Genomic DNA, 72,089 nt, shown 5'->3' with positions numbered 1-72,089 from the left:
CATGTCTGACTCTTCAAGACCCTCAGGGACTGTAGCCTGTCAGGCTCCTCAGTCCATGGGATTTTCCAGGTAAGAACACTGGAGTGGGCTGCCATCGCCTTCTCCCCCTAACCACTGGACTGCCAGGGAATTCCCGTAATCCTTAGTCTTTTATTGTTCAGCCATCCTTAATCTAAAGTTAATAACTGCTGTTTTGTAACTGTTCTCTGTTCAAATAGCCGTTGTGGTTTCTGTCTCCAGACTGGATACTGACTGATGAAAAGGTCCATCAGTTTCCTCTCTGAAATTTTACATAGGGATTCTAGGGGGAAAAGATCGTTCTCTCCTTACAGAATTGAGAGCTGTAAGCACAAAGTAAGCTGGAGGCCATGGTTCCCAAACGCAGAGAAGCTATTTTGAGTTAAGAAAAACACACACACACAAACACAAAGATGAGGTCATGCATAGAGATAAATATATGTGAGAGACAAGCGAAGATGGAGAGAATTCTGATGAAGTCATTTGATTCCTTAGAACTAGCCTTGCCCGAAGACAGTTTTCCAGTCATATTATCAGTAAACTCCCTTTATTTTTCTTAAGCAAGTTTGAGTTAGATTTCTGTCTCTTGAAATTGAAAGAACACTAATTATGTTAGAAAGTAGTTTTACCACTTAAGAAGTAAGCACTCATTCATTCATTTTTTGGTTTTAACAGTATCTTTAATTTTTAAAAGGATCACTTATTTAACTCTTGTTTACAGTCTCCCAAAGGCAGACTCAGAAGGTGTCTGCTGTGAGCCCTTCTTCACTGAAGGGGGACTGGGGCATGCATCGCAGTGTCCATCTCAGGGACACCTACCTTAGTCTGAGAACCTTCCGTAGTGACCACCACAAGTGACATACAATCATATATTGGAGTTGTCCAACTCCAACAAAGTTTAAGAGTCAAAAGAGGGGATGTGTTAACAAACCTTTACAGTATCTCTCCATATTATGTACGAAGGATCATGGTGGATGTTAGGGACACAAAACTAAATAAACTCCTACATTTTAAAGGAGACTGTATTAACGGTGTGCTTTATTTTCTGTATCCTTTTGGTTTGACATCTGGGGCCTTGCTGACCCTAGAAAGGTCACACCTCCATCACATTCCTTATCAGGTTTTCATACTCTGGCCCACCTGGCATAATCGTTTGAGGCCATGGGCCAGACATCTAGGGATAGCTGTCAGTCACTCAGTCGTGTCCAACTGTGACCCCATGGACTAGCCCGCCGGGCTCCTCTGTCCATGGAATTCTTCAGGTGAGAATGCTGATGGGTTGCTATTTCCTTCTTCAGGGGATCTTCTCCACCCAGGGATCAAACCCAGGTCTTCTGCACTGCGGGCAGATTCTTTACTGTCTGATCCACCAGGAATAGCTGCTAGCCCCAGCGCCTGCTGAAAGTAATCAAGCCAGGCAATCTTAAGCCTGCTTACCCTATTTTGTTCCTTCCTTTGAAAACTACAGTAAACATCCTAGCTCATGGTTTTTCCCTCCCCCTCTGCCTCCTGACAGAGCTCGGTGCTTCTCTGAATAGGCTCCTGTGGTGTGGCATGGCATGACCCCTCCTCTTGGGATCTGTGAATATTACAAACTGTCTCTTTGGTGGCAATTATCTCCTGACCTGCTGATCTTACTGAACCTCCAAAGTACTATTTCTATACTATATTTAAAAACAGACACCATATTGGGGAATTTTAAAAAATGTTTCCCAGTCTTAATTAATCATTGGAAAAGAGGCCATGCCCACCTATTCACCTCTGTATCCTTATCAGTAACTCAGTTACTGTTAGATGTTTATCCCCCTGGATTTCCAAGCAGTGTTCATCTCATATTGCTTATATTAATTGCTTCTATTTGAGTTCTACCAACTCCACTCTACTTCAGGCTCTTACTGACCGTCACCTAGGCTCACTTTTCTGATCACCCAGTTCATTTTTCCTTGTTTCAGGTTTTTGTTCATGGTCAGTTCAAATGCCACCAGACCCACAAAGCTTCTCTTGACCCTCTCAACTAGGTGTTCAGTTCAGTTCATCGCTCAGTCATGTCCAACTCTTTGTGACCCCATGAATCGCAGCATGCTGGCCTCCCTGTCCATCACCAACTCCCAGAGTTCACTCAGACTCACGTCCATCGAGTCAGTGATGCCATCCAGCCATCTCATCCTCTGTCGTCCCCTTCTCCTCCTGCCCCCAATCCCTCCCAGCATCAGAGTCTTTTCCAATGAGTCAGCTCTTCACATGAGGTGGCCAAATTACTGGAGTTTCAGCTTGAGCATCATTCCTTCCAAAGAAATCCCAGGGCTGATCTCCTTCAGAATGGACTGGTTGGATCTCCTTGCAATCCAAGGGACTCTCAAGAGTCTTCTCCAACTGGGTGTAAGCCTTCCCTTTTATGAACTGCCACACTGACTTTTTTTCAAATTTAATCACATACTTAACCTCTTGTTCTAGTCATCTGTGTCCTTGTTTTAGCTCTCTATCAGACTGTGAACCCCTTGAAGGAGAGAGCCATAAACACCTCTGTATTCTTAGCTCCTGGGCTTCCCCAGTGGCTCAGTGGTAAAGAATCCACCTGCAACGCAGGAGCCACAGGAAAAGTGAGTTCTACCCCTGGGTCAGGAAGATCCCCTGGAGGAGGAAATGGCAACCCACTCCAGCATTCTTGCCTGAAAAATCCCATGGACAGAAGAACCTAATGGGCTATAGTCCAAAGGGTCACAAAGAGTCAGACACTACTGAGTGACTGAACACACACATTCTTAGTTCTCAGCACAGTGCCTGGTAGCAGGTGTTCCATACTGTTGAACGCACAGAAGAATCTGTTGTTGTTGTTCAGTCCCTAAGTGGTGTCCAACTCATTGCCACCCCATGGACTGCAGTATAGAAAAATACTGGACTATAAATTCCTTGAAGTCAGGGACCATGTTTCAGCTCTCTTTGTTTATCTTGAAATACCTGCCACAAGATCTTGCCTATAGTTGATGTATAAATAGTGAGTTGAGTAAGCCAGTAAGGGATGTGGAATAGGTTGTATTAATAATCCCATTTGAAGGGTAACAAAACTGAGACTTAGGGAAGTTAATGCTCTTTCCAAGGTCACCAAGTTAGTGTGAAGTATTGTAGCTGGATTAGAACCAGGCACTTTGCCACCTACTCCACCAGAACTTCTCACTACCTACCATCACAGTAATAGCTGGCACTCCTGAGTCATTCTTACATCCTAGGAGTTAAGGCAATGGCACCCCACTCCAGTGCTCTTGCCTGGAAAATCCCATGGACGGAGGAGCCTGGTGGGCTACAGTCCATGGGGTTGCGAAGAGTTGGACACGACTGAGCAACTTCACTTTCACTTTTCACTCCCATGCATTGGAGAAGGAAATGGCAACCCACTCCAGTGTCCTTGCCTGGAGAATCCCAGGGATGGGCGAGCCTGGTGGGCTGCTGTCTATGGGGTCTCACAGAGTCGGACACGACTGAAGCGACTTAGCAGCAGCAGCAGGAGTTAAGGCTGTCCTTTCATGGGGCAAGATCTCATTCTCTATTATATATGTTTTTGTGGATTGAATGTTTATGTCGCCCCAAAATTCTTACGTTAAATCCTATTAGGAGGTAGGGTCTTTGGGAGGTAAATGGGTCATGAGAGACGAGCCCTCATGATGGATCAGTGACTTTACAAAAAGAGGCTACAGGGAAGCCTGGTGTGCTGCAGTCCATGAGGTTGCAAAGAGTCGGACATGACTGAGCAACTGAACTGAACTGAACAGCTAGCTTACTCTCTTTCCATCATTTGAAGACACAAGGAGAAGTCATTTGTCTCTAACCCAGATAAGGGTTCTCACTAGAACTGACCACGCTGACACCTTGATCTCAGACTTCCAGCCTCCAGGATGATGAGAGTTAAACGCTTGTTGATAAGCCACCTAATTTATGGCATTTTGTTGTAATGGCCCCAACTAACAATGACATGTGTTTTTGAAACCCTCTTGATTTTCATAAGATTAGAAATGTATCACGACCTTTATTGACAACAGATACTTTGATACGTCTCCATTATCGATCTAGTAAAAAGTGAAGATTTAGAATAGCATTTCTGCATAAGATGAGGAATTGGCAGTTATGAAGAATTTAGCATTATTTTCTTGAGAATAACATATTGTAAGTTGATCTGAATCTTTTTGATTTCCCAGAATTTTGACTGGCTGGATTTATTCCATAATTCCTCCCCCACCCTGCCTCCAACCTTGGCAATATCTCATGAGCTATTGATAAATTATTAAGCTCTGAAGCAAACTGAAGTGCCAAGATTAACCATAAAGCTGTGTGTTCGTCAGGGTCTAGTCAAGAGGCAGAAAACACAATATGTTATTCTGATGGCAAAAAATGTAATATGAACACCAGTTGACTAGATATAAAGAATCTTTACCTGAAAAGATAAAAGAAGCCCTCAGCATCATGGATGCAGCAGGAAAGCAATGGCTACCTCAGGACTAGGGGAGCAAATTTAAGAATTTGAAATTATTAAACTTAGAGGAGAAGCCCCTGGAGCTGAAAGTCCGGTCTCTGAGGAGGGGTGCTGTTAGACTTGTGTGTTGAAAAGTGTATCTGGGGTTGTTTTGAATCGGGTGCGGTAAGACATGCAGACAGAAATTATTTTCATGCAGGAGGAAGTTTATACTTATAGATGTCTGGGAACAGACAGCACAACATTCTATGCAGGGCCACATAGGGAAGCACCAGGGTGGGTCAGGAAACCGGAGGAAGAGGAGAAAGCATGGGCACAAGCTTTTATTGTGATCTCTTCAGGAAAGGCAAGGCAGGGCACAGTTTAGGATTGAGTAGTTTGAATAATTTATTCAGGCCCTGGGCTATAGGAGTGGTTCCTAGCTATCAGGTACTGGCTCTGGAGTGAGTTGGGGCAGGGGGCATATTGGCTGGGGTGTGAGAGTTTGATAAAGGAGGTTGTTGGGGTGTGGATTCTGGATTGATTGCTTTGTATATAAAGATATGTTCCTGGCAAGTTGTTCTCCATCTCTAGAAATTAGCTAACACTGGGAAGAGCAGTCCTCTGGGGTCTGCAATCCCTTCACCCCAGTGTCAAAGCATCATAAAATATAAAAAATAATGATTAATACAACTGGGCTGACTATGGAAAATAATATGGAGTTTCCTTAAAAAAACTAAAAGTAGAGTTGCCACATGATTCTGTGATCCCACTCCTGGACATATATCCAGAGAAAACTTTAATTCAAAAAGATATATGTACCCCAATAGCAGCACTATTACAATTGCCAAGACATAGAAACAACCTAAATGTCCCTGAATGGACAAAGAAGATGTGGTGCACATCTCAGAATACAGCAGAATACTACTCAGCCATAAAAAGAATAAATAATGCCATTTATAGCAACATGCGTGAACCTAGAGATAATCATACTGAGTGAAGGAAGTCAGACAACATATTTCATATCACTTATATGTGGAATCTAAAATATGACAGAAATGAACTTATTTATGAAGCAGAAACAATCTCACAGATACAGAAAGCAAACTTATGGTAACCTAAAGGGAAGGGGGGAGATGGATAAATTAGGAGTTAGGGATTAGCACATACAAGCTACCATATATAAAAAGATAACAAAGTCCTACTGTATAGCACAGCAAATTATACTAAATATCCTATAATAAACCATAATGGAAAAGAATATGAATGAGAATATATATAACTGAATCATTTTGCTATACACCAGAAACAAGCACAAGGTTGTAAGTCAACTGTACTTCCAAAATACAAATCTCCATCAAAAAAATAATAAAGTGTATAATTTAATGGTAAAAAATATAACTGGGCTGGTATTTCTGAGTTCCAAGGGCCTCAAGCTGCTTTTCTGAACTATAAATAAACCTCCTCCCTCCTTTGGGGTCAGAGAGGGTAGCTAACATATATCTTTCAAAGAAGAGAGAGTTTCTGCCCTATTCACTGAATTTAATAACAATTCAAAGACTCTATAGTAGAAGTGATTGCTTATGTATTCTAGATATCCTAAGAGAATATACACACGGAGCTCCTTGCCTCACTTGAAGACTTTCTCTTCTAGATTTTAGGTTCATTATTAAATATCATATATCTGTGGATAGCAAAGATATGAAAGTACTTTTTAAACTGGAGACAAAAGTGGGGGCCTGTGAACTCTTCTCTGCCTCTTCTGTTTCCTGCACCATTGCCTCTCCACCAGGAGATCTCAGGAAAAAAAAAAGCAAAAGCAAAAAACATTTACCCACAATAATTGCCAGCTGACATTGTGAAAGGATATTTTTAATTTCTAGAATTTTGCTTCTCCAGAATTTGAACCCTTATGACATGAGTTGGATGAAAAACAGAGCCCAAGACAAAGCATTCATGTGAATGTTTTATTGTGGGGCGGGGTTGGGAGAGGCTAGTGCAATCCCTGGACAGCAAGAGTGAGGGAAAAGGGTGTGTGAGGCAGAGAGGGAGGGTGGATAATTACTGCCCGGGCCACAGGCTTCAAAAGAAAACAGCTGGAACTATGGTCCCATTAGCTGTCTCCAGGTGGGCCTGGAGCCCCTGCACGTTGAAGCAGTTCTTTGTGAGAAAGATGTGAATTTATCTGTTGGTTTCCTCCTTATGACTCTCATCGGTCAAAATTTGCCCCATTTTTGTTGTGTTACTTGACCCCCATTGGACATCCAATGGGAAATTTGTATCCCATGCTTCGCAGCCCAGAGCCTCTGTAAGTCTGTAAGAGCTGCCATGGCTCTGCTATGATGGAAGTCACACTAGCCTCCAGTCTTCCACTTAGAAGGACGTGACTTCAGCAGTGCTTGGAGGACAGGCAATGGTGGCAGGGGCCAGATTTTTCAAGTGACAAGTAGCAAAGAGACCATGTGAGGATGCCCATAAATTGCATCTGATGTAGAAAGTAATGTGGCTGTTCAGTCACTAAGCTGTGTCTGACTCCTTGTGACCCCATGGACTGCAGCACGCCAGGCTTCCCTGTCCTTCACTATCTCCTGGAATTTGCTGAAAGTAATGTGCTATTCATTTGCTATTAATGAGTCAGAGATACTATCTAACTATCTTATCTTCTGCCACCACCTTCTCCTTTTGCCTTCAATCTTTCCCAGCATCAGGGTCTTTTCCAATGAGTCAGTTCTTCCCATGAGATGGCCAAATTATTGGAGCTTCAGCTTCAGCATCAGCCCTTCCAATGAATATTCAGGGTTGATTTCCTTTAGGATTGACTGGTTTGGTCTCCTTGTTGTCCAAGGGACTCTCAAGAGTCTTCTCCAGCATCACAATTTGAAAGAATCAATTCTTTGGCACTCAGCCTTCTTTATGGTCCAACGCTGATATCCTTACATGACTACTGGAAAAACCATAGCTTTGACTGTACTAACCTTTGTCAGCAAACTGATATCTCTGCTTTTTAATATGCTGTCTAGGTTTGTCATAGCTTTTCTTCCAAGGAGCAAAGATCTTTTAATTTCATGGTTGCAGTCACTGTCTGTTCTGATTTTGGAGCCCAAGAAAATAAAATCTGTCACTGTTTCCACTTTTACATCTATTAATGGTAAGGAGTAAATCAGAGGTTGGAAATATTTGTAAATACAAATGAAAATAATTGGAGAGATGAAAAGTTCCAGGACCATATGTCTGGAACATGGATTTATAGAGCATGTGAGACAGAGGTCTCTATTAACACATGGAACAAGAGTGTGTTGTGCTAGGGGAAGGGGCATGGAGGGGCAGGGCAGCCCTGCCTCAGGAGATAGGAGACCCAGTCCCAGTGCCACATCTTCCCTTAGCTGTGGCATGATCTTGAATTTGTTTCTTCCCTCTGAGCCTCTGTTGCCTTATTTTAAGAAATGAAAGAGAATCAAAGCTGACACTTTTCAGTTCCAAGATATGTATTTCAGAGAAACCATTTTGCAGGAGTAATTTACAAGTACAGTCTTCTCAAATTTTACTATATAAAAATGAGGAATTATAGTTAAGAGCATCACCAGACAGAAACTCATTTTAAACTTAATACATGAACTAATGGATCTGACAATGAGCTATTGCCCTGGGCAGTCAGCCAATCTGACTCTGTCAGCAGAAAGCTATCAGTTCAGTTCAGTTCAGTCACTCAGTTGTGTCTGACTCTTTGTGACCCCATGAACCATAGCACACCAGGCCTCCCTGTCCATCACCAACTCCCAGAGCCCACCCAAACTCATGTCTATTGAGTCAGTGATGTCATCCAACCATCTTATCCTCTGTCATCCCCTTTTCCTCCTGCCTTCAATCTTTCCCAACATCAGGGTCTTTTCAAATGAGTCAGCTCTTCACATCAGGTGGCCAAAATACTGGAGTTTCAGCTTTAACATCAGTCCTTCCAATGAACATCCAGGATCAATTTCCCTTAGGATGGACTGGTTGGATCTCCTTGCAGTCCAAGGGACTCTTAAGAGTCTTCTCTAACACCACATTTCAAAAGCATCAATTCTGCGCTCAGCCCTCTTTATAGTCCAACTCTCACATCCATACATGACCACTGGAAAAACTGTAGCCTTGACTAGATGGACCTTTGATGACAAAGTGATGTCTCTGTTTTTTAATATGCTATCTAGGTTGGTCATAACTTTCCTTCCAAGGAGTAAGTGTCTTTTAATTTCATGGCTTCAGTCACCATCTGCAGTGATTTTGGAGCCCAGAAAAATAAAGTCAGCCACTGTTTCTACTGTTTCCCCATCTATCTGCCATGAAGTGATGGGACTGGATGCCATGATCTTAGTTTTATGAACGTTGAGCTTTAAGCCAACTTTTTCACTCTCCTCTTTCATGTTCATCAAGAGGCTCTTTAGTTCTTCTTCACTTTCTGCCATAAGGGTGGTGTCATCTGCATATCTGAGGTTATTGATATTTCTCCTGGCAATATAGATTCCAGCTTGTGCTTCCTCCAGCCCAGCGTTTCTCATGATATACTCTGCATTTAAGTTAAATAAGCAGGGTGATAATATACAGCCTTGACATATTCCTTTTCCTATTTGGAACCAGGTCAAACTGTCCAGTTCGAACTGTTGCTTCCTGACCTGCATATAGGTTTCTCAAGAGGCAGGTCAGGTGGTCTGGTATTCCCATCTCTTTCAGAATTTTCCACAGTTTATTGTGATCCAGACAGTCAGATGCTTTGGCATAGTCAATAAAGCAGAAATAGATCTTTTTCTGGAACTCTCTTGCTTTTTGATGATCCAGCGGATGTTGGCAATTTGATCTCTGGTTCCCCTGCCTTTTCTAAAACCAGCTTGAACATCTGGAAGTTCACAGTTTACGTATTGCTGAAGCCTGGCTTGGAGAATTTTGAGCATTACTTTGCTAGCATGTGAGATGAGTAATTGTGTGGTAGTTTGAGCATCCTTTGGCATTGCCTTTCTTTGGGACTGGAATGAAAACTGACCTTTTCCAGTCCTGTGGCCACTGCTGAGTTTTCCAAAGTTGCTGACAAAGCTATAAGATCACCATAAATCAGTAGACATTTGTCTGTGTGCTTCATCAAAGCACATGCTCCGGTCTCCTATCACCTTGGTCAGAGTCCCAGTGTTCGCACTGACTACCTGTGTGACCCGGGCGTGTTACTGAGCTTCTCTGACTCTTTCTCCTTCTCTGTCTAGTGGGGCTGCCATGAGCAAATGCACATGAAATGTATGACTTAAGCGTACACACTCAAGGCTTTCTTTAGTATTTCCTTAACTGTGAAAAGAGGAAGTTAGAGCTGTAGATCCGGGGGACACATTCCACTTTAACATTCCATGATTCCGTACCCTGATTCATTATTTAGCCACTCCAAAAGCTTAATGAGCATTTATTACATATGCAGTCTGGGCCACCTTGCCTTCAGGCCCATCCTACGTGGTTGAGGCAGTCACATAAGATTAGAAACCACGCACAATAATTTACACTACTGTAACAAGGAGTGATACCTTAAAATCATAATACATTTTATTTACAGAGTTCTAAGACTGATGACCTATCAAATACATTATTCTGGGAAAAGGTACTTTTGTCAGCATTGGAGGACATGCTTATGACAGATCTTTACAGTTCTTTAAAAAATTATTTTAAACATACTCATTAGTATGTGTTCAACTTAAAACTGATGGATTACTGTTGGAAGAAGTGTCCACATGGAATTTTATTCTAAAGTGTGAATTACGTGTACCCCAATGTTCATCACAGCACTGTTTATAATAGCCAGGACATGGAAGCAACCTAGATGTCCATCAGCAGATGAATGGATAAGAAAGCAGTGGTACATATACACAATGGAGTATTACTCAGCCATTAAAAAGAATACATTTGAATCAGTTCTAATGAGGTGGATGAAACTGGAGCCTATTATACAGAGTGAAGTAAGACAGAAAGAAAAACACCAATACAGTATACTAACGCATATATATGGAATTTAGAAAGATGGTAACAATAACCCTGTATATGAGACAGCAAAAGAGACACTGATGTATAGAACAGTCTTTTGGACTCTGTGGGAGAGGGAGAGGGTGGGATGATTTGGGAGAATGGCATTGAAACATGTATAATATCATATATGAAACAAGTCGCCAGTCCAGGTTCGATGCACGATACTGGATGCTTGGGGCTGGTGCACTGGGATGACCCAGAGGGATGGTATGGGGAGGGAGGAGGGAGGAGGGTTCAGGATGGGGAACACATGTATACCTGTGGCGGATTCATTTTGATATATGGCAAAACCAATACAATATTGTAAAGTTAAAAAATAAAATAAAATTAAAAAAAAATAAAGTGTGAATTAAGCCTGGTAAAGTATATATCATTGCTTAGTGTAGCTACTCTTCTTAATTATATCATTTTTCTAATGAGAAAAAATTAACATTAAAATTAATATTAAACAGGTGATTTGAGTTTAATTGAAGTGGAAATGTTTTCTGTTTCCATAAAGGTCACCATGGTTAGGTTTTAGACTCAGTACCAAAAAAGGATGGTGTTTTTTTAATCAATAGCAAAGACTTTCTTGCTATTCAGAACAACACTGAATGCAGGATTCAAAAAATCCTGTTCAGTTTGAATTATGAGGATAGAGGAGCAGATTTGGAAATGTATTTTATTTCAAATGTGTGTTTGGATTAGAAAAAAAATTCACTTTTAACACATAATGCTAGGAAAAACAGGAAAATCTGTAATATTATTGTACATTCAACAAAACATGCAGAAAAATATTTTAAGAAGGCTTAAGTCAAGACTCCCAGAAGATTTTTTAGAAATTCAGGAAGATGCTATCATAAGGTACCATGTGTTGTAATGGGCTTCCTGATAGCTCAGCAGATAAAGAATCTGCCTGTAATGCAGGAGATGCAAGAGACCCAGGTTTGATCCCTGGGCCTGGAAGATCCCCTGGAGGAGGTAATGGCAATCCACTTCAGTATTCTTGCCTGAAAAATCCTATGGACAGAGGAGCCTGGTGGGCTCTAGTCCAAAGGGTCTCACAGAGTCGAACATGACTGAATACTGAGCACTGTGCTGTGATGATGAGATGCTGAACTTTGGTTTAGAACATGTTGGTTCAATTCTTTAATCTGCTACTCACTGTTTTAGATCACCTTGGCCAAGGACTCTACTCTCTCTATGATTTGGTTGTCTGTAAAATTGAAGGATTAAAAAGTTTTTTCAAATTAGTTATGGTTGTTGTTTAAAGTACTATCAAAAATTTACATGCACATAGTTTAAAGATAAGTAGTTTTACAAAGCTTGTTTGAAAACAGCATCCCTTCCCCCACCACTTCCATTATTCAAAGGAAAACACTTCCAACTTCTCTTCCTTTTCATATTTGCCCCTGTGTCTCTATGTTATATGCTTAAATTTCTCATTTTTAAAATTGTGGTAAAATATACATGAGATTTTAACCATTTTAAACATACAGTTCAGTGGAATTAAGTATATTCACACTGTTGTGCAATCATTATCAGTACCCATCTCCGGAATTTTTTTCATCATCCCAAACTGAAACTCTGTACCCATTAGAGTGTAAGCTTCCTTGACTCCCAGTCCTTAGTAAAATCTCCATTCTGCTTTCTGTCCCTACATATTTGACTATTCTGGGAACTTCATGTGAGTGGAACCACACAATATTTGTCCTTTAGTGTCTGGCTTCTTTCGCTTGATACCATGTCCTCAAGGTTTATCCCTGCTGTCGTATGTGTCAGAATTTTCTTCCTTTTTAAGGTTGAATAAAATTTCATTGTTTGTATATACAGGGTTTTGTTTGCCCATTCATCTGTCAGTGTACTTTTGGGTTGCTTCCACCTTTTCGTTATTGTAAATAATATTGCTGTGAACATGAGTATACAAATACCTGGTTTAGGTCCTGTTCTCAATTCTTTTGAGTACAAATGTGAAAGTGGAATTGCTGGATCATATATGTTAAGTGGTAACACTTAAATTTAATTTTTTTTTTGAGGACCTAACAGCCTGTTTTCCACAGTGGCTGGACCATTTTACATTGCTACCAGCAATGCACAAGAATTCCAATTTCTCCACATCCTTACTTGTTCTTCCTTTCTTTTTAAAAAATATTAGAAGTGTCACCAATTTGCGCATTGTCCTTGTGTGGGACTATACTGGTCTCTATGTCATTCCAATTTAATAAATGTGCTGCTGACGTGAGCACTTTGCATGTTTTTGCTTTTTACTTTCTGGAAAATTTCCTTAATTTTATCTTCTAGCCCTTCTACTGAGCTTTAATTTCTGCTACTATACATGTAATTTCCAAGAAATTTTGGTCGATGGTATCAAATATTCATGTTTCTTTTTCAAAAGAACTTCTTTTTTTTTTTTTAACATTGCATTTTTTAGAAGACTTTATTTTTTAGAGCAGATTTAAGTTTACAACAAAACTGAGAGGGAAGTACTGAGATTTTCCATATACTCCCTGCCCTCACACATCAACATTACCAGAGTGGTACTTGGCGTAACCAAGGATAATCCTATGTTGACATCATAATCACCCAAAGTCCATAATTTACATTATGGTTCACTCTTGGTGTTGTACACCCTATGTTAGGACGAATGCTTAATGACAAATCCCATCACTGTAATATTGTCCAAAGTATTTCCACAGCCCTAAAAATCCTTTGTGTTCTGCTTATTCATTTCCCTTCCCACCCACCATTACCCTTGGTAGCCACTGGTCAATTACCTTCATAGTTTCATCTTTTTTAGAATGTCATATATTAACAATTGGAATCATAGAGCCTTTTCAGATTGGCTTCTTTCACTTAGTATTATGCATTTTTTGATTACTCTATGTCTCTATGTCTTTCCATGGCTCACTTCTTTTTGGCACTGAATAATATTCAATTGTCTGGATGCACTACAGTTTATCTATTCACCTACTGAGGGACATCGCAGTTGATTCCAAATTTTGACCATTATCAGCAAAGCTGCTATAAACACCTTATGCAGGTTATTGTGTGGGTGTAAGTTTTCCACTGCTTTGGGTAAATACTAAGGAGCATTGTTGTTGGATTGGATAGTAAGAATATGTTTAATCTTGTAAGAAAACAAAACTGTCTTCAAAAGTGGTTTGCCACTTTTGCATTCCCACTAGCAGTACATGAGAGTTCCTGTTGCTCCACATTCTTGTTCACGTTTCATGTTCTCATTCAATGCTGTGGATTTCAGCAACACTAATAAGTGTGTAGTAGTAGCTCATTGTTTATTTGCACTTCCCTGGTGACATATGACGTGGAGTATCTTTTCATATACTTATGAGTCACTTGTATATCTTCTTTGGTAAGGTGTCTGTTAAGGTCTTTTGTCCATTTTTAAATTGAGTTGGTCTTTTTCTTATTGTTGATCTTTAAGAGTTTTCATATATTTTTCATAACAGTCCTTTATCAGATGTGCTTTTGCAAGTATTTTCTTGCAGTTTGTGGCTTGTCTTCTCATTCTCTAGGTATTGTCTTTCACAGAGCAGAAGTTTTTAATCTTAATGAAGTCCAGATGATCAATTCTTTCTTTCATGGATTTTGTCTTTGATGTTGTATCTAAAGAGACATCACTGTATCCAAGGTCACTTAGGTTCTCTCCCACGTTATCTTCTAAGAGTTTCATAGTTCAGTGTTTTACATTTAGGTTATGATCCATTTTGGGTTAGTTTTTGTGAAAGGTGTAAGGTCTGTGTCTATACGCCTTTTCTGCATGTGGATGTTTAGTTGTGCCAGCGCCATCTGTTGAGGTGAACAGCTTTGCTCCATTAGACCATCTTTTGCTGGTTTTAGAAAAGGCAGAGGGACCAGAGATCAAATAGCCAACATCCGCTGGATCATGGAAAAAGCAAGAGAGTTCCAGAAAAATATCTATTTCTGCTTTCTTGACTATGCCAAAGCCTTTGACTGTGTGGATCGCAATAAACTGTGGGAAATTCTGAAAGAGATGGGAATACCAGACCACCTGACCTGCCTCTTGAGAAATTTGTATGCAGGCCAGGAAGCAACAGTTAGAACTGGACATGAACAACAGACTGGTTCCAAATAGGAAAAGGAATACGTCAAGGCTGTATATTGTCACCCTGTTTGTTTAACTTCTATGCAGAGTACATCATGAGAAACACTGGACTGGAAGAAACACAAGCTGGAATCAAGATTGCCGGGAGAAATATCAATAACCTCAGATATGCAGATGACACCACCCTTATGGCAGAAAGTGAAGAGGAACTCAAAAGCCTCTTGATGAAAGTGAAAGTGGAGAGTGAAAAAGTTGGCTTAAAGCTCAACATTCAGAAGATGAAGATCATGGCATCTGGTCCCATCACTTCATGGGAAATAGATGCGGAAACAGTGGAAGCAGTGTCAGACTTTATTTTGTTGGGCTCCAAAATCACTGCAGATGGTGATTGCAGCCATGAAATTAAAAGACGTTTACTCCTTGGAAGGAAAGTTATGACCAACCTAGATAGCATATTCAAAAGCAGAGACATCACTTTGCCGACAAAGGTCCGTCTAGTCAAGGCTATGGTTTTTCCAGTAGTCGTGTATGGATGTGAGAGTTGGACTGTGAAGAAAACTGAGCGCCGAAGAATTGATGCTTTTGAACTGTGGTGTTGGAGAAGACTCTTGAGAGTCCCTTGGAGTGCAAGGAGATCCAACTGGTCCATTCTAAAGGAGATCAGTCCTAAGTGTTCTTTGGAAGGACTGACGCTAAAGCTGAAACTCCAGTACTTTGGCTACCTCATGCGAAGAGTTGACTCATTGGAAAAGACTCTGATGCTGGGAGGGATTGGGGGCAGGAGGAGAAGGGGACGACAGAGGATGAGATGGCTGGATGGCATCACCGACTCGATGGACGTGAGTTTGAGTGAACTCCAGGAGTTGGTGATGTACAGCGAGGCCTGGTGTGCTGCAGTTCATGGGGTCGCAAACAGTTGGACATGACTGAGCGACTGAACTGAATGGAACTGACTCCTTTTTCAGAGATCAGTTGAGTGTACTTATAGGGGTCGATTTCTAGGCTCTCTATTCTGATCCATTGGTCTTTTTGCTCATTCTTTCACCAATACCTTACTGTCTTGATTACTAAGTAAATTTATAGTAAGTCTTGAAGTTGGATAGTGCCTTGTTCTTTTTCTGGGGTGAAATAAATTTTCCTCTCTGTCTGAGCACTTTAACTACATCTATTTAAAGCATTATTTTGCCTCCATGGTCTCTTTTTTCCCCAAGCTGGCTCCCCCCAACCACTTCCTTTGTTTTAGTTTCTGTCTTTTGTGCCACAGACTTTCCTTTGGAGATCTGGTGATCCTTGGTCATCTGTTCATATTTAAGGGCTCTGAGCAGATTGGAAGGTCTGGGTTTGTTGACTATGAGATTCACTGAAGGATGACCTGGCTGGAAAAATTTGTTGAATCTATAGATATTATTTTGGACTACTCAGGTTCTCTAGAGAAATATTTTCCAATTTCCTGGTTCAAAGATATAGCCCTGATTCCCTTCAACTGGAGCTCATTCAGAAAAAACATTGGGGAGGGTTGTGTGTAAGGTCTTGTCAACATTCAGTATACATTCTGTTAACATTTCTGAGTACTGAAGGACTCTCAACTGGGCTGAGCGTCCCCTAGTCCAGAAGCTCTGCTTTCTATCTCCACAGAGTAAACTTCCAGAATTTGTATGGGGTGGTGGAGAAACATCTAATCTGCTGCATTGAATGGGAGAGAGGGATCTGAGGGTCTAATGCTTCTTAAACAGAAATCAACTCATTCCCTCAATTGTCCTCTGTTTGCCCCTATTTCAGAGGCACTTGGTGCTGCCAACCTTGATCTGGATCTTCCTGGGATTCTGTAATGGAACTGGATTGCTTCTCAGCTTTCCCTCTGCAGCTTCAGGATTTAGGTCTAAGTGAGCTATCTGAGTTAATTACCACTCATTCACTGTTTTCAGGCTTACAGTATTTTGTTGCTATGCTTCTTCTCCCATCCTTTTTATCTTGTATATCTTAACACAATCTTTTTACTGTCATTTTGGAAGAATGTGGAGGGAAGGAAATTAAATATATAATATGTGCTTGATCTTCCATTTTTCTCCAGTATGCTAATGTATTTTTTAGTTCTAATAGTCTGTGAATCTAAGATGGATGATAGATTGTAAAAAATCTAATCTCAGTTATGCAAGGCTGTGCTGCACAGAATATAGATCTCCCTAACTACTAGGGCTTCCTCTACTAGCTGCTCACTTGCTTGGTTCCCTACTGTCAGAACACATGGGGGCAAAAGGTATGGTGAAATTCCCAACAATCTGCTTTACAACTTCATTTCTGGCAAAAAAGACTACAGAAAGGAAAATATTAAGACTCATGACTGAAAGTGAGGGTTTACTGTTTTACATTATTTATGGTCTCTTAGCTTACTGGGGCTGGAGAAGGCAATGGCACCCCACTCCAGTACTTTTGCCTGGAAGATCCCATGGATGGAGGAGCCTGGTAGGCTGCAGTCCATGGGGTCACTAGAGTTGGACACAACTGAGCGACTTCACTTTCACTTTTCACTTTCATGCATTGGAGAAGGAAATGGCAACCCACTCCAGTGTTCTTGCCTGGAGAATCCCAGGGACAGGGAAGCCTGGTGGGCTGCCGTCTATGGGGTCGCACAGAGTTGGACACGACTGAAGCAACTTAGCAGCAGCAGCAGCTTACTGGCATGCTGTGATTCATGGGGTCACAAAGAGTCGGACACAACCGAGCGATTGAACTGAACTGAACTGAGCTTACAATTAGGTTCAATATTTTAATGTTTAAAAACCATATTTCTTTGAGGGTATTACCCTGGAAGTCCAGTGGTTTGGACTCTGCATTCTCATTGTCGAGATCCAGTTCAGTCCCTGTTTGGGAAACTAAAATCCTGCAAACCAAAAAATTTTGCCCCCCCAAATTAATTTTCTTTCAATTGATAATAAGCAAAGGAATGTATCATTTCAAGATGTTGTGTTTGTTAAAAATATTTTCATGTGTATCATATGATTAGATCAATCACATGAGGCATTTTCAAATAAATAAATGGAGGCATGAAAACCAGTCAGATAACCTCCTTAAGTATATATAGCTAATGAGTATCTTTTTGGAAGAGAGTCAGAAAAATCAGTTTTCTCTTTCATCTATGTCTACTTGGTAGTGATAAGAGGGTGTTCATTCTCTTGGAGCAGTCCAGTTTATGGAGGAGATTTGGCAGCAGAACTGTTACCATCTGTAACTGCTATTTATTTAGTACCTACTAGGTGCTTATATGCGGAGAAGGCAATGGCACCCCACTCCAGCACTCTTGCCTGGAGAATCCCGTGGATGGAGGAGCCTGGTGGGCTTCAGTCCATGGGGTCTCGAAGAGTCGGACACAACTGAGCGACTTACTTTTCACTTTTCACTTTCCTGCATTGGAGAAGGAAATGGCAACCCACGCCAGTGTTTTTGCCTGGAGAATCCCAGGAACGGTGAAGCCTGGTGGGCTGCCGTCTATGGGGTCGCACAGAGTCAGACACGACTGAAGCGACTTAGCAGCAGCAGCAGCAGGTGCTTATATGAGTGCATGCTAAACTGCTTCAGTCATGTCCTATTCTTTGTGCCCCTATGGACCATAGCCCTCCAGGCTCCTCTGTCCATGGGATTCTCCAGGGGAGAATACTGAAGTGGGTTGCCATGTCCTCCTCCAGGGGATCTTCCTAACACAGGAATTGAACCCGTGTCTCTTACATTTCGTGCACTGGCAGGTGGGTTCTTTACCACTAGCGCCACCTGGGAAGCCCAAAAAGTTTTTGGCTGTGTGCAAATACTTTACATGTTGTCTCATTAATCTTTATAGTGGTCTTTCTTTACAGATAGGAAACTGAGACCCAGACAGGTTAAAAACTTGCTGCTGCTGCTGCTGCTAAGTCGCTTCAGTCGTGTCCAACTCTGTGCGACTCCATAGACGGCAGCCCACCAGGCTCTGCCGTCTCTGGGATTCTCCAGGCAAGAACACTGGAGTGGGTTGCCATTTTCTTCTCCAATGCAGGAAAGTGAAAAGGGAAAGTGAACTCGCGAAGTCGTGTCCGACCCTTAACGATCCCATGGACTGCAGCCTAGCAGGCTCCTCTGTCCATGGGATTTTCCAGGCAAGAGTACTGGAGTGGGTTGCCATTGCCTTCTCTGAAAAACTTGTTGAGGTACACACAACTTATACTTGCAGGAACTGGTCTTTCTGACTTGAAAGCTTGGGCTCTTACTACACACGGCTTCCTCCAGGGTACACATGTGAGAAGCTTAGTCTAGTGGCCAAATGGAGGAAAATGGGTTATTACAATACTGTATGCTAAGGGCTGTAGTGGGGTTATGTTAAGGTGTTATGAGGGCCAGTGGGACTACTTGGAGGAAGTCATCAAATCAGAGGCCTGATGGGACAGTAGGAGCTAGCCAGGGATGAAAGAGCAAAAGAGCATTTCAGGTGGAGTGGGCCAAAAGACATTCTCGTACCTGGGGGAAGTCAGAGTAACTGAGCAAGGGCCATGGCTGGAGATAGAGAGATGGACTTGGAGAAGAGAAGAGAGGCTAGAGGAAAGTGTGGGGGGCAAGTGAAAGAGCCTTGGAAGTCTATGGAGGGAAGTTAGGTGTTTATCTTCAGGCCAGTAGGGAACATTTAAGGGTTTTTAGCAAAGGTGGGACATATATAAAAATTTGCATTTTATAAAGACCATTCTGGTAGCTGCAGGAAGAACGGATGTGAGAGGAACTGAAAACGGGGAGAAGTCGAGAATGATTTTCAGAACTTTTCCTTGGACAAGTGGACAGAGTGGTGCCATTCACTGAGTCAAGAATCAGCCTCAGGATAAAAGTCTGTTGCAGTATCTAGGGATGTGATCTGATTCATTAGATCTGATTTTGCACAAAAATTCAGTGAATGTTTAGAACTAACTGGACAGACTTATGTCCATAACCATGATTTACATCAGGTTCAGAATCAGTTTAAATCTTAAGAGATGTGGGTATCTTTGTACTTATCCCCATATACTCTCACATTTAAAAAAAATCTTGATTGTGTTTACTGCTTTTTAAAAATTAAGTTGAATTATACAAGCAACAATGGCTTTCATAGATTTACTGTTATAGGTGAGTTTCCATCTAAAAAGGGAACACCAACATGAGATTTTAAAAATATGCATTTATGGCACCCCACTCCAGTACTCTTGCCTGGAAAATCCCATGGACGGAGGAGCCTGGTGCGCTGCAGTCCATGGGGTTGTGAAGAGTCGGACACAACTGAGCGACTTCACTTTCACTTTTCACTTTCACTTTTCACTTTCATGCATTGGAGAAGGAAATGGCAACCCACTCCAGTGTTCTTGCCTGGAGAATCCCAGGGACAGGGGAGCCTGGTGGGCTGCCGTCTATGGGGTCGCACAGAGTTGGACACGACTAAAGTGACTTAGTAGTAGTAGTATTGTTAAATTTGAAATTTTTCTAGGTACTGTGCTAAAAATGTACAAAATTGAAGGAGTAGTGGAATTACACAATACAACTTTTAGAAACTGGTGTGATGGCGTGGTAAAGAAAATGTTACACAATGTAATATACTTGCTTATTGATTCCTTCCTCTAATATTTATGATCTTTAGAAAATGTTACTGTTGGTTGTTCTTGGCATTGTGTAGAACATACAGTATTAAAAAATAATAAAATGACAGAGCTGGAGAGAAATTTAGATAATTCAGTTCTCTCATTTTAGGATAATGGACCTCAGAAAGTCCCTACAGCTGAGGAGTCTGAGGACAAGAATGTCCACTCCTTTGGTTAGTGATACAAAAATCACTGTGTCCTTTGATATTCAAACTATTATAGTAAAGGAAACTGACAACTTGAATCTTCATGCTCTTTCGTTGCAATGGAACGTGGGGAAAAATAGTTTTCTGGAGAGGATTTGTATTGTCTCTTGAATACATCATTAAATCTTAACATCTATTTTTAGGTGCAATAAAAGTTCTCCACAACTGCTTTGGGAAAACAATAATATGAATCTTCATATTAAAGGTGCCAATAGCATATATATATATGTAGGATATTGGCTTGTAAAATATGAAATGGAAACCAAATAATAAAGGCTAAAGTGTGCCAATGAGATTGTTACTATTAAACCTTTGTGGGGCTTAGAATGTTTGCAAAATATTTGTCATTTGCATAACCAGTTTCCATACTTTCTAATAATGAAATGTCTTCTTGGAAGTTGATAAAAAATATAAAGCAGTTTTAACAGCTACGTAAGAGCTACATATTTCATATACACTTAACAACATTGTATATTCTAAACAGTCTATACTACTATTATGGCAAAAGAAGAGAATAAAAATTCATGTTTCCCTCAGTGACAAAGCGAAGTAGATAAAAAAGTTTATTTAAATAAACTTTTGACTGATAAAATATTGTTTCTAACGTGTTCAGTGACTGGTCGCAAACAACATAAAACTCTTCATTATTAGAAGTTACAAAGCACTGTAGACATTCTTTAATAAATGCAATGTAATATTTAGTGAATATCCAAGTAAGACGGTAGGTGTTGCAAGAGGGCATCAGAGGGCAAACACACTGAAACCATACTTGCAGAAAACTAGTCAATCTAATCACACTAGGACCACAGCCTTGTCTAACTCAATGAAACTAAGCCATGCCCGTGGGGCAACCCAAGACGGGCAGGTCATGGTGGAGAGATCTGACAGAATGTGGTCCACTGGAGAAGGGAATGGCAAACCACTTCAGTGTCTTGTCTTGAGAACCCCATGAACAGTATGAAAAGGCAAAATGATAGGATACTGAAAGAGAAACTCCCCAGGTCAGTAGGTGCCCAATATGCTACTGGAGATCAGTGGAGAAATAACTTCAGACAGAATGAAGGGATGGAGCCAAAGCAAAAAGAATACCCAGCTGTGGATGTGACCAGTGATAGAAGCAAGGTCCGATGCTATAAAGAGCAATATTGCATAGGAACCTGGAATGTCAGGCCCATGAATCAAGGCAAATTGGAAGTGGTCAAACAAGAGATGGCAAGAGTGAATGTCGACATTCTAGGAATCAGCGAACTGAAATGGACTGGAATGGGTGAATTTAACTCAGATGACCATTATATCTACTACTGCGGGCAGGAATCCCTCAGAAGAAATGGAGTGGCCATCATGGTCAACAAAAGAGTCCGAAATGCAGTACTTGGATGCAATCTCAAAAACGACAGAATGATCTCTGTTCGTTTCCAAGGCAAACCATTCAATATCACAATAATCCAAGTCTATGCCCCAACCAGTAATGCTGAAGAAGCTGAAGTTGAACGGTTCTATGAAGACCTACAAGACCTTTTAGAACTAACACCCAAAAAAGATGTCCTTTTCATTATAGGGGACTGGAATGCAAAAGTAGGAAGTCACGAAACACCTGGAGTAACAGGCAAATTTGGCCTTGGAATACGGAATGAAGCAGGGCAAAGACTAATAGAGTTTTGCCAAGAAAATGCACTGGTCATAACAAACACCCTCTTCCAACAACACAAGAGAAGACTCTATACATGGACATCACCAGATGGTCAACACCGAAATCAGATTGATTATATTCTTTGCAGCCAAGGATGGAGAAGCTCTATACAGTCAGCAAAAACAAGACCAGGAGCTGACTGTGGCTCAGACCACGAACTCCTTATTGCCAAATTCAGGCTTAAATTGAAGAAAGTAGGGAAAACCACTAGACCATTCAGGTATGACCTAAATCAAATCCCTTATGATTATACAGTGGAAGTGAGAAATAGATTTAAGGGCCTAGATCTGATAGATAGACTGCCTGATGAGCTGTGGAATGAGGTTCGTGATATCGTATAGGAGATAGTGATCAAGACCATCCCCATGGAAAAGAAATGCAAAAAAGCAAGATGGCTGTCTGGGGAGGCCTTACAAATAGCTGTGAAAAGAAGAGAAGTGAAAAGCAAAGGAGAAAAGGAAAGATATAAACATCTGAATGCAGAGTTCCAAAGAATAGCAAGAAGAGATAAGAAAGCCTTCTTCAGTGATCAATGCAAATAAATTGAGGAAAACAACAGAATGGGAAAGACTAGAGATCTCTTCAAGAAAATCAGAGATACCAAAGGAACATTTCATGCAAAGATGGGCTCGATAAAGGATAGAAATGGTATGGACCTAACAGAAGCAGAAGATATTAAGAAGAGATGGCAAGAATACACAGAAGAACTGTACAAAAAAGACCTTCATGACCCAGATAATCATGATGGTGTGATCACTGACCTAGAGCCAGACATCCTGGAATGTGAAGTCAACTGGGCCTTAGGAAGCATCACTATGAACAAAGCTAGTGGAGGTGATAGAATTCCAGTTGAGCTATTCCAAATCCTGAAAGATGATGCTGTGAAAGTGCTGCACTCAATATGCCAGCAAATTTGGAAAACTCAGCAGTGGCCACAGGACTGGAAAAGGTCAGTTTTCATTCCAATCCCAAAGAAAGGCGATGCCAGAGAATGCTCAAACTACCGCACAATTGCACTCATCTCACATGCTAGTAAAGTAATGCTCAAAATTCTCCAAGCCAGGCTTCAGCAATATGTGAACTGTGAACTTCCTGATGTTCAAGCTGGTTTTAGAAAAGGCAGAGCAACCAGAGATCAAATTGCTAACATCCGCTGGATCATGAAAAAAGCAAGAGAGTTCCAGAAAAAGATCTATTTCTGCTTTATTGACTATGCCAAAGCCTTTGACTGTGTGGATCACAATAAACTGTGGAAAATTCTTCAAGAGATGGGAATACCAGGCCACCTGACCTGCCTCTTGAGAAATCTGTATGCAGGTCAGGAAGCAACAGTTAGAACTGGACATGAACAACAGACTGGTTCGAAATAGGAAAAGGAGTTTGTCAAGGCTATATATTGTCACCCTGCTTTTATAACTTATATTCAGAATACATCATGAGAAACGCTGGACTGGAAGAAACACGAGCTGGAATCAAGATTGCCGGGAGAAATATGAATAACCTCAGATATGCAGATGACACCACCCTTATGGCAGAAAGTGAAGAGGAACTAAAAAGCCTCTTGATAAAAGTGAAAGAGGAGAGTGAAAAAGTTGGCTTAAAGCTCAACATTCAGAAAATGAAGATCATGGCATCCAGTCCCATCACTTCATGGGAAATAGATGGGGAAACAGTGGAAACAGTGTCAGACTTTATTTTGGGGGGCTCCCAAATCACTGCAGATGGTGACTGCAGCCATGAAATTAAAAGACGCTTACTCCTTGGAAGGAAAGTTATGACCAACCTAGATAGCATATTCAAAAGCAGAGACATTACTTTGCCAACAAAGGTCCGTCTAGTCTAGGCTATGGTTTTTCCTGTGGTCATGTATGGATGTGAGAGTTGGACTGTGAAGAGGGCTGAGCACCGAAGAATTGATGCTTTTGAACTGTGGTGTTGGAGAAGACTCTTGAGAGTCCCTTGGACTGCAAGGAGATCCAACCAGTCCATTCTGAAGGAGATCAGTCCTAAGTGTTCTTTGGAAGGACTGATGCTAAAGCTGAAACTCCAGTACTTTGGCCACCTCATGTGAAGAGTGGACTCATTGGAAAAGACCCTGATGCTGGGAGGGATTGGGGGCAGGAGGAGAAGGGGACGACAGAGGATGAGATGGCTGGATGGCATCACTTACTTGATGGACGTGAGTCTGAGTGAACTCCGGGAGTTGGTGATGGACAGGGAGGCCTGGCATGCTGCGATTCATGGGGTCGCAAAGAGTCGGACACGACTGAGCAACTGATCTGATCTGATCTGATCTGATGCATCATATATGATATAGGCTAGAGTCTGTGTATGAGAAAATAGAAAATATATATTTTGGTTTCTGTCCCAGGTTCTTGGCACAGTGCTCCCCAAACCCAAGTGAATTCGTAAGGGACAAGAGCACTAAGAAGCATCTTTTAATCTATTGAATCAGTGGGCTCCCAGATGGCTCCTGGATGAGGGCTGGTCACCAGAAAGAATCACATCATACTTAGAAGCTTGAAATTTTCAAGCCGGCTCCCTACTTCTCCAGAGAGGAGAGAGGGGATGAAAATGGAGTTAATAATTCATTGTGCCCACTTGAGGAAGCTTCCATAACTCCAATAGCAGCATTTGGAGAGCTTCCGGATGAATGAATACATTCACCTATGGAAGGGTGAAGCCTTCCCTGGTGGTTCAGACAGTAAAGACTCCACCTGCAAGGCAGGAGACCTGGGATGGATCCCTGAGGAGAGCATGGCAGCCCACTCCAGTATTCTTGCCTGGAGAATCTCCATGGACAGAGGAGCCTGGCGGGCTACAGTGCACGGGGTCGCCAAGTGTTGGAAGCGACCTGGCGACTGAACAAAAACAAGAGGAGGAAACCCGACCGAGAGGCGGGGCCAAAGGCGAGCCCGCCCCCGCGGCCTGTTTAGAGGGAGCTGAGCGCGCCGGTTGCGGGGAAGGTGAGTCTGGAGGCTTCCGTGGCCATGGCCGGGATTCCGAGCCCCTCGGATTCGTCCCGGCCGCGCCCGGCTGGGGCCAGGGGAAGGCTCCCGCGGGCGGCCAACATCCTGGAGCACGTCTACGGACTGACCGGTGCATGAAAAGGTAACAGCCGCCCAGGTGCCTGCAGCGGCCAGGGCCGCCTCTCCCACGGGGTTTTCCCCTGGTGTGCTGGTTCCGAAAAGGCGCCGGACCGGAGACGAACCAGCCGTCTCAGCGAGGCCAGTCCCCTTCTCGAGTTCGCTGGCAATCCCTTCTCTCTCCTGGGAACCCTGTCTAGTCGCCGCTGACCCATCCCAGTTTCTTTAGTCAGATAGGAAAAAGATGTTAGTTTGGTTTGCAAAATTAGGAGAAGCAAAGCAAGAGTCTAATATTTCTATGTTTGCCTCTGGAGAACGCAAGAATTGGTCCCTGGGATTTAAATGATGCTCCAAGTATGGTGTGTGGTTGTGGGAACTCTCTGCTGCTTGAGGAAGACTGGGTTCATAGTTGGGCCCACATAGTGTAGGTGAGAGAGGAGGGTTTGTGTTTGTTTGGTTTTGCTGACACTAGGTGAAAACCATCTATTGAGGACCTCCCAGAGAAATAAAAATCAGCTGATGTTGAGGTTGCACCTTTCCCCTTCTTTGAGGAGAAAGAGGAAAGTTATTCTTGCTTGATTTTGAACTTGGAGAAAATGTCAGATAAAATGGATGTGTTTAGGCATCACCTAGAAGTGAAATCTTTAGATTGCCCTTAAGTAATGCTTGGGCAAAAATCTCACTCCTGGGTGTGCAGCTGTGTAGGGTACTGGCTTGCACCTGGGCATTGAGAGGCCTGGTGTGGCCACCTCTGAAGAGACAACAGCAGCAATAACAGTGTGATATTTATTGAGCATATGCTATGTGCGATTCTAAATGAATTGCATATACTATTTAATACCGAGTGCTCTTTTGAGAGCTTTAATGTATTATTATTTAGTTTTGATGAGTATATGAAGTAGCTGCTGTTGTTATAGTCCCATTTTACGGATGAGGAAATGAAAACAAGAGTTTTTCAAGTGGGTAAACGCCCCAGTTCTCCAGCTGCTACGAGTATAGGCTCCTAACAGCTCACAGTTGCACCTCCTTTCAAGAATTGCCTTCACTGATGGAGGCTGCCTTGCCAGGAAGTGCCCCAGTGGTTACACCCCAAGACTTTTGGTGCTGCTCTGTAGCTAAGGATTGCTAGGAGGGCACCTGCCTGCTCCAGGGGGAACCGCTTTGCAGTGCATTCATGGTCTACAGCTGCCGATGGGATCAGGCTGGGGTGGGCTACAGCTGGGCCCACATCTTTGCTTCCTGCCTTTTGCTGTCCTGGTTGCCCCATTTCCTTATAGTTTTCACCTGAGAACCTCCCATCATTGCATACAAGAGTCTTTGTCTCAGGGTGTGCTTCTGTGTCTCAACCTGAGACAACTGCTCTGCTCTGCAGTAGGCATACCTTGGGTTTGGTTGCAGACCACTGCAATAAATCAAATATCACAATAAACTGATTCACATGAATTTTTTTTGTTTTCCTGTTCATAAGAAGTTATGTTTACACTATACTGTAGTCTGTTAAGTGTGCAGAAGCAGTATGTCCAAAATAATGTACATGCCTTAATTAAAAAGTACTTTAATGCTAAAAATTGCTGACCATTATCTGAGCCTTCAGCAAGTCATAATCTTTTTGCTGATAGACTTACTCAGTGCAGGGTTGCTACAGCCTTCAATTTGTTTGAAAAAAAAAAAGCAAACCAACAGTATCTGTGATGTACAATAAAATGAAGTATGCCTGTACTGGGTTGTGAAGTTTTCAGAGTTTTATTCTTAATTTCCTAGCAGGAATTCTATAGAAATACAGTCCATCAGTTTTAAGCATGTCTCTATCAGATGACTTTCTCTTTTGGCTAATATATAAAGAGATATATAAAGGAAGTTATGCTGCTAAAATGTTATTTTATATGCATAAAGGAAATAACAATATGGCTTCTTTTAGTTGCTGTTTGGCCAGAAAAACACTATTCCTACCAGGGATGGAGGTGGCCAGAGTAGGTGATAGATGAGTATTCATTGATTTCTTGATTGATGAACCTGATTATGAGAAGGAAATATGTTAATACTGTTTTTAACAGCTTTATAGGGGTATAATTGACATGGTAAAAGTGTATATTTTGATAAGTTGCTTTATGCATATGCCCACAAACCCTCACCACAATCAAAATAATGAAAATGTACATCACTCTTCAAAGTTTCTTCAGCTCTTTCTGGTTCCAGGCAACCACTGCTTTTGTTTTAGTAACATAAGGCTGAAGAAAACCTCAGAGGTCATGAGCTTCAACTGCTCAGTAGTTGGGCATGCCTGAGTACAGGCATGCAGGGATTTCCACTGGGTAAGACCATGAGGGCAGTTGACGTAACCAGGGCCAGCCAGTCTGCCATCAGCATGTAATAAAGAAGATGGGTACAAAGCTGGACACTGATGACAACTTTGGCATCAAGGCAAAGATTCTGTGTGTGTGGCAAATTTTGATGAGTTTCAGGTAAACTTTGGGATAGCCCTGGGTTTTGTTACAATTAAAGGAGGCCCTGTGAGGGAGTGATGCCATCCTCGAAACGCACAGCCTAAATAAAAACATACAAATAAACATTTCCACCCAAACTCAGACCTCCCAGTCTGGTATTGGAAACGGAATCTCCTGGGGGGTAGGGCAACTGATTTCTGCCCTTCACGTTCATGCCCTTTTGGTTCTCTTACTGGCTGCTGCTGGATACAGAGGACATACTTTCCCATTTTAACCCTTTGGCTCAAGTGTGCTACCTCGTGGTCCAGCTCAGACATGTTTAGAATGTTCTGAGGCACTGCTGAAAGCTCTGGCAAAAGCAGCAGAGATAACACAGTGAGAGCAGTAGTTCTAGATAATCTGGCATTTAAAACCTAGTTTTCTATCTTTGCTTTATGAGCCTTTCTTCCATGCCTGGAAATCCCCTTTTTTGATTCCTTTAAGTTCAAGCCAAACCCAGTTCACCGATAACTCCTTCCACCTCTCATTTCTTTGCTCCTTGCTGGAAGATTCTTAGAGCACAGCAACTGATGGTTAGCTTCATAATCTAGCCCTTGATCTTAGCAATCTAGATCTCAATGATCTAGATCATTGCTGTCCAATAGAAATACGATGCAAGCCACAGATATGAGTCACACATTTAATTTTAAATTGCCAGTGACCTCATTTTAAAAAAGGAGAGAGGGAAACAAACAAGTGAAATTATTTTGTAGTAATATATTTTCAACTCAGTGTCTCCAAAATCTCATTTCAGTAGGTAATCTATATAAAAATGACAGTGACATATTTTACATTGTTTTATACTTAATCTTTGAAATCCAGTGAGTACTTATAGCTCATCTCCATTTGTATAAACTGTATGTACTTACTGAACAGTGCAAGTCTAGCTATAGCATCATGGCCTGGATCCACAATTAGCTGAATATTCTTTGGAAAAGAGGCATAGAATATGCGCTTTCTTTTGGACACGCTGAGTGTGGGGTATAAGCTTTTGGAAATGCAATTCTAGAAGAGCAAGACAGCACCTTTCAACTTCATTTGTCAGAGCAACATGTACCACCTCCATAGTAAGTTCCCAATTTCATCCTGTCTTTTGAATCCACACCTTAGAATTTTCCTCTCATCTTAACTTGCACTAAAGTATGTTCTACTCCAGTCAGTTCATCTCTACATTATTCTCCATCAAGTAAGTACTTATTATATACCCTTTTCTATTTACTTATACCCACGGATAAAGGAACCTGGCAGGCTACAGGCCAGGAGGTCGCAAAGACTCAGACACAACTTAGCAACTCAACAACAATTAACTTATTTTGTCTCTCCTTCAGGTACCTTGAAAAGAGTTGAGCAGAAGAATGGGCACTATTTTACTTGAACATAAAAAACCATTCAGCCATGAACTGAGTGTGAGTTATACAGCATGAGCAACTATTCTAAACATGGTTAGTATTTCTTAACTTCATGCTAATTAATAGCTATCTAGTTTTAAGAATGGGCTGCCCTGGTGGCTTATTGGTAAAGAATCCATCTGCCAGTGTAGGAGATGTGGGTTCAATCCCTGGGTCAGGAAGCTTCCTTGGAGAAGGAAATGGCAACTCACTCCAGTATTCTTGCCTGGGAAATCCCATGGACAGAGGGGCCTGGTGTGTTACAGTCCAGGGTCACAAAGAGTCAGACATGACTTAGTGACTAAACAACAAGTTTTAAGAATAGCAAAACCTGTAATATCTCAATTTTTTTTTCTAATTGTAAAAGTGATGAATGATAATGACATCATTCTGGTTAAAAAAATATTTTTAAGGGTGATAATAAGCAATATCTCAAAGATATAAAAGAAATGGACACTTTTATCCATTGATGGTGGTAATGTAAATTTCTACAGGGATTTTGGAGGACAGTTTGGCAATATGCTTTACAATTCAAAATGTGCATACCTTTATCTCTGCCATTCCAATTTTTGAAATTTATGCCACAGGAATAATTGGATAAGTGCACAGATTTGTGTGTGGAGTAATGATCTTATTATTGTTTGTATTTTTTTTAAAAGGAAACAACTTCCTTTTCAACAACAGCTATTTATTGGACATTATAGTAGGTGTGTGTGCTTAGTCACTTCACTTGTGTCTGACTCTGCAGCCCCATGGACTGTAGCCCACCAGGCACCTCCTCTGTCCATGGGATTCTCCAGATAAGCATACTGGAGTGGGTTGCCATTCCCTTCTCCAGGGGGTCATCTTAGAAGATCGCCTTCAGATTTTGAAACTGAATTCTGTAGATAAAAAGGAAACAACTACTTGTGTGTAGTTTCAGAGTCTGGTACATGTGACCACTATTCAACTGAGTTGACATGAGAGTAAGCTACACTCATGGGGTCCCTCATACTCATAACAAGAAATACCACTTCATCATACAAACAACTCTCAATTTGCTTTAATGGTCCTTTTGTCTTAGTTATAATCAAATTTGTCTATCAATATAACATGACCAGTGAATCCCACACTTAGTGCTTCAGTAGTTTTAAGTAAATCTGTTCTTTATTTCAGTAAAATGTCTGTGCAGAGTTAGAAGTCAGTATTACATAAATGTAACACTCTGTTACCCAGGCTATAAATCCTTTCCAAATTTTTAGAAGAAATTATGTTCATGGTGACAGATCAATGTAAGTACACTTTGTTTTACAGAGCAAAGATTTGGAAAAGCTGAAAACATTGTCCGTTCGATCTAAGCAGAGAAGCCCAGAAAATCTCAGAGAGGTAAAGAGATACAAAAAGGTTTTTTCTGATATATGATTATGCCAGTGTTTTTAATAACACTTTTCTTCTATCATTTTAAGCAAATATAAGTTAACAGTATAAAAGAACCAGGCCAAATTGTTTTTCTTATTTTTCTACTTTCCTAATCCTTATGTTAATTTTGGAGTTTTAGAAAACAAAATGGGATTAAGTAAAGTTGGCTGTAATATTCATATTTTATTTTGGTCTTGTGAAATAATCTTTAATTTATTTCATATATTAAAGAAATATTAATCATTGAGTTACTATTATGTGTTATGTTTGAGGTCTGTGTTTGAGATACTTGATTTTGAATATAAATAAATTTATTTAAACATATTAAAATGCTTTCTGTCATGTTAATTTACTAATATTTGAACAAACTTCAAAGCAATCCATTATATACTCATGAATTTCTGTCCATAAGAATTTAGGTGGACCTTCTCTACTTCTGTTAAGAATTTAATATACTTTTTGAGGTATAAGTAAATTGGATTTACATTTGTTGTTTTTAAGCCTCTAAAACATTTTATAAACATTTTATAAACCTCTAACATTTTATAAACCTGCTATAAAGTAAAGAGAAGTATTAATTTTTAGGCATTTTAAGATATAAAGCAGTTCAGAGTACCCTAAAAAATAAAGTGCTGTATTACAAATACTCATTATCTTTGGCATCAGACATTTCTGACAGTGCTTTCTGTGCTTATGCCATTGCCTTGAATCCACCTATACCATTTTAGTCTGGGAGGATTCAACACTACTCCGTGTCATAGCCATGTAAGTTCCTATAACTACAAGCTGAAATTCTTGTTACGGACAGTCCTTAACAGTGAATTTACAACTTGGAAGAAGTAGTATAAATAAACATGATTTAAGTTAAATTTATCTTTCTCATAGAATCTAAATTTAAATACAGAATTGTGTTCCTGAAGGTGTAAAAGTAGATATTTACTCACTCTTCATGACTCATGTGAGATTTTAGTTTGGAAAACTTGGACATTCAAACTGTGTGGGTGAAAAGTAATAACTGGATACTGATGACTTGTTTTTATTTTGGGTTTCAGTTACCTGAGATTTAGACCCATTTATTTGAATTACGTTATTGCTGAGTATTGGAGAAGGCAATGGCACCCCACTCCAGTGCTCTTGCTTGGAAAATCCCATGGACGGAGGAGCCTGGTGGGCTGTAGTCCATGGGGTCGTGAAGAGTCGGACACGACTAAGCGACTTCACTTTCACTTTTCACTTTCATCCATTGGAGAAGGAAATGGCAACCCACTCCAGTGTTCTTGCCTGGAGAATCCCAGGGATGGGGGAGCCTGATGGGCTGCCGTCTATGGGGTCGCACAGAGTCAGACACAACTGAAGCGACTTAGCAACAGCAGCAGCAGCATTGCTGAGTATACCCCCTGTGTTTTGCTGGAGCTAAATTTTTTTTTAACTTTTTATGTTGATAATTTTAGGCTTACAGAAGAATTGTAGAGATGGTACAGATGGTTCCAATAATACTCTCTATGCAGTCTCCCCATATGTTAACATCTCATATAGCCATGGAACAGTGACCAAAACTAAGAATTAAGATTAGCTTAACAAATATTGTAAACTAAACTATAGACTATTTAGATTTCCCCAGTATTTCCACTGTCCTTTTTCTGTTCCTGGATTCAAGTCAGGAGACAGTGGCGCTTTTAGTTTTCATGTCTCCTCCTCGTTGTTCAGTTGCAACTCTTAGCATCTCCACGGACTGCAGCATGCCAGGGTTCTCTGTCCTTCACCATCTCCCAGAGTTTGCTCAGACTTATGTCCATTGAGTCTGTGATGCCATCCAAACATCTCATCCTCTGTCACTCCCTTCTCCACATGCTTTCAATCTTTCCCAATATCAGGGTCTTCTCCAGTGAGTCAGCTCTTTGCCTCAGGTGGCCAAAGTATTGGAGCTTCAGCATCAGTCCTTTCAATGCATTATGCAGGACTGATTTCCTTTAGAATTGACTGGTTTGATCTCCTTGCTATCCAAAGGACTCTCAAGAGTATTCTTCAGCACTCAGCCTTCTTTATAGTCCAGCTCTCATATCTGTACATGACTACTGGAAAAACCACAGCTTTGACTAGACGTTTGTTGGCAAAGTGATATCTCTGCTTTTTAATACGCACTCTAGATTTGTCATAGCTTTCCTTCCAAGGAGTAAGCGTCTTTTAATATCATGGCTGCAGTCACTGTCCACAGTGATTCTGGAGCCCGAGAAAATAATGTCTGTCATTGTTTCTACTTTTTTCCCATCTATTTGCCATGAAGTGATGGGACCGGATACCATGATCCTCAGCTTTTTCATTCTCCTCTTTCACCTTCATCAAGAGACTCTTTAGTTTCTCTTTGCTTTCTGCCATTAGGGTGGTGTCATCTGTATATCGGAGGTTATTGATATTTCTCCCGGCAATCTTGATTTCATCTTATTATGAGTCATACGGCCTGGCATTTTGCATGATGTACTCTGCATATGTTAAATAAACAAGATGACAATATACAGATTTGACATACTCCTTTCCCAGTTTTGAACCATCAAAGGAAAGAATGAACAAAATAAAAAAGTAACCAGTAGAATGAGAGATAATTTTTGCAAACCATTTACATGATAAGAGCTTATTATCCAAAATGTGTAAGAAGCTGTCGCAATTCATAGCAAAAAAGCAAATAACCAGATTAAAAGATGGACAAAAGAACTAGATATATATTTTTCCAAAGAAGATGTACAAGTGGCCAACAGCTATATGAAAAGATGCTTAAGGTCACTAATTGTCAGGAAAATGCAAGCTAAACCACAATATCACCTCATACCTGTTAGGATGGCTGTTATCAAAAAATCAAAAGACAGCAAGTATTGACAAAGACATGGGAAAATTGGAATCCTTGTAAATAATTGTTTTTGAGAACGAAAAATGGTGTAATCACTATGGAAAACAGTATGGAGGTTTCTCAAAAAATTAAAAATAGAACTACCGTATGATCCAACAGTCCCACGTCTGGTATTTTTCCAGAAGAATTGAAGTCAGAATCTTGAAAAGATACTAGCAACTCTATGTTCACTGAAGAATTACTTATTTAAAATAGCCAAGATGTGGAAATATCTAAATGTCCATCAACATATGAATGGATAAAGAAGTAGTATATCTTTACAATGGAATGTTATTTAGCCTTCAAAAGGAATGACAGTTCTTATACACATAAGAGTATGGACGAACCTTGAGGACATTATGCTAAGTGAAATGAACAGTCACAGAACAACAAATAATACTTGATGCCACTAATATGAGGTATCTAACATAGTAAAACTCATAGAAGCAGAGAGTAGAGGGACTTCCCTGGCTGTCCAGTGGTTAAGACTCAGAGCTTCCAATGCAAGCATTTGATCCCTGGTCAGGGAACCCAAGATCCCACATGCTGCATGGCACTGGCCAAAAAAAAAACCAAAAAAAACCACACACCAAAACAAGCAAACCAAAACCAGAGAGAGGGCCCAAGGTGCTCTCCTGCCCTCCGGGAGGCTCGCCTGGCTGCTGTGAGAAGGACGCTCTGTAGACTGGAGCCAGCCGGTTCCCTCTCCGCACTTTGCGACTGCCATGGCGAACATAACCTCAGGAGTGCATGTTGCCGATGAAGTATGATGCATTTTTTTATGACAGGAAAGTTCACAAGTGCTTGCCACCAGAAGAAATCAAGAAAAGAAAGAAGGCTGTCAACTTCTGTCTCAGTGTAGACAAAAAGTGCATCATCGTGGAGGAAGGCAAGGAGATCTTGGTGGGAGATGTTGGTGTCACCAAGAGCGATCCTTTCAAGCATTTTGTGGGGATGCTTCCTGAAAAAGATTGTTGATATGCTCTGTATGATACAGGCTTTGAAACAAAGGAATCCAGAAAAGAGGAGTTGATAGTTCTGTGGGTACCAGAACTATCTCCTCTGAAGAGTAAAATGATCTATGGGAGCTCCAAGGATGCCATCAGAAAGAAGTTCCAAGGCATAAAACAAATGTCAAGCAAATAGGCCAGAAGACCTCAATCGAGCTTGTATTGCTGAAAAGCTAGGTGGATCCCTAATTGTAGCTTTTGAAGGATGTCCTGTGTAGACCATCATCTGGTGCCACAAATCAAAAGCTTCCATGTTTAATGTTATCCTCTTGCTATATATAAGTAAAGCAGAAAGAATATAGGGACTCGCTGAAGGGGAGCTGTCTTGTCATTTGTAGGGGTGAACTATTCTGTGAACATGTGCAAATGGCCCTAAATAAATCTAAACTCTAAAATTTTATTGGTGTGAAATTAAATTGGGGATGTGTTGGCTTGTTATAAAGATTTTTGTTAAAGCTCATGATTTTTAATAGTGCAGTTCACAAACCAGTAGAAGGCCGCAAGAAGACAATCACATCTTTGTTAACCTCAGCAGTTACTTTGTTTCTTTTTTGCTTAGAGAATTGGTCATAATCTGGTTGTAATTTTGGCCCAAATTTATTTATTTCATTGAGCTAAACTGCATAATGGAAAATAATTCTCCTCACAACATATTACAGCACTAAAATGCTAACCTAGTAATTCACTGGACGTGTGCTGGAGACTGCCTTGAAATGGTGTAGGCTTAAAACCAGCACTGACCTTGCAGAGCTGCTCCCACACCTGGGGCCGCTCACTCCCAGGTCTGGTCAGGAGGCTGCTCTGAGAGTGACCTTGCACCCTAGAAATCAGGAGAATGTGCACCGTCTTGTAATAGTGAATCATAAAGCAGATCCGAGCCCCAGTGCAACCCACTTTGTTTAGGAAAACAGTGAGGGTGGTATATTGACAGACTGTGACTCCATGCTGTCTTTAATTAATTGTGTCTCCTTCAGAACTTTGTTGCTTCTGGTACTATAAAGTATGGAAGAACATTACATTTACTCTAGGCCCTGGGAGAACTTCTTACTCTCCTAGAGTAGCTTGCAACTGTAATTCCGGGAGCAGTTATGATTGACAACTCTCACGGGAAGCCACGCTGAGGACACCTGGAAGTAACTGTCCTTCACATCATAGGCATAACACTGAACAACCTAGAGATGCACAAGCAGTGGAATTTAGAAGTAGCAGTACTGACTTTATGTAATAAAGGAAGCATTTTTAACTTCAAAAAACAAAAAAAACCCAGAGAGAGTAGAACAGGGCTTTTCAGGGACTGTAGTGAGGGGATAGTGAAGAGTTATTACTTAGTAGTTACAGAGTTTGTATGTGGGAGGATGGAAAAGATTTGGAAACAGTGGTGATGGTTGCCACCAACTGTACACTTAAAAATGGTTAAAATGACATTAGAAGTTTAGAAGATATGGTCATGATATGTAGAAGTTGATACTTAGGCTTTAAACACCCTATAATTTCAAAATTTTTAATCAAGTAGACTTTGCAGAAAACTTACATAGCAGGTCAGAAAATGTGGTTTTTTAGTTAAGTGATTTTATAAATAGTAAGTTGTACATCGTAAACAGCAAATTTCAAACAAATATTAACACAAAAATATATTCATCTGACTTCCCTGGTGGCTCAGACGGTAAAGCGTCTGTCTACAATGCGGGAGACCAGGGTTCGATCCCTGGGTTGGGAAGATCCCCTGGAGAAGGAAATGGCAATCCATTCCAGGACTATTGCCTGGAAAATCCCGTGGACAGAGGAGCCTGATAGGCTACAGTCCATGGGGTCTCAAAAAGTGGGACATGACTGAGCAACTTCACTATCTATCACTATACTCATCTAGGAATTAAATGGAATTTTAATTATTTAGTAATGGAAAGGGAAATTCAAGGATCGTCCTTATAAATATTCTTCAACAGGTGAATGGATAAACAAACTGATATACCCATACAATGAAATACACCTGAATAATAAAAAGGGGCAAACTGTTGATTCATACAAGACAGGTGTGTGTATGTAGTTGGTTGTTCAGTTGTGTCCAGCTCTTTGGGACTTCACGGACTATAGCCTGCTAGGCACCTCTTGTCCATGGGATTTCCCAGGCAAGAATACTAGAGTGGGTTGCCGTTTCCTCTTCCAGGGATTGAACCAGCATCTCTTGAGTCTCCCACATTGACAGGCAGATTCTTTACCACTAGTGCCACCTGGGAAGCTTACCAGACAGGGATGATCTTAAGTGAATTTTGCTAAGCCAGGCACAAAAGTACTGCATTGTGTGATTCTATTTATATATCATGGACAGCAAAATTATAAAGAAAACAATTAGTGTTTGCCAGGAATTAGGAGTCAAGGAAGGGGTTGCCTAAGAGTGGGATTGCTTGCTTGTATGATAATTCTGTAGCTTTTGTGAGTAATTGCCATACTGTTTTCCATAGCAGCTGCACCATTTGCATTCCCACCAGCAAAGCCCAAGTGTTTGTTTTTTCATATCCTCATCAATACTTATTATTTTTCTACTACTACTGTTATCCCGGTATGGCTCAGTCGGTCAAGAATCCACGTGCAATGCAGAAGACCCAGGTTTGATCCCTGGGTGGGGAAGGTCCCCTGGAGACGGAAATGGCAACCCACTCCAGTACTCCTGCCTGGAAAATCCCATGGACAGAGGAGCCTAGCGGTTTGCTGTCATGGGGTCTCACAGAGTTGGACTTGACTTAGCGACTAAATCACCCACCACAATTATTACTGCCATGTTAGTAGGAGTGAACGGTATCTCATTCTGTATTTGGTTTGCATTTCCCAAGTGGCAAAGGATGTTAAGCATCTTTTCATGTACCGTTTTATGACTATTTGTATACTTTCTCTGGAGAAATGTCCATTCAAGTCCACTGCATACTTTTAATTGGCCAATTTGTATTTTGTTACCAAATTGTGAGTTCTTTATGTATTCTGGATATTAAACCTCTGTCAAATATATGGCTTGCAAGTATTTTCTTCCATTCTACAGGTTGTCTTTTCACTTTCTTTGATAATGTCCTTTGATGCAAAAAGTCTTAAGTTTTGATAGAGTCCAATTAATTTTTTTCTGTTGCTACTTGTGTGTTATATCTAAGAATGTATTACCAAATCCAAGGTCATGAAGGTTTACCTCTGTATTTTCTGGTTTAATATTTTTGAGTCTTATATTTACATCATTGATCCACTCTTTGAGTTAATTTTTATATATGGTATGAGGTAGGGGTTATGAACATGTCTTTGTTTTTAGACCTTTTAGAAATGCAAACATTTTAAAGATTTAGTAACCACTTCACAGTTCTTTCTCAGTGATAGCAGGCAGATGCAATATTCATGCATATTAAAACCTAATACTTTGAAAAAGGAAAAAAAAAGGCATGCTTGAACTTTTCACCTCAGATGTCTTCCAGTCAAGGATTCCTGGACACCATCAGATTTTATTTTTCTGGTGCTTGCTTTTTCTTAACTGTTTTGCTGGCCTAGCTAGGTTCTGAAATATTCCTTACCAACTTCTCCACAGAGTTTGAGGCCCTGACATCATGGCACTTCGTGAGTACAGGGGAAGACCGTCTCCTCACTGTATCAATGTCTCCTTCCCTTCCATAGAAGTTTTGCTCTGTTAGCATCATAGCAAATTCTCATGAATCTAGATATGGAAGATTTTAATGATCACTATCTACCGCCTAAAAAATGATTAGACTTTAGAGAACACATAAAGTCTATTCTTGTTTTGGTTATCAGAAACACTGAAGGGATCTGAGCTAATTGCAGAGGATCATAATCTTTTTCCTTCATTCCCTTTCTAGGCTATTTATTTATTTATTTTCTTTCTTCTTTTTTTTAAAGCTTCAACTATGTCTAAAGAGGAATAGGTCATTTCACAGTTTGCCAAATGAAGTACAGCTCCAACTTTGCCAGACCGCAATCTACCAAGAGTAAGTGACACAAAAATATTCCATTTGGGTCTTGGCAATCCCCTAAGAAAGGCAGGGACAGATGGTGAATAGAGTATAACAAAACTTTAAAGACAAAAGACATATTACGAATTGAAGAGTGACTAAAAGAAATATGTAATAATTTGGGGTTTGTGCTTTAAACTCTGTCATGTAATGATGAATTTTCCAACCAACCTGAAGGAAATTAGAATTGAAAACAGGATGAAGATGAAAACTTATAAGCAAATACCAAAGCAATTTAAAAATGACTGGACTATTGTAACAGTTTCCTTATTTGTCAAGAAAGAGGAAAAACATGCAAAATGTATTAGGTAAGGCACCCTGAATTTTGTGATAAAGGTTGAAGTTGACATTTGCAATCTGGAGTTGCCCAAAATCTTTTGAAACAAACTCTACATTTTAATATTTCCCCCATAATGTTAACCTCATCATTTCAATGTAGAATATTAACCAAAACAAAAAAACCCCCAAAACTTACCTTTTCCAGTCCCTCCTCACTTTCTTTTAGAGTATCAATAAATGATTTAGATTCTAAAAAATATAGCTTTATGACATTTGGTTTGCAATTAATGGGCTTCCCTGGTGGCTCAGATGGTAAAGAATCCACCTGCAATGTAGGAGACTTGGGTTCAATCCCTGAATTGGGAATATCCCCTGGAGAAGAGAATGGATACCAACTCCAGTATTCTTGCCTGGAAAAGTCCACAGACAGAGGAGCCTGGTGGACTACAGTCCATGGGGTCACAAAGAGTCAACACAACTGAGCGACTAACACTTTCACTTTTTTTTTTTTTTTTTTTTTTGCAATTAACGTGTGTGGGGGAAGGATTAGACATGGGACGTCCATTTTGCTGATGCAGAAACTGGCAAAAATCACGTGATTCTTTGTTCAGGTGTGGTGGCTGGCCCCAGTTTCCTGACTATGGTAGAGATAAAATGGTTCTGGGATCTGCCCGGCATTTTCACCAAAGTTATTCTTGTAAGTTTTGCCTACAGGCTATTTCACTAACCTTTGTAAAGATTCTGTAATCCAGAGATCCCCAACCTCTGGGCCACAGACCAGTACCTCCTGTCAGATCAGTGTTGGTATTAGATTACAAAAAAGTGCACAATAAATGTAACACATTTGAATCATCTCCAAACCAGCCCTGCCCCCCCACCACAGCATCTACTCCGTCGAAAAATTGTCCTGCATGAAATCAGTCCCCAGTGTCAAAAAGGTTGGTTACGGCTGCTATAAGCTATCTAGTACCCATACTAAATCCTTTCTTTCTTTAAACCAGAGTAGATTCTTTTGTCTGCAACCCAGAACCCTGCTTAATATAAGATACATTGTGTATGTGAGTCTTGGAAAGTGTTAAAAATAGTGTAACATTAACATGAAGCCTCATTTAAAAAATCATGGATATTTAGAAATTTTAATGGTGAATTACTTTTAAAAAGTACCAGGTCATTCAGTGAAGATTGATATTAATGTGTATTCAAGTTTCCCTTTCTTTTAAATGGAGAATAAAACCAAATGAATCAGTGTTATCTATAAATAATTAATAATATTAATAGGCTCTCTTAGAGTTCAATATACAGTATACATGTATAGCCATATGCATGTTAATGAGGACATTTTATGTAGTTTTTGAATGTGAAGGTATTAAGTCTTTCTACTCCTAATAGAAGTACTCTGATTTCTGTTTCTCCACTGGGAGTAGTTGTAGCTATATTCTAAACAAGAAAAAATTATTGAGAAAGATGATGCTTGGAATCAAACTGTAATTCACAAATGTGTCAAATGCCTCAGAAGTATAAAATTAAATGTTTAAGCGTGGGAAACCTGTTTAGTATTGGCATGCCTTCTCGTCACTCATTCAGGCTATCGAAGAATCATTCTGGAGTTACGATATAATACCAAAGCAGAGTACAGGCCTATGTGAATATTTTATGGTTTATTGTATGTGTGGCAGGCTTAAATTTTAATGCTGTGAAAGAAATAGGTAGCTCTAGAATCCTTGTGTCAACAAGATAGAGAGGAAACTGGTGATCCAATTAGTATAATGGGCGTCTGGCAGCCAAATGATGTACTTCAAAACCTGGCTGGGAATGACTGGCTCTCATCCACACTTTTACAATATAAAGGGAAGAAAACAGAATGTGGAATCCTCCTGTTTCTGTGAGGCCTCAACTCTGATTGAGTCTTGAATTCCAGACCTTTTCCATTAAAATGCTAAATTTGTAAGTTCTCAGGTTCTCCCACCTTCTCCGTCCTTTTCCATCACATCCTTACTGTTGGCCTCATTCTCGTAATTTCTTGGTGGTCCTATGGACTGTTCTCCTACAGTTAGTTCATGGAAACTAATCATTATCTTGAGGATATTTCTGTGATGTGGCAGTTAGTTCAGGAATTTTTGATATTTTTTTAAAGTCTAAAGAGCTTTAGTCATGGTTTTTAAAAATTGCTGTTAACATAAACAATACAAAGTCGGGAGTCTTCACATTGTAATCTTATGATCCTCTTCTCAAAGGCAGTGAAAATAACATTGTAAAATTTCTCCTTGCCTTTTTCCCTTTTAGAACTAGAATCATAATTCTTTAAGTAGCCATCTAACTTTATTTTAAAATTCCATTCATTTGTATTATTATGTGCTATATGTTGAGATACAGCCTGCTTGAGCCTCTTATGTTCCTATACATCTTGCTGTATACATCCCAAGACTTTGCTGCTGCTGCTGCTAAGTTGCTTCAGTCATGTCCAACTCTGTGCGACCCCATAGACGGCAGCCCACCAGGCTCTCCTGTCCCAGGGACTCTCCAGGCAAGAACACTGGAGTGGGTTGCCATTTCCTTCTCCAATGCATGAAAGTGAAAAGTGAAAGTGAAGTTGCTCAGTCGTGCCTGACTCCTAGCGACCCTGTGGACTCAGCCTACAAAGTTCCTCCATCCATTGGATTTTACTGGAGTGGGTTGCCATTGCCTTCTCCACCCAAGTCTTTGACTTTTTTTTTTTTTTTTTTTAAACCTGGGCCATTTCTTGGAATGTTTATGCACTTGGTAATCCTGAGAAAGTAATGCATTGCAGTTCACAGCACCTGGTCACCTTTCAGACAAACCACCTTACTTACTTCCTATTCTACAGCTGCGGATTTCCTATGCATAGAATCCTCCTCTGGGACTCACCATACTGTGTGTGCAGGCTCCACTGGGCCCTCCATGTTGCCTTGAGAGATCTGAGGACTGGTGCGACAATACTGATACACCTGTTTCTCCTGCTGCAACTGGTAAAGTCCTTTGTCTCTGACTCAAGAGTCCCACGTCAGCATCCATGGAACTGCGACAGGCTTACTTATCAACTTGTATGGTTTTTTGTTGGAAGTTATCCTGCTTCTGCGATGTCAAATTTATTGAAGTAGGGCCAAAATCCTCAATACTTTCTTTACAAAATATCTTCCTTTTGAATAATTTAAGTCACTGTTATATATTCCATGCTTTTCCCCTAAAACATTACTATGAGGAATGTTGGTATATTCCTATTTTGTAAGTGAGGAATTGGAGCTTAAGTGATTTTTTTCAAGGTTTTTTAATGTATCTAGCTCATCAAGTGCTAGAATTCAGGCCTTCTCACTGATAACATAGAGATGGTTGTGTCTTTAATATCTAATACCGCTGTCTTCTTTCCCATTCACATTCTCTGATAATTACACCTGCCTGATATGGAATAAAGAAATTATAACTGTTCTTCTAGGAAGAAAGAATTCTGGATAGTATAACTGCTAACTGAAAATCAGAAACTATCCCAATAGTTCATAGAACTTCTTAATATTTCATAGAACATGTTCTGGTCTTCACAACAATTACTCATATCAGAAAAAAACAAAATAAATGACATTTATTCTTAGCTTCAATTATGGTATTTCTCAAAGTGTGGTCCTCATCAGATAATCTGGACAGTCTTTTAAGAATAGATTCCTGGCTGGCTCTACCCCAGACTTACCAAATCAGAATTCCAAGGGTATCCAGGAATCTTGAATTTTTTAATCAACTGCCCCATGTCATTTTTATGTTTATTAGCACTTACCATGCATTACTACTAGGGCAGGTTCTAGAAACTAAGGGTGGACTGCTCTTTCTGGCTAAAAATTTACAAATAGGGGAAAGAAACAGATTTACAAAACTTCTCTTGAATACAGTAATTTTAAAAAGTCTTGATAGAAGGAATGCAAGTCAACATCAAATTTATGTCTCCCAGAAAGCCAAAAATCTGGCTTTATGTCATGAATTCAGCAGTAGTGATTTCAAAAAACACCTGTATTTTGTGAAATAGCAGGGCTCATCTAACAAATTATTTTGTAGGGAGACCTTCTGTTCTGTGGTTGTGTGATACCCCCTTTTGCCTGTTTATAAATCCATTTAACATATGTTCATTGAGTGTCGACTTTCTGACCCAAGCACCATTCTAGGCTTGGATGCTATAGCTATAGACAAGTTGACTAGTGTCCCTGCCTTCAAGGTCTTAATGAGAAGAGGATGATAATTTTATTAAGAAAATAAAAAGTAAAATTCTTTACGGAAGAAGATGACAGGATTTTGTTAGCCAAAAATGACTTCTAACTCACAGAAGAGATGTTTTTAATATTCTTTCTCCCCAGATTTGAAGCTGAAAGTATGATTCTGAGACAAGGACACGTACCCTTGAAATACTACTTGGTTCGTGCTGGACATTTAAAGGTCATGTCAAGTAATATAAGCATGAACAAAAATACCAACTCTGAAATTTTAAGTGCGTTTGGAGAAGGCAACTTCATAGGGGTAAATACTGTCCCAATTTATTAGTCTCTCATCATCATTTTTTTAAATTAAGATTAAAAAATTATATGTATCATTGCATTAAAATAATTAACATAGTATACTATAATATTGTCCTTGAGTATTATGTATTTTGGTAATTGACATGCTTAGTAAAAGCAGTTTTCCTTAGCATTGTAGAGCCAATTTATAGCCTATTATATAGTTTGTCAATGTAGAGGACATACAAGATTATCAAATGACTTACATGAGTGACTGACTGGTTAAATGAAGGAGTTGCAAACCATGTAGCTCAGGAATCAGGGTTGCATTAAAAAATAGAGAAATTATGCTAAAACACTTACGGATTCACGGGGCTCTTTCTGATTCTTTAAAGAAATTTTATCCTTTCAAAAGATTTTATGCGAAAGGGATAAAATTTAGGCTAAGAAAGCAGCTTGTATGTAAAGATAAAACTTGCTTCATTTCTATATTTAGTCAAGGGCTGATTGGATTTAGAGATCCTTGAAACCAGAAGTCCCTAAGTGGAGAGGTCTTGGGTTCAGTTCAGTCCTCAGTCGTGTCCAACTCTTTGCAACCCCGTGGACCACAGCCTAAATAAATTTCAAAGCCCCAAAATATTTACATTGAGAATGAGTACTAAGGAAAATTAAATGTCTATAAAATGTTAGGTCTTAATGCTCTGTGCTGTTAGGTCAGTAGATTTAATTAGATAACAATTCCATTACAGAAGTACGGGAGGCAAAATTCCCCCTCTATCCTCTTGGAGTTTTTCAGCTAGGTCTGAAAATTAAACTGACATAGAACAGATTAACAAGAGAAAAGCATATACATTTCTATAAGGTTTACATAACACAGGAGCCCTTATAATGACAGGAAGACCCAAAGAAGTGACAAAACCTAAATACTTTTATACCAGGTTGAAGAAAGAGAGGCACTTGTGGGAATGTAACTAAAATATATGGGGAGGCTGAAGGAAGATTGAAAAAGATAAGAAGATAGGAATTATTTTAGCAAGGTCTGTTTGTACAGAATTCTCTTGGCTTTGACTCACCATGGAAGAATGTTCTTTTCTCTTGGTTTAGGGAGGGCATCTTTCAGATAGGAGTTTTTGTTTTTTTTTTTTAATTAATTTTAGGCTGTGCGGTGGGTGACTGCTCTGTAGTTGCAGCACGCAGGCTTCTCATTGCAGTGGCTTCTCTTGTTGCGGAGCACGTGCTCTGGAGAGCTCGGGCACAGTAGTTGTGATACACCAGCTTAGTTGCCCCAAAGTATGTGGGATCTTCTAGGCATGGATAAAACCCTTGTGCCCTGCATCGACACGTGGATTCTTAACCACTAGACCACCAGGGAAGTCCCTACATGGGAGTTTTTGATATTCTATATTCAGGAAGAAAAGGGGAGCTTAGAATGCCCTTCTTACATGTTGTTTTTAAAGTCTTTAGTTCTAAATAATTCTCATGTCAAAGTGGCATATTTGGGGGTGGGATATTCTGTCACCTATCATAGACCATAAAGCTTTTTCAGGGATTAATTTAGATAATGCACATTGAACTTATAGATCAGTGCCCAGCTGAACAGCACTCAGTAAATGGTAGTTAACTACCATTTTGTTGTTACTAATTATAATAAAAACAGATAATCATGTGCTATTGACAGATACATGCTCTTCAAATTAACTTTTTTAAAGTGTGCTTATAATGCTGTGTTGTTAATGCAAGTGGTTGCTTGGTTCATTGCTAGGTTTATGATCTGAACCTAAAATGCTTATTCACAGAAACATGCTGTGCTGCTGCTGCAGGGGTTGTGTGTGATTCTGTTTGTTGGCAGTTGAAGTGCATTTTGTTACACAAGCCTGTGTTAAGCGGAAAGCAGAGATTTTCATTGTTTTTGGAAAGTGATTTATAAGTGTTTAACAGTTCTTACAGCAGGCTCAGGGGTGTATTCTCATTCCCATATTATTTTAAAATTATTTCTTGGATAAATCTCATGAGACGTCCTGTTAGTTTCAGGGTGTTGATGATCCAACAGCAGCGGCTCTAAATTTTGTTGTTTTTTTAATATAATTCGAGACAAATGGCTTTCTGAAGCTGTTTAGGCCATGCATTCCTAATCTGCCTATAAGTTTTGATATGCTAGGTACTGGCACGATTGCCTAGTTGATCCCTTGGGAAGTCTGAAGTGAAAGCGTTGATTAGATTCTTTTGGGCTGAGAGCCCTATTCAGCTATTTAGCTGGCAGGAAAGTCTTCATTTTTTCATTAGAGAAACTAGTGGCAGGAGAGTCTTACCTTGAGCCATTTATTGCTCTTAGCATGGTCACAAGCACTGGTTACTGGCTACTTACGACATCTGTTGCTGAGTCATTCTGGAAGCAAAGGAAGGCATCTGAATCTGTATTTGTTTCAAATGTTTTAAATAGATATCTCTGTCAATACTTAGATCAAGCTCACGAGATTTTCTGTGTGTTTGCTGGGATAAATCATTCTGTGATACACTCCTCGAATTCAGAGTGGAGTATTCAATAATCTGATTTGAAAATGTCATAGGAAATTTTGTGGATGTTTTAGTATTGATGAATATCAATTTAATAGACACATGCCATGTACTTTGTACTGAACCTGTGCTGTGGGAACTTGATGGACCGCAAGACTTATGGCCATAGTAAGTGCCAGGTACTCAAAAGGTCCTATGAAAAAAAGCATCAGAAATACAATGATATGAAGGATGTGGTTTTCTTTTTAAATATTATATCTGATTTATTATTTATGGACTATAAAAGGAAGGTAAGCTCCATTAACCCAGTGACCTTTATTTTTTCCCAAGCAGGATAATTGCATTCTAATGGAAACGTAGGAATAGTAGGTATGGTAAATACAGCTCCCTGTGCAAGTAGGGCAGCTCACATTAGCCTCTGAAAGTGAGTTATGAGTTTCAGCATAAATTTATAAGCAACTCCAATTCTTTACTAAACAAAACAGAAAAATGCTGCCAATGTGTTAGCATAGGGAAAATCTAATAATACTCCTGGTGTTAATCTGATACCTTCTTTAAGTGTATTCTGTTCTCTTTAAAGTGATAGTCATCAGTTTGATTCAAGACTGAACTTACAGCCTTACAGTAAGTGTCACAGTGTCATATCTCAAGTTGTCATGTGCCCTTATTTGGGAGTGCCATGAACATCTTATGTGAAAACCACACAAATTTAGGGTTCCTATTCTGGCCACCCCTCACAGACTTTCTGTATTTCTTTTTTACATCTGATCATGTCTTCTGAATCTTAAGAGACTTAACTTTGAGAACTTCCTGGGATCCAGCCACAAGAAGGATGGAGTCTCAGTTTTGCTTTTGGGTCCATGATCCTCTGGGGTCACAGAGAGATGCCAGGGGAGGCTGTCAGATGGTTCTCAAATGCTAGTTCATGCATTATTGATATTCTCTGATAGTTCTTCACCTGCCAGAGAGCAGATGAGAAAGATATGGATAATGTATGTTTTTCAGAAGGCTGAATTTATTCAAAATTTAAAAACAAGATACTATTTTAGACTTGTTTCTGTCTTTCTTTCTTTCTCTTTTGTGCTTAAGTATCATTTATTTCATGAAATAATGTTGACAATCCTAATGTTCTTACGTGACATAACACAAGAAAACCAGAGGTTGCCAGCTATATATCATATTCTTCCATCGCCAAATCTTTTTTTTTTAAACGAACTGATCTGGGAAATCTCCAAATCTGGAAACTAATGTACTTTGCGAAACTCTTTTGCCTGTATGAGGACTCAGAGCCCAGTGTTGGGAAATGTCTCAAGATTCAGAAGACATTTGTATTAAGTATATTACTTGCAGTAATATTTAATTCTCACAATAACTCTATTTGCTGCTATCCTTATTCCCTTTCACAGATTAAGGGAAAAAAGCTAAAAGATCATTAAGAAATTGTTTCAGGGCCCGAGCCTATTGAGCTGTAGGATTCACACCCAGAGTCCTTAACGACTGTGATATGTCCATTAAGTGACGCTGTGAAAGAAACAGACCTCTCATGACGTTTTAGAGACTGCCCTGCAAGCTTTGAGAGATAGTTGTGAAACCTCCTGATTTCCAAGATAATTTAAAAAGCCTTTTTATTTGTTTGTGCCAAGATTTACCATATAGTGATCCATCCCATAATAAGCCAGAATATTTGTACAAACCTAGGCTTGTGGCCTGACTCACCATCTTAATCACAGACTTGTACACTCTGTGCCAACTGTCTGGTTGAATTGTAGGCAGAAATGTTCACTTACTATTGTATATACTTCCAGTTTTCCATAATTAGAGGTGGCCCTGGGAACTGAACAATAAGCAATTGGCACTCCTCGGCCACCTGACACTTGGTAGCCAAGCTCCTCTCCTGAGCAGTCAGAGAGACCTGAGCAATGGAAGCTCATCTCAGGAAGTAAGTGTGTTCCAGAAGTCAGTGACTGCCTTGTATTTGGGAAAAGAGATCCGTGCAGGTGTATCTAGTCCCATGCAGGAGCTCTCTTCTCTCCAGGCAGTGGGGTTGTCTCAGTGGTGTTTGCCTTTGAGGGAAAACAAATACCGTGCTGGAGACTGGGTAGCCACAGGAAACTTGAAAGTCCTAAAATTGAATAGGTGGTTATCAGCAGTATCTGATGTAGTTGCCTAAGAAAGTTGCAGTGGACATTACAATCTCACAGTTTTCTCTTACTAGTTTTATTTGTTTGCTCAGAAGTCAATACATCAAAACCATTTCAGGTTTATTGGCTCTAGAGTCCTAGAAAGGAGAGTTCTATTATTGAGAAACAGAATATTCTTCCAGGAGTGGCCGTGAGGCCTCTTCAGCTGCATGCTTCTGATTATTCAGCCCGGGCGCAGGTTGTGCGAAAGCTTATCTCCAACAACCTTAAGAAACTGAGTGATTTTTAGATTTTGAGTATCTTACCCAGTTACTCACAGCACACTTACAGTTTCCAGATTTGTCTTTATTTCTAATTCACTAAAAACAATTCATTTAATATGAGCAAATTATTCAAGGAGTCTGAAATCGCTTTAATGTAGTGAACAGAATTTTACAATCAGAGAACAAAGTTCTAATCCTGGCTCTGCCATTCACTTGCTGTGTGATTTTGGGAAAATGATTTAGCCTCTCTGAGCCTCAGAGGGCTCATTTTTAAATAGGGGATGATAAGACCTGTCATTCAGAGTCGGTGCAAAGTGAATTACAGAAAGCAACTAAGGGTAGTTATTGAGCCCTTACTATATGGCAGGTGCTGTTCCAGGCTTATGAATACAGTGGTGAACTTGAACTTGCTTTCAAGGAGCTTGTGTTCAAAAGGGAAGGCCCAGCTAACATGTGATTATAATAAAGCAAGGTGCAGGCTAGTATTGTAGTGTGAAGCATGAGGGGCCTCAGGTACTCAGGGAAAATAAGTAACTCAGTTTAGGTCGATGGATCTCTGCCTTGACTGTTGATTAGGATCCCCTGGAGAGTTTTAAAAAAAATACCAAATACCCTGGACACACCATTGACCAGTTAAATCAAAATCTCTAGGCTGTAGCTTGGGGACCAGTAATTTTCAGTCCTCTGGTGATTCTTATGTGGAGCCTGGTTTGGGAAACACTGGCTTAGGCTGTGATCTTGTGAGGGTTATCAGAGGAAGCTGAATTCTTGAGGCTGAAGCTTCAGGATGGTTCCCAGTTGGCCAAATGTAGAGGAGGGAACCGTTAGTGGGATGGGAGAGTTAAGCTGGTGCTGGAACACATGGGTCTTAAATTACATTCTAAAGAAATGCCTTGTATAAAGCAATTAGTGTTGGCTCAGGGCAGATCATCAGTAAATAACAGTGATGGCTTTAAGTTCTTAGAATCATTTACATGTAGGATGGGAGGGACATTCTAACTATGTCTGCTCAAGGGTCTTAATGGAAAATTAATTTTCACATCATTTCAGTATCCCAGCCCCGTGAGTGGGAAGAAGAGGTTGCATTGTCTGGGTTACTGGTTTCATTCCATTCAAATTGTGCTTTCTGAGTCTAGTGAGTGACTAATTCCTCACTTGATATTTTAATTGTGGTGGTGGCTCAGAGGTTAAAGTGTCTGCTTTCAATGCGGGAGACCCAGGTTCAATCCCTGGTCGGGAAGATCCCCGGAGAAGGAAATGGTAACCCACTCCAGTATTCTTGCCTGGAGAATCCCATGGACAGAGAAGCCTGGTAGGCTACAGTCCATGGGGTCTCAAAGAGTCAGACACGACTGAGCAACTTCACTATACACTATACACTTAACACGAAACTTACCATTTTAACTATTTTTAAGTGTACAGTTCAGTGGCATTAAGTACAGTCACATTGTTGTGTCATCATCACCACAGATCATCTGCAGAACCTTTTTATCATCCCCAAATGAAACTGTGTACCCACTAAACAGGAATTCCCCATCCCTCTTTCCCCAGGCTCCTGGTAACTGCTAGTCTTCTTTCTCTGTCTGTAATTTGACTATTCTAGGTACTTTATATAAGTAGATCATTGTTATTAGTTGTTTTGGGTCTGGCTTATTTCACAATGTCCTCTTTAAAAAGATATTTTAATAGGTCTTTTTCTTGGACCTTAAACTCTGACCTTTTAACAGCATAGGAATAGCTTCAATGTTAGGGAGTTCATAATATTTCAACACAGCATAATATGACAAAACAGTGTCCAGAGTGTGTGTCAAAGTCCTGCTAGGTCTCCATGACAAAGGTATGAGCATCCTGAATTATCAGCTATGGTTTATATCTCTCTGCTTCCTTAGATGACATAAGAGCAACAGAAGGATAGCTCTTTTATGCACCTTTTTATAAGTCGTTATTCTATTTTTCTATCAATTTTATTTTTTGGCTCTAACTGATCACTGTAGGCTACTTATTCCTGAGTCAACTAATAGACAAATACAGTGGCCTTTCACATGTCTGGGCTTCCCTTGTGGCTCAGCTGATAATAGAATCCACCTGCAATGCAGGAGACCCTGGTTTGATCCCTGGGTTGGGAAGATCCCCTGGAGAAGGGGAAGGTTACCCAGAATTCTAGCCTGGAGAATTCTATGGAATGTATTCCATGGGGTTGCAAAGAGTTGGACACGGCTGAACGACTTTCACTTCACTTCACATGTCTCTTTTCTTCAAACTGAATGATGTATACAAATAGGAAGCTATTTTTAAATAATCTCATTCTGTGTTTATATTAAAGTAAGAATAACTTGCATCTTCACCACCTTATATTATTTTGTCCAGTTACATGACTGATCTATTTTCAGTTTTCTCTGCCCTCCAAAAATTTTTATGAATAACTACTCAGAAGGATGGAAACCCCTTGGCCTAGTAGTCATATGAAAAGTCATCATGACTCACCAGCAGCTTCATCTTCCGGAAGGAGCCTGAATTCTTTCTCTTTTTTCTTTACGTTTCCCTTTCTTAAAATTTTATTTCTTCAAAAGCACTTCTCAGGTCCCTAATGTATGTCAAGCAGCTCAGTGGTAAAGAACCCGCCTGCCAATGCAGGAGGTGCAGGAGACTGTTCAAGCCCTGGGATAGGAAGATCCCCTGAAGGAGGAAATGGCAACCCAGTCCAGTATTCTTACCTGGGAAATTCCATGGACAGAGGAGCCTGGTGGGCAACAGTCCATAGGTTCACAAAGAACTGGGCACGACTGAGTGACTGAGCATGCCATGTATGTCAGGCACCATGTTAGAGCCCAGAACAAACAAAATAGATGTAGGGTCTATTCTTGAAGAGTGTAGTGGATTTGGTATCAACTTTCGCTTTTCACTTTCATGCATTGGAGAAGGAAATGGCAACCCACTCCAGTGTTCTTGCCTGGAGAATCCCAGGGACGGGGGAGCCTGGTCGGACACGACTGAAGCGACTTAGCAGTAGTAGCAGTTGATATGTATAGTTGATTTCTGAGTCACAGTCATCTAGTGCTAAATGCAGTAGTGGATCATGTATTTGTACATGTTTCTTTCTTTTTTTTTCTGTAACATGAGAAGGTAGAGCCACTTAAGGGGGTCTAGCTGACTGGCTGCCAAGATGCCCCACAGGGTGGCAAAATTCCTGTCACCTGGCTCTGATGTTCAATCTGTAGTTCTGGAAGTTTATACACCAGTGCCTCATGAAAGACCTCTTGACATGAGAGGAGAGAACAGATTCATGTTAAGTTATGAGAGCATGGTAATCCAAATGTTGATTTATTAATTTTGCTGGAGAATATGTTTCCAGCTACAAATTATTTGTTTTTATCATTTTATAAATCCTTCTTGCATCAGGGTGACTGAAGGGCTGAATTCATAGTCAAAGGGATACGAAGTAAAGACAAAATTGAAGTTATGTAGGTGATCTTGAGGGGTCTTTTATCCAGACCAAGGGAATGCCTAGTATAAATCCAAACCCCATAGCCAAGAGCACATGGAGAGGGAAGTGATTTGATCCCACCAGCCGTGTGTGCCCAGTGATGGGTCCTTACCACGCCCTCCTCCTTTCTGCTTCTAGGCTGATTACTGGTCTGAGTGACACATTCCCTCATCACATATGCTAACATCATCAAGACTGAGAGCCACAGTCAGATCATACTCTTAATTTAGCCTTTCCACCTCTTATCTTTGCATAACTCTGATCTCATCTGTAATAGGTTATGATTGCTGGCCAAACTCTCAAGAGTTCTAGGACTCTTTTGTTCCTCTTTCTAATCAGATTGTTCTCTGCCTCTACCTATGACTGCATTTGAAGAAAGTCCTGTACTTCTTTAGGATGGAAACATTATCCTTACAAAATCCATTACAGTTCTTGTGGTTTTTTTGGTTATGACTTTCTATTCCTTCGTCCATTTAATCCATTTCTACTATATTTGCCTGTCAACTAATTTTAAGGAAGTGCTTTGAATGGATTTAAGACCCAGGTTTTCAGAGAAAGAAAGTCTGGTTCTTCATCATGACCTAGACTCCAAGGGTTTAGTTTGAAAATATCAGTAACACTCATTTTTCACACTTCCATCACTTTCTCAGGAATCCCATTTTACCCTGAGGCTGTGTCAGTTTCCTCCTCTGATTCTTATCTTCTTCTTTCACATATGGGCCCTTTCTAAGTGGCAATGTCTTGACTGGGCCTACTTGAATTATAACCATCTTGAATTTATGTGCCATTTTTATAAGTCATTGAAATGTGGTAAGATAAGAAGCCAGGTGCTTTATCCGTCCTAATTCTGAACCTATATCCAGATGTCTTTATATTTTCAAAATATTGTTGTCTTAAATTTCATACTTTTATATTCTATTCCTGATAACTGTATATTTCTTAGCTGCACAGAACTGAATTCCTTTCATTCATGAACTTCTAACAGTGACTTCACACCCTGGACTTCATTATCCATTTGCCACCATCTGTTAGTAAATACAGAGTATAGAGTTTAACCCTTTATACTTTCTGCCTGGGAATCTGGTGCGTTAATATCATCTTTGTCATCTCTTTAGATATTGCTTACCTCGGGAAAATCAATGTGCTGGCTAGTGGCATTTTCACTTCTCATTTTAGGACTTTCGGGTGTGATGCATTTTAAGAACTGTCCAGTATATTAATAATAGATGAGAGATGGCGTCATATGAGCACATGGGGCCTTGGTGATTAAGGTCCCTGGGGATTCAGAAGAGCAAATTACAGAGCACATTTTATGTCTTGGAAAGAGAGCAGATACTATAATGAATTTTTAAGTTAGCAATTTGTTTAGTCTCCTGAGGCCCTGGCAGCTTGCTGAGGTTACAGGGGTAAAAAGTACCTGCAGAGAGGAATTTCTCAGTCAGAACCAACATTTAAAGTAGTGGTGTGTTAATGCTTAAAAAGAAATCCTGTATGCATTTTTTATAGCTTCTAGCTTTTGCAGCTGGATCTGACAAATGATGCTCCAAGAAGTTGAGCCAGCTTGCCATTTTCCAGGCTTCAGCTCCATTATTTATGTCTTTTCCAATAAAGCCTATGGCACATTCTTAAAGACTTGGCTTTGCTAAAAGTACAGCCCAATACCTGAATGGGGACTGGTAGCAAATGCCATTGGGCCTTCATTGTTTTTTCTTAACCCTGCTGTTCTTATCTAGGTATACTCAGTGATTTAACTTAATATCAAGTAACATTTTCAGAGATTCTGAGTTCATGGGGGTCTTTTGAAAAGTGCATTTTATGTGATTAGCATTTGATTAAGTGATCAAAGAAGACAGTTTCTATCACAATGTCAAGTAGAAATGTATCATTAAAAAATTGGATCAGAACTCAAAGATAAATTGAAGATTCCATGAATTTTTATGATATTAGCACAGAGGAACTTCATTTTAAAAAGAGAAACCACGTATTTTGGCAGTCTTCAGCAGTAGGCTAAAGAAGTTATGACCTAAATTCAAATGTAGTCCTATAGACCATAGCTTTTTAAGAGACCAGAATCCTGGAAGTAAGGAATATATAATCTACTCCGCTCTCCACCCCCATCAGAGAAGAAGCTATGGACCTTGACTCCTGGACAGGCTGACCAACTCCTGATACTTTGTTTAATATGTGAGCCCCATACAGGCCTTGATTGCAAATGTACTCCTATTAATGTTGTTGCCCAGGTTATGGCCATGGTTTTTCCTTCTCAAATATCCCTCTGTATTTCAGGCATTCCCACTCTAGTACTCTTGCCTGGAAAATCCCATGGACGGAGGAGCCTGGTAGGCTGCAGTCCATGGGGTCGCTAGGAGTTGGACACGACTGAGCGACTTCACTTTCCCTTTTCACTTTCATGCATTGGAGAAGGAAATGGCAACCCACTCCAGTGTTCTTGCTTGGAGAATCCCAGGGACGGGGGAGCCTGGTGGGTTGCCATCTATGGGGTCGCACAGAGTTGGACATGACTGAAGTGACTTAGCAGCAGCAGCAAGGTGGTATCTGCTGTGTTTATGAACTTAACCACTCAGATTCTTCTCTTGCCTCCTCACTAAGCTCCTCCTGCTTCCCTGGGAATGTCTCTGGGCACAGAGCTGTAGCAGGGAGGAGTCAATTTCACTCTCCCTGCTAGGTCTATTTCTTTGGTGGCTTTTGTTATTATAATCACACTTAAGGGCCTGCCTCAGAGAATCCTGCCCCTCTGCCTGACTGTTAAGCTTAAGTGCCATTGTTCAGAACCCTGTCCACCTGTAGATGGCAGGAAGGAAGAAATTAATACACACCCCTGCCTAAGGCTTGCCATTCTAGCAAATCAGTTCAGTTCTGTTCTTTGCTCAATCGTGTGCAACTCTTTGCAACCCCATGGACTGCAGCCTGCTAGGCTTCCCTGTCCATCACCAACTCCTGGAGCTTGCTCAAACTCATGTCCATCAAATCAGTGATGCTATCCAACCAGGTCATTCTCTGTCACCCTCTTCTTCTCCTGCCCTCAGTCTTTCCCAGCATCAGGATCTTTTTAAATGAGTCATTTCTTCGCATCAGGTGGCCAAAGTAATGGAGTTTCAGCTTTCAGCATCAGTCATTCCAATGAATATTTAGGACTGATTTCTTTTAGGGTTGACTGGTTTGATCTCCTTGCAGTCCAAGGGACTTTCAAGAATCTTCTCCAACATCACAGTTCAAAATCATCAATTCTTCGATGCTCAGCTTTCTTCATGGTCTAACTCTCATATCCATACATGACTACTGGAAAAACTACAGCTTTAACTAGATGGACCTTTGTCAGCAAAGTAATGTCTCTGCTTTCTAATATGTTGTCTAGGTTGGTCAGTACTCTTGCCGGGAAGGTCCCATGGATGGAGGAGCCTGGTAGGCTGCAGTCCACGGGATCGCTAGGAGTCGGACACGACTGAAAGACTTCACTTTCACTTTTCACTTTCATGCATTGGAGAAGGAAATGGCAGCCCACTCCAGTATTCTTGCCTGGAGAATCCCAGGGACGGGAGAGCCGGGTGGGCTGCCGTCTATTGGGTCGCACAGAGTCGGACACGACTGAAGCGACTTAGCAGCAGCAGCAGCAGGTTGGTCATAGTTTTTCTTCCAAGGAGCAAGCGTCTTTTAATTTTATGGCTACAGTCACCATCTGCAGTGACTGTAGAGCCCAAGAAAGAGCCCAAGAAAATAAAGTCTGTCACTGTTTCCATTGTTTCCCCATCTATTTGCCATGAAATGATGGGACCAGATGCCATGATCTCAGTTTCTTGAATGTTGAGCTATAAGCCAGCTTTTTCACTCTCCTCTTTCACTTTCATCAAGAGGCTCTCTAGTTCCTCTTTGTTTTCTGTTATAAGGGTGGTGTCATCTGCATATCAGAGGTTATTGATATTTCTCTTGGCCATCTTAATTCCAGTTTGTGCTTCATCCAGCCTGGCATTTGGCATGATGTACTCTGCATATAAGTTAAATAAACAGGCTGACAATATACAGCCTTGTTGTACTCCTTTCCCAATTTGGAACCAGTCTGTTGTTCCATGTAGATGGCAGGAAGGAAGAAATTAACACATCCCCCGCCTAAGGCTTGCCATTCTAGCAGATACTTGTAAGATTAAGTGACCTTTTTACTTTGTTTCCCCCCCTTCCCTATCTCTGATCCATAAAAGGACCTGGCATCTGGACACCAACAAGATGGTTATTTGGAGACGTTAGTGTGCCATCTTCTCAATCAGTTGGCTTTCCATGCAAAGTCGTATTCCTTGCCTCAGCACCTCGTCCTCAATTCATTGGCTTGTCATGTGGTGAGCAGAGCGAGCTTGGACTGGGTAACAGCCAATTCTATACTATGGTTTTTCTGTCTGTTGTGGGATGAGATGAGCATCTTCTCCAGGCCCTTCAGTTTCATGATTAAACCCTCTCTCCATCACTGTTCATCCCAGAGCTTTGGGCAGTAAAGGGGAAAACTCCATCCTATTCCATCTATCTCTCTATCTTCCCTCTTCTGGGCACCCTTGCTAACCTGGAAAAGAACTGCTTCTTCAGTCAAGAAATGATCCTCTTTGATTACTGACTCATGCTGATAAATTTCTGCAAGGATCACTAGGTCACCATTTCTGCAGACCACCATTTGAACACAGGACACCCAGCTGAAAATGCAGTTTTAGTTGAAAACAGGAAATGAAGTAGCTTTGAAATTACACTAAGTCAGTGCAGAAGTGAGTTTTCAGACAAGCTTAAAGGACAAGCAGGATTCATTCAAGTAATGTTAATACCTTTTGATTGATCCTTGAGATTCTCTGCGGGCCATGATAAATAGTACTTGTTTATTTACCCCTCATTCCTCTGTGCTGGATTCTACAAAAAGGATATAAACCCTGAAGAAACTTCAAAATGGAACATTCAGTGTTTCTATCCTCAAGAAGTAACACCTAAAGATTATCTATCGTATATAATTCTTTCATGTATATGCTTTGTCTTTCAGTCTCTCTCTAAACGCACATGCATTCTGTATGTTATATGATATTATCTTCCTTTTTTCTCCTTTATTGGTCTATATAGATTACCTTATTTTTAATAGATATTTGATATATTATGTAGAAAATTATAATTGTATCAACTAGCCATCCATTCATGGATGTTTGAATTATGAAATATTGTATTTGGAAACAAAGTAATGTATTACGAGATTATCTGTCTTTAGTAACCATTGAATGCCTGCCAATGTCACAGTGCCTTTTCCAGCAGAATCAAGTCTGAATACTTTGTTCTGATGATTCTAATTTATGTTCACAGCAGGAGAGAACTTTGCAGAAGGATCTTGTTTGTGCTTATTCCTTCTAAGTAAATCATTTGTGTGTTTTAATTATACATTTGCCAAGTCATTAGTGTTACAGTGTGGTTGAGAGCATAAATTCATTTCAAAAGTATGTTTGGAATTTTGTAGTTTTACAGTTCACAGCAGGAACCAAACTGATTCAATACTTTCTAATAAATAATATCTTTAATCACTGTCCTACTTAAGCTGGTATGTAATTATTCTTTGTTGTATGATAGAACCAGAACTGTGATTAATTACTTTTCTGATTCTTTCTTTCTGCTCTGTTGTGCCTGCACTGTCAGCCCCTCCCTGTCTATAGACAGATGCAGGAGGCTCTCACCCCCTGGCTTCCTGCACAGGCCACCACACTGCCAAGGTCAGCAGGAGAGGACTGTTGCCCCACTGGCGCCACGTTGTTCAGCTTGACCTGAACACCTAGCCGCTCCAAGGGCTCATTAGAACTGATCCCATCATGCTTCACATTCCACCAGAAGGCCACACCCCTCCAAGGCTTCCACAGGGTCTGTGCCGTTTGCCACCACTCACCACCTCCACTCATCTGACCCAATTTCCTGCTCTTCTCCAACCTCCCAAAACTCTTGCCTGTGCCATTTGGAATTGATGGACTATCAGGGCAAACTGCTGCTCTGAATGCCCTCACCACCTGCACGACCTAATTTAAACCTGGGTGCTTCCTATGGACACCTCCTCACCTGCACTCTCTCCAGTGGAAGCAGCTCATTATCAATGTATTGTTCTTCTTCTTCTTCTTATGTTATTATTATTATGCAAATACCACAGGCCCTGGAGCTTGGGGTGAGTGTCCTCCTAGCACCCCACTGCAGCTTTTGGACCACAGCTCTTCTTTCTTCCTTTAAACACTCAGCTCCTTTGAATTTTGTGCCTTCAGACTTTACTGCCCGCCTCTGTTGCTGTTACCTGCAGTCCCTAGGTCCTCCCTAGGCACTGCTCACAGTGCTGTTTCACTGTCTTTTATCACTAGTCCCCAGCATTGTTCCAGGGGATTTGCATCTAGTACCTTGCTTCTTTGATCCTGAATTGGTTCTCTCCCCTTCAGCCATTCCTACAGTCCTAACTTTAACCTTTCTGTTACTAATAATGGGACTCCCTCCAAAATCTTTCCTGCAGGCATTCGTCTCTTGACTAGTTTCTTCTATGCTTCCAACTTGCCTTTTCTAGTCATCACATTTTAGATCATTCAGACCTTTAATCCACTGACCTTTTTTGTCTCTTTGTATTTCTTTTACTATCATGCTTTCTGCTTCTATTCCCTCCATATCCAGCTTAGATTCTTTGTTCTGTCACTGTGATCACTCCCCAGCAAATATCTGCACCCTCTCCTGTTTCCCTCCCTCTCTTAAACCTGAAACTAAATAATTAATGTGGAGAAAAAACACTTGAGCCTGTTAGCCAGCTCCTCTTTAAATTCTTGGCCAGTGCACCATAATTCTACTTTATTTCCATGATATATTAGCTTTATCCTTCCCTAAAATGACTATTTCACTTGTTTCCTCTCTCCTAAATTCTTCTCCCCACTTGCACTAATCGGATGATCTTGCCTTATATACTGCTTAATAAAATAAATAATAAAGCAGGAACCCCCCCCCCCCCCATCATTCTGTCATGATTCCATCAAACAACTTCTCTCTACCTGTAACCACAGTCTCTATTTCACTTCTCTTTCTGTGGATGAAGCTCTCCTGAGTATGTTTTTTTATTTAAAATTTTAAGTTGAATTATAATTGGCTTACCATATTATATTAGTCTCAGGTGTGTGGTATGCTGTGTGTGATAAGTGGCTTCAGTCTTGTCTGACTCTGTATGACCCTATGGACTGTAGCCTACCATGTTTTTCTGTCCATGGGACTCTCCAGGCAAGAATACTGGGGTGGGTTGTCCTGCTATTCTCTAGGAAATCTTCCTGACCCAGGAATCAAACCCATGTCACTTGCGTCTCCTGCATCGGCAGGCAGGTTCTTTACCACTAGTACCACTTGAGAAGCCTAGTTTCAGGTATACAATATAGTAATTCAATATTTTTATATGTTACAAAATGATCACCACAATAAATCTAGCTACCACCTGTCATGGTACAAAGTGATTATATTAGTATTGGCTATATTCTCTATGCTGGACAAACCTGAGCGTATTGAACGCCAACTTGCCCTTATGTCCTGGTTCTATAGACTGAAAAATACAAAAAAAAAAAAACAACAAAAGTGCACAATGTGAGAGCTGTGAGTTTCAGTTTTATTATGGAACTTAAGGCTATATCCCTTAAGGAGACAGCCCCTTAGATAGCTCTGAAGAACTGCTTCAAAGGGCTAGGGGAGGAGCCCCTCAGGATATATAAGAATTTTTTGGACTGGAGAATACATGTAGTCAAGCATGCCTCCTGGCAAAAAGTTACTGCTAGCCACAGATATCAGATATCTTAGTTAATGAATTTAGTGCTTTTCTATGTATGGGAAATGCAAAATGCCATTTCAGTGGGGTCATTGAAATTCTTCCTTAGATACACGTTTTAACCATCTAAGGGTTCATATGTCCAAAACACAGAATGCCTCATCCTGAATTCCTTTCATGGTGTCCTTGTAGGTCAGCGACTGCAGTGGCTAATGACTTGACCCTTCTAGAACTGGAATGGCGGGTAGTACACTTTGTTCACAGTCCGTATCCCCTCTCACGCCCTGGGGACTGGGCTCCAGTGGTAGAGTGCCTCAATGGCTAAGTACACAGACTCTGGAGTCAGACTTCATGAAATTTCATCCCTGCTACCTTCCAGGGTATGAGCTTAGGAAAATTACATAACTTTTTCTGTGACTCAGCTGCCCCACTTATAAAATGAGGTGTTAATGTAATCTGCTCTGCAGAGTTCTTATGCAGATGAAAGGGGTGAATTTAGTGATGTGCATAGGATGGGCTGAGTCTGCCTTAGCCCTTCTCTTCAGCACACGTATATGCTCTAGTAATTTCACATTGAACAAACAGAGCCTTCCCTTCTCTTCACATTTTCCCAGCCCCCCAACTCCCACTTTGTTTCTCTGCTCCTCCAAACCAAAAATTTCTTGATTCTACCTGCTTCTCTCTAACTGTCAGTCTTCTCGTTTTAGTCCAAGGCTTCTCTTGCCTGAATTGCTGCAGTGGTTTTTTGATATATTCATTGTTAATCAGATAATGTCACTGACTTTGAAAACCTCTCCCAGGAATAAAACCAACACTTGCATTCTGGCATAGAGTCCCACAAGATCAGGATTCGTCAGCTATTGTCTCAATGATACTGAAGAGCAACTCACCATAAAATCTCTGGCTTAAAACAACTCTCATTCTCCTGAATCTGCTGATGACTGCTGGTTTGCCCACATTCTTGCAGGGTGGCCAGGGGCTGGCTGCCTGCGCATCTCAGCACAATTTTTGTGTGCCAGCTGCTTATATCACGTCGGCCAAAGAAAATGTCACAGCAAACCCAAAGTCCAGGAGTGAGAAAATACTTCCTCTTTTGTGAGAGGAATTGCAAAGTGGCATGGCAAAGGGCATGTACACATATGTGTGTGTGCATGTGCACAGGTGTGCACATGAGGGAGAGGGGGAAGGGGAGAGAGTCTGCTATTTCAATTTACCACGCCATCCTCTGACATCTCGCATCGGTGACCTCCTCACCCACAGTGTTCTAGCCATAGAGGGTCTTGTCCTTGTTCCTTGAGCATAACCAATTCCTTCTTATTCTGGGACTATTTGTACCACATTCAGTTCAGTTCAGTTCAGTTCAGTGGCTCAGTCGTGTCCGATTCTTTGCGACCCCATGAATCGCAGCATGCCAGGCCTCCCTGTCCATCACCAACTCCCGGAGTTCACCCAAACTCACATCCATTGAGTCGGTGATGCCATCTAGCCATCTCATCCTCTGTCATACCCTTCTCCTCCTGCCCCCAATCCCTCCCAGCATCAGGGTCTTTTCCAATGAGTTAACTCTTCACATGAGGTGGCCAAAGTATTGGAGTTTCAGCTTCAGCGTCAGTCCTTCCAATGAACACCCAGGACTGGTCTCACATCACACTATGCTATAAGTTTACACGTAGATTTAGCACTGAAGTTTGTTTTCCAGAGAACTCCAGTGACATGACAGCTATTCCTTCTCTTCATTGTTTTTAGCCCTTAAATTTTATTTTTGATGATCTATACCCTTAGAGCCTTCATTGACTTGAAGATAGATCTGAAAGCCTTTCAGATTCACCATCAAATCAATAAAGCCCTTTTATTTTCCTCTAATACTGTAAAACCTGCCAAAAGATGAAAAACAAATTAATTTGCTCTACATTTGTTCAATAAGAATAATGGAGAGTAGGCAGAAGACTATGAGGAAAAAGTAAATTCAGCGGAACTTTAGGAGTTGAGATGACTTGGATTTTGTGAACTTCTGTATTTAATAAATGTCATTTTCCAAATGTGTGAACTAATTTTTTTTTTTTTTTAATTCACATTACACAGCATGCTTGGTGGTCAGCTCGGTGTTAGTTCGCCTAGTGCATCACAGGCAGCTTGTGGGGTGTCCTGTCACCCTGGGGGAGCAGGGTTTGCAAGGATGGAAGGACTCAACATACAGCACAGGTTGGGGGCGGGGATTGGCCCAGGAGGCACTTCAGCAACAGGTGCAGGGAGGAAAGGGACCAGGGAGCGGGGATTCAAGGCACTGCACTTTTTGCTTCCTCGAGAGGTGTTTGAGACCTGGGAGATAAGTCCTGTCACTCACTTCCCCTATATCCCCAGGAATATTAGTGAGGACAAGGAATTGGGAAGACTCAGAAGGCAGGAAGGAGCATGGATGAAGCTGGTATGAGAGCAGTTTGAACAGGGCCCCACCCCGGGTACCCTCTGGTTGGCTGAAGTGGAAGACCAAAAATAGCAGAAGCAGTACCCACTCCAGTGCCTGGAGAATCCCACGGACGGGGGAGCCTGGTGGGCTGCCGTCTATGGGGTCGCACAGAGTCGGACACTGCCGGGAGCCGGTGAGGCATTCCGCTTGTGACAAAGGTCATGAGGAAGGAGGCTCGGCATACGCAAAGGCGGGATCGAGCCTCAGGAGTCCGCCCGGATATTCTCAAGCATTTCCCGCCCCCCCCCCCCCCCCCAAAAAAAAACCAGAGTCTGCCTACCTTATTGCTTTGTGCTCTCACCTCTGACTTTACTGGGGGCTGTCCCCTACCACCATCTCGCTCTCTCTGTCGAAGAGTTAACTTACAGCTCCAATTAATAAAGTTCCTGGGCAATTAGGAGTGTTTAAATCCAAACCCCTCAGATGGCTCTCTAACTCGCCTGACAAGTTTACCCGGACTCCTACAGCTATGCATACGATTGTTTACAGTCTCCCAGCCTCAAGAGGCACGGGAAGCTTAAGATACTCAAATAGCTTAGAGCCTCTCAGAGAGTTAGAAACTGTCAGAATAAACTAGTAAAGGATTTCATTGATGAGCCAATGCTTGTTGCCAAGTTTTCACATCCCCTGAATTGTATCCTTGAATGTGTATTAATTAATATAGTTGGTATGTAGAAAAAATAAGTAGTGGCCTTGGTGTTAGTAACTTTAGACCCTTAAGGTAATAAATTCTTTCCTTTGTTGTAAACCCATTACACATCTGCCCTGTAGGAATGCAATTTTATCTTCGGAAGATGGCGCCAAATCTTAAAATAATTACTCTTAGAGAAAATAAGTCTTTGTTGATAAGTCCTTGTCAAGAGTCATAAAATGTTAGTAGGCCTTCTGGCCAGAAGATGATGTAAATCACCTAAACCATTTGTATACGATAAATTTGCAGGAAAGAAACCCTGGTTTTTGATAAGGATCAAAAACTGCTGACTTTGCATCCCCTATTATCCTCTATGTGTAACTTAGGGTATAAAAGCCCCTGTTGAAAATAAAGCTGCGGGCCTTGCTCACCAATGCTTGGTCTCCCCATGTCATTCTTTCCTTTAACTTCCGGCTGAAGTCTCCATCTGGAGCGTGGATATCCTCTGCGACCACTTATTTGCCTGGGCTTCTAAGACCCACTCGAGAAGGTGTCTAAGGTGGGGCACCTTCCGCTATTCGAGAGGGCGCCTGAGACCACCGTGGTCAGAGCTAACCTGGTGTCACGGGTTATATTGATTTTCCGCATAAACCAAGCTACTCAGCCTCTTTTCTCCACTGAATTTTCCTACTGAGCTATCCTCATTCTATTACTCTTTATATCTCTAATTACCATTTGAATAGGTCGCCGACGCCGTCTCCCCTTCGAATACCCTGGATCAGCCGGGGCTGGTCCCCGGCAGGACACGACTGAAGCGACTTGGCGGCGGCAGCAGCAATACACACTGACAAGTGTTTTGCATAGTCCCACCTTCATGTACCACCAAGGGCTGTTATCAGGATCAAATGAGATGACGCAGATAGCCTGTTTCATGAACTACAGTCCTAGGTATAGGGTACTTTTAGAGCTTGCATAAATCTGTATTTTTTCCCCCAAAATTTTAAACTCGGAGTATAATCGCTTTACAATGTTGTGTTAGTTTCCACTGTACGGCAAAGCGAATCAACTCTATGTTTACATATATCCCCTCTCTCTTGAGTCTCTCTTCCTCCCCTCCTCACCCTCCATGTCTTTCTCTGTGGAAGGATTGTTCATCCTCACCCCGTTGCTATCAGGCTCGGTCATGTGGCTTGCTTTGGCTAGTAACCTGTGAGCAGAAGTCCTGTGTCGTCTCTGGGCAGAAGCTTTAAGAGCAGCCCATTGTTCTCCCATTGTTCTCTCTTCTCTGCTTCTGTCTTTGTTAGGATGAAGCCTCTGTTGGCTTGAGTTCCCTGGTGATTCAATCAATGAGCAAGTAAAGCTCAGGGATATGCACATGAGTGAGAAATAAAGGTTGTTTTAAATTGCTGCGACTTTTCACATTCTTTGATCCTGCTCAATAGCCTAGCCCAGCCTGAATGATACACAGTTGACCTCTGGAAGTCTTAGGTTGTTTCTGGAAATTAGTGAGCAGTTAGGAAATGCAACTGCTGCTATCAGTAACCAAGTTTGAAATACTTAGAAAAAAGCAGAGGAATGATCCTATCTTGTTTTCAGTTTGAACAGAAGAGAAAGATGCTTATTTATTCATTGTTGTATTTTTTATTTTTCTCCATGTCTTATACTTTGGTCTTTAGCTGGAGTTTGGTTTATGATTGGCATGTACACATCCCAGTGTGCAGAAAATACAACATAGTGTATTTCTTTACTGTCAGTGTACAAATTTTATGTATATTTTTATATTAGTGCTAGAGGATAAAACTGATTATTATATTAAAAAGTATATTCTATATTTATGTTCCATTATCTTTTTATGTAGTTGTATGTACTTTATGGAAAAATATCATCTATGACATAAATTAACTTGTTTGAAGGCAGTTAATAATGTCACCACAATTTCTATGGTAAAAATTATGCAATTTAAAAATTAAGGAGGAAGTTTATTTCATTTTTTATAATTAAGTAATATTTATTTTTGATTGTGCTGAGTCTTTGTTGCTGCACACAGGCTTTCTCTAGTGGTGAGAAGTCTGCTTTTCATTGCAGTGCACAGGCTTCTCATTGCAGTGGCTTCTCTTGTCTCGAAGCGCAGGCTCTAAGCGTACAGGCTTCAGTAGTCGCAGCGTGTGGGCTCAGGAGTTGAGGCTTCTGGGCTCTGGGCTCTAGGGCTCGTGCTCAGTAGTTGTGGCGCACAGGCTTCAGTTGCCAGAGGCATCTGGAATCTTCCCAGATCAGGGACCGAGCCTGTGTCCCCTTCATTGGCAGGTGTATTCCTGCCCACTGTACCACCAGAGAAGTCCAGAAAGGTTTATTTTTAAAGATTTATTTTAACAAATTAAGGCTATCTGAAACCATCATGCATTTATTTTTAAGTGAAAATGGAAATACATTAAAAATATTAACTGTCATTGAAATGTATTCATGAAATAAATGATGAACTTTTTTATTTAAACAAATCCGCACCCCAGAGGAGGTGTATGAGATTTTAAAAAATTCAAGTCATGTGTCTTGGCCAGAGGAAAATAGAGCAGATGACTTTACAAGGCTGCTTTGTGTGTGTGTGTGTGTGTCTGTGTATGTGTAGTTTTGCATGTGTGTGAATTTGTGTATGTGGAGTATATATGTGTGGAGAGAAGGAGAAAGATTTATTCTTTCTAATTTTGTTTTTAGGATTTTTATGGTATTCTTGTACAGAGAGTACAACAATATCAAGAAACATGCAACTTCCTAAGGTAGGCATTTTCTGTAGTTAGTTCATACAGTTTTAAAAGACTCATTAACAAATTCATGTGATAGTTTTTACTTGAAGTTCGGAATAATCTCCAACAAATGTTTACTGTGGTGGAAGGCAGCAGGAGGTGTTGAGAAACACATGTGCCTTGAAGACACACAGACCTCGATCTGAGTCCCAAGGTTATCACTTCTTAGTGATGCACATTTAGGAAAGTAAATATACCTTTTACCCTCAGTTTTTTTTTTTCCATATATAAAATGGGAAAATGAGAGTAGATCATAAGGAACAAAATGTGTCTAAGTACATCAGATTCAGAAGTCAAGGTAGGGAGAATCAAGGTGAATGGGTATTTTCAAGAGAAGCTTCACCTATCAATCTTTAGTAAAGACTATTGCTCTCACAGTGGCATAGTCAGATCACCACCTTAATAGCATCTGAGAAACAGGAAAACCACTGTTTGTTTGCAAAAGATTAACCATACCATGCGGAGAAGGCAATGGCACCCCACTCCTGTACTCTTGCCTGGAAAATCCCATGGACGGAGGAGCCTGGTAGGCTGCAGTCCATGGGGTCACGAAGAGTCAGACACGACTGAGTGAGTTTACTTTCACTTTTCACTTTCATGCATTGGAGAAGGAAATGGCAACCCACTCCAGTGTTCTTGCCTGGAGAATCCCAGGGACGGGGGAGCCTGGTGGGCTGCTGTCTATGGGGTCACACAGGGTCTGACACGACTGAAGCGACTTAGCAGCAGCAACCATACCATGATATGTAATGTCAATTCTAAATGACACTGAAGTGAAGAATAACTACTGGTATTATGGGTACATGTGAATTCTGTGTTATTACTTGAATGGAATAGCACTATTGTAGCTTGGGAGTTTGCTTCAAAAGTGATATTTTCCCTTCCAAGGAAAATAAAAAAATCCTTTTCAAGGCATTTTGCTTTTGTTATTATGGAGTCCAGTGCGCCATATTGGGCTTCCCAGGTGGCAACAGTGGTAAAGAACTCGCTTGCCAATTCAGAAGACATAAGAGACCCGGGTTCAATCCCTGGGTCAGGAAGATCTGGAGGAGGACATGGCAACCCACTCCAGTATTCTTGCCTGAAGAATCCCATGGACAGAGGAGCCTGGTGGGCTGCAGTCCATGGCATCGCCCAGTCGAACATGACTAAAGTGACTTTGCATGCACACATGCATATGCCATATTATCCTACAAAGAGACTGGAGCCCCCAGGCCAGTGAGAGGTTTGTGGAGGTACAATAGAGTGCATGTGGCATGTTAGCAAGGAACTGGGTTTTTTAGTGCTGGTGTTACCTCTAATTAGCTCTACAACTTCGGACAAGTTCCTATTTTAAAGTATGTTTGGATACACGTGCATTAACCTTGCTTCTAGTGTCTGTAAATGTGATGCTTTAATATCTGCTTACATGCATATGCTGGACATACCTTGTTCTGGACAACCCAATAATATACTTCAGTCACCTTCCTTCACCCCCTGCCTCCCTCATTGACCCTCTGCCCTCCCAAACCCCCAGGAGGAGCCCTCTCTCCAGGGGCACACTTTCGCAATACAAACCAGCCAATCCAGAGCCACATCACCAACCATCTCCTTAATCAGGCTCTTACACTCTGGGCCATTGCACACTTGTCCTAGTGACATCAGGACCAGGTACCAGACAACTGGGGACAGCTCCTGTGCCCCAGAGATGCTGAAATTATTCAAACTAGTCAATCCTAAACCTACTTTCTCTCCCCTGTTCTTTTCAGTGGAAACCACAGTTAAGGCTCTTGATTGATCACCATTCCCCCCTCCCTGTGCTGACTGTTCAACCCTGGCTCCTTCTCACGTGGCCCCTCCTCTTGGGAACTGTCTTTTCAGTGGCAGTCATCAGCTTGGCCTCACTATTCCCCAGATTTTCAATGAATACACTCTATTTTAAGACAGTAAGGAACGGACTCCATGTAACTAGAGTGGAGGCTTGGGAGGATGAGAAATGGGAACTGTGGAGTAAGTTTCCTAGGTTGCAGGGACCACTCATGTTTGCTTTGCTCTGTGTACCTGCTTCATTCCTCTCGGTGTCTGAGAGCAGCTTCCTTGGCTGTCCTGCACTTGACTCATCTGCATTGCCTTCCGATGGTGCCCTTGGCTGACAAGTCTGTTCAAATCCAGCATTCATATCTTACTGCCTTAGGCTTTCTCTGTCCTTCCTAATTCCTGTGGGGAGAAAAAATCTGATCTGGGAAAAAAAAAAAGTCCAGCCTTGGGTCAGCTGTCTGTTATTCAGCTATAGCCAGAAGGTAGGATGGACATGGCTTACAGAGGGGAAGTGGGAGAAGCAAGACCATTGACTAATATCTGGTACCTGAAGACATTTTGCAGTATTTTTTTAAAAAAGTATTTAAAGGGATTCTATTTTAAAAAATAGTAAATAACTGAAAATATGTCTATTATTCTTCAAAATCAGATTTGTTTGATCAGGTAGTTCATTTCCCAAAGAACAAAGATAAAATTGAGCCATCTAGAATGCTGTTACTTCCAAGCTCCTGATAGGAATTATAAAATGAAGACTTCCTAGAGTTCTGAAGTGAATTTTGAAAAAAGTCATACCTGTTGTTTATATTTTAAGTAAACGATAAAGTATATTGTTTGAAGCTTTGGGAAAGCTAAAACTTGGAAATTATTTAGCAATAAAGGAAGAGTTGTTTCAGAGACCCAGTTGAAATACTATGAAAGGCTAGGAAATATGTAGTGGTAACCACAAGTATACCTATTAGAGCTTGAAAAGGGTGAACGTCAGGGTAAAGGGATTTGGAAAAAACTGGCTAAAATAAAGAATCCAACATTAGAACCTATGATTTTAAAAATGGAGATGATTTAAGTCTTTTGGTCTCAAGAGGCATTCCGCAAATGATAAAGAAGTACAATGGAACTCCTTTATTATAGGCTGAATGTTTGGGTTCCCCCTCCCCAAATTCATATGCTGAAGCCCTAACTCCCAACATGGCTGTGACTGGAGATGGGATTCCTTAAGTAGTAAAGTTAAATGAGGTTATAAGGGCCCTGATCTGATAGGACGTGTCTTACAAGCAAAGACACCAGAGGGCGCTCTCTCCATACTCATGCAATGAGAAGAGGTCATGTGAGGACACAGCGGGAAGGTGGTTGTCTGGAAGCCAGAAAGAGAGCCCTCAATTCAGTTGCGTCTGACTTTTTGCAACCCCATGGACTGCAGCACACCAGGCCTTCCTGTCCATTGCCAACTCCCGGACTTTACTCAAACTTGTGTCCATCGAGTTGGTGATGCCATCCAACCATCTCATCCTCTGTCCTCCCCTTCTCCCCCTGCCTTCAATCTTTCCCAGCATCAAGGTCTTTTCTAATGAGTCAGTTCTTTGCATCAGGTGGCCAAAGTATTGGAGTTTCAGCTTCAGCATCAGTCCTTCCAATGAATATTCAGGACTTATTTCCTTTAGGATGGACTGGTTGGATCTCCTTGCAGTCTAAGAGACTCTCAAGAGTCTTCTGCAACACCACAGTTCAAAAGCATCAATTCTTCAGTGCTCAGCTTTCTTTATAGTCCAACTCTCACATCCATACATGACTACTGGAAAAACCATAGCTTTGACTAGATGGACCTTTGTTGGCAAAGTGATGTCTCTGCTTTTTAATATGCTGTCTAGGTTGGGCATAACTTTTCTTCCAAGGAGTAAGCGTCTTTTAATTTCATGGCTGCAGTCACCTGCATCTGTAGTGACCAAAATAAAGTCTGTCACTGTTTCCTCAGGAACCAGATTAACCTGCATCTGCATCTTGGATTTAACCTCCAGAACAATGAAGAAATGAATTTCTGTTGTTTATGTCACACTGTCTGTGGTATTTGTCATGGTAGCCCAAGAAGACAGACATCCTTCAAGTCTTTTTTGCCATGATACTTGTTTTTAAAACATCATGGTTTTGTCCTCTGTTAATTATGTCCATATCAAAACAAACAGTAAAAACCCCTCACTGCTCCCTGGAAAACTCTGAGGAAGGAAGCTAATATTTTCCTTTTAAAATGTGTAAATGATGTCATCATTTTTCCTGAATTAATTAGTGATTGGTTGCCTCTGGTCGCCAAGGTAAAGTGTGTGGATAAGAAAGCTTTGTTGCAGAGTAAGATGGCCCAAATTTGAATTAAGGTATTTTTAGCTTAAATATATTTTAAAACTTGCACATTATTTTTTTTTTTTTTTTGGAAATGCAATGTAAACTTCAAACCCATTAGTGCCACAGCTACTTTTCCCAGCTCTGCTCAGCTGTTTCTAGTTGGGGCCAAAATCTGAACCCTGGATTATTTCAAGGCACATGGATAGTCACAGGGATAAAAAAGGTTAATGCCAGGACATCTTAACTCTCCAAGATCATGTAATAAGACTTTGTTCAGAAAAAGGGGGAAATGATACAGACTTGCTGATTGAGTGGTGGTAGAAGTCCTTAGACATGGAAAAGTGATCTGTTCAGAGACTGGGTTCCAGCTGTCGACTGCTTACTTACTCATATTATATCATCCAGTGAATGAAGTCCAAAATCCCACAGCTTCAAACCAGAGGTTAGTCTATGGGCCACTTCTGGACTGCAGACATTGTTGGGAAAATTTGCTAACATTTAAACACAGAAAGATCTCTCATAAAAATCGAGTTTTTTGGCTTCCCTTTAATAACTGGAAGAGCTGGCTAGATTGGGTTAATGTATGCAGATGACACCACCCTTATGGCAGAAAGTGAAGAGGAACTAAAAAGCCTCATGATGAAAGTGAAAGTGGAGAGTGAGAAAGTTGGCTTAAAGCTCAACATTCAGAAAACGAAGATCATGGCATCCGGTCCCACCACTTCATGGGAAATAGATGGGGAAACAGTGGAAACAGTGTCAGACTTTATTTTTCAGGGCTCCCAAATCACTGCAGATGGTGACTGCGGCCATGAAATTAAAAGACACTTACTCCTTGGAAGGAAAGTTATGACCAACCTAGATAGCACGTTCAAAAGCAGAGACATTACTTTGCCAACAAAGGTCCTGCTAGTCAAGGCTATGGTTTTTCCTGTGGTCATGTATGGATGTGAGAGTTGGACTGTGAAGAAGGCTGAGCACCGAAGAATTGATGCTTTTGAACTGTGGTGTTGGAGAAGACTCTTGAGAGTCCCTTGGACTGCAAGGAGATCCAACCAGTCCATTCTGAAGGAGATCAGCCCTGGGATTTCTTTGGAAGGAATGATGCTAAAGCTGAAACTCCAATACTTTGGCCACCTCATGCAAAGAGTTGACTCATTGGAAAAGACTCTGATGCTGGGAGGGATTGGGGGCAGGAGGAGAAGGGGACAACAGAGGATGAGATGGCTGGATGGCATCACTGACTCAATGGATGTGAGTCTGAGTGAACTCCGGGAGTTGGTGATGGACAGGGAGGCCTGGCATGCTGCGATTCATGGGGTCGCAAAGAGTCGGACACGACTGAGCGACTGATCTGATCTGATACACCTGTGGACAAGTCATGAGGTCTCTAGGTCCCCAGTCTCCACACTTCCAATGTCTTTGCCCATCCTCTCCTATTCATTCATATTACTTGTAGGTCATTTGAGATCAGAGATGTTTAAGACACTTACTCCAATCCAGCCTTCTCTTTCTCAAAAGTCAGTGGGAATTTAATCAGGATAACTAGCTAAAACCCTATAAGTTAGGCAACTTTAGTCATTATTTACAAATAAAATACGAACAAGGGGTTCTAACAGAGTGACTATTTCTGTATGAAAGTGAACTAGCTCAGTCGTGTCTGACTCTTTGTGACCCCATGGACTATAGCCTACCAGGCTCCTCAGTCCATGGGATTTTCCAGGCAAGAATACTAGAGTGGGTTGCCATTTCCTTCTCCAAGGGATCTTCCTGACCCAGAGATTGAACCAGGGTCTCCTGGATTCTAGGCAGATGCTTTACCGTCTGAACTACCAGGGAAGCCTGATTTCTATGTAAAACAGACAACTAAAAACTCCTCTTAGGAAGATACAAACCTGTCCCTGAGCAGAAAGATTCAATCTCTGGAAGAAGCTGAATTTTGCAACTTTAAGTATATTTGTCTTTCTACTTGAAATTTAGAAACTAATCAGATTTTTTGAAATCAGGCATAAGCATTTAGAAAAGACAGAGGAACCAGAGATCAAATTGCCAACATCTGTTGTATCACTGAAAAAGCAAGAGAGTTCCAGAAAAACATCTACTGCTTTACTGACGACGCCAAAGCCTTTGACTTTGTGGATCACAGCAAACTGTGGAAAACTCTTAAAGGGATGGGAATACCAGACCACCTGACCTGCCTCCTGAGAAATCTGTATGCAGGTCAAGAAGTAACAGTTAGAACTGGACATGGAAAAACATACTGGTTCCAAATCAGGAAAGGAGTACATTAGGGTTGCATATTGTCACCCTGCTTATTTAACTTCTATGCAGAGTACATTATGTGAAATGCTGGGCTGGATGAAGCACAAGCTGGAATCAAGATTTTGGGGAGAAATATCAATAACCTCAGATATGCAGATGACACCACCCTTATAGCAGAAAGTGAAGAAGAACTAAAGAGCCTCTTGATGAAAGAGGAGAATGAAAAAGTTGGCTTAAAGCTCAACATTCAGAAAACTAAGATCATGGCATCCAGTCCCATTGCTTCATGGCAAATAGATGGGGAAACAATGGAAACAGTGACAGACTTTATTTTCTTGGGCTCCAGATGGGGACTGCAGCCATGAAATTAAAAGAGACTCTTGCTTCTTGGAAGAAAAGCTGTGACCCACCTAGACAGCATATTAAAAAGCAGAGTCATTGCCGATAAAGGTCCATCTAGTCAAAACTATGGTTTTTCCAGTAGTCATATATGGATGTGAGAGTTGGACTATAAA

General features: G+C 40.9%; 1 protein-coding gene and 1 pseudogene across 2 annotated transcripts; both read left to right on the top strand.

Moving 5' to 3' along the window:
* The first annotated feature begins 24,992 nt into the window (after positions 1 to 24,992).
* Positions 24,993 to 57,064, top strand: LOC113894304. Of its 2 annotated transcripts, none has more exons than XR_003511532.1 (7): positions 24,993 to 25,189; positions 28,976 to 29,089; positions 30,329 to 30,400; positions 38,210 to 38,298; positions 41,447 to 41,588; positions 42,957 to 43,116; positions 55,711 to 57,064. XR_003511532.1 is itself a non-coding variant. In XM_027544538.1 (7 exons), exons 2-7 carry the CDS (start codon positions 29,087 to 29,089, stop codon positions 55,996 to 55,998), a joined length of 882 nt encoding a protein of 293 aa, XP_027400339.1. In that variant the 5' UTR covers positions 24,994 to 25,189; positions 28,976 to 29,086; the 3' UTR covers positions 55,999 to 57,064. The 2 variants fall into 2 exon arrangements, 1 of the variants encoding a protein (XP_027400339.1); XM_027544538.1 differs by having other exon boundaries at positions 24,994 to 25,189; positions 41,447 to 41,716.
* LOC113894305 lies at positions 33,887 to 35,415 on the top strand (annotated as a pseudogene).
* Positions 57,065 to 72,089: the final 15,025 nt, after the last annotated feature.

Source organism: Bos indicus x Bos taurus, chromosome 6 (genome assembly GCF_003369695.1).
Source record: "Bos indicus x Bos taurus breed Angus x Brahman F1 hybrid chromosome 6, Bos_hybrid_MaternalHap_v2.0, whole genome shotgun sequence".
In the NCBI taxonomy this organism is placed as follows: Eukaryota; Metazoa; Chordata; class Mammalia; order Artiodactyla; family Bovidae; genus Bos; species Bos indicus x Bos taurus.
Note: the sequence above shows the minus strand (reverse complement) of the source record. Positions and strands in the feature narration are given on the sequence as shown.

What these genes read in the sequence shown, in the direction of transcription:
- LOC113894304 (XM_027544538.1), top strand. An exon ending in GCCCAGAAAATCTCAGAGAG is followed by an intron (nt 30,401 to 38,209) that starts GTAAAGAGATAC and finishes TTTTTTTTAAAG; the next exon opens with CTTCAACTATGTCTAAAGAG. An exon ending in GCGATGTCAAATTTATTGAA is followed by an intron (nt 41,717 to 42,956) that starts GTAGGGCCAAAA and finishes CTTTCTCCCCAG; the next exon opens with ATTTGAAGCTGAAAGTATGA.